The 72,089-nt window shown below is 41.5% G+C and overlaps 2 protein-coding genes and 1 pseudogene across 9 annotated transcripts in view; all 3 read right to left on the reverse strand.

The window, feature by feature from the left end:
• Window positions 1-17,683: 17,683 nt before the first annotated feature.
• LOC117878273 lies at window positions 17,684-18,384 on the reverse strand (annotated as a pseudogene).
• Window positions 18,385-25,764: 7,380 nt separating this feature from the next.
• LOC117871270 (claudin-34-like) lies at window positions 25,765-35,491 on the reverse strand. Its single transcript, XM_034759094.1, has 3 exons — window positions 35,428-35,491; window positions 27,830-27,973; window positions 25,765-26,475 (listed from the first exon to the last, which is right to left on the reverse strand). The coding sequence occupies exon 3, from the start codon at window positions 26,401-26,403 to the stop codon at window positions 25,765-25,767; it is 639 nt and encodes a 212-aa protein (XP_034614985.1). The 5' UTR covers window positions 26,404-26,475; window positions 27,830-27,973; window positions 35,428-35,491.
• Window positions 35,492-48,805: 13,314 nt separating this feature from the next.
• The window catches only part of SHROOM2 (shroom family member 2), a 196,310-nt gene continuing 173,026 nt past the window's right edge, over window positions 48,806-72,089 (reverse strand). For all 8 annotated transcript variants that reach the window (XM_034757277.1, XM_034757287.1, XM_034757266.1 and 5 more), the window contains 4 exons: window positions 64,202-64,753; window positions 61,664-61,841; window positions 56,037-56,309; window positions 48,806-51,669 (listed from right to left, as the gene is read on the reverse strand). In XM_034757277.1, coding sequence (XP_034613168.1) covers window positions 51,403-51,669; window positions 56,037-56,309; window positions 61,664-61,841; window positions 64,202-64,753 — 1,270 coding nt within the window. In that variant the 3' untranslated portion in view covers window positions 48,806-51,402. The remainder of the gene's footprint in view (window positions 51,670-56,036; window positions 56,310-61,663; window positions 61,842-64,201; window positions 64,754-72,089) is intronic.

The following is a 72,089-nucleotide window of genomic DNA, read 5'->3' on the forward strand; positions in this document are numbered from 1 at the left end:
CCGCGTGGCTGGTAACAGGGAAGATCCCTGCTAGCCAAACGCAAAAAACTCAGGGCCAATTTCCCATCTGCGCTTGGCTAACTGCAGGGAAGGATTTATTTTCCGCCACAGGCAAACATCCCAGTAGGAACGGCCACCTCTGTCCCCTTAATTAAGTTCCCGTATTTCAACCAGGTTACCAGGAGTGATATCACTCTCCTGAGGATTACACAACAAGATAAAGAACGGATGTTGCTTGAATGCCAGCAAACACCGGGACCATACGCTGCCAGGCTTTGTCAGGCAATGATACCAGATTACTTGCTGCAAGCATGGCGTGGTCAAGTGTCCTACCATGGAGGAGGGAATAAAGATGCACTGCCCAGAAACCTTCTGGCAAGGCTTTCGGAGTACCTCCAGGAGAGCTTCATGGAGATGTCCCTGGAGGATTTCCGCTCCATCCCCATACACGTTAACAGACTTTTCCAGTAGCTACAGACTTTTCCAGTAGCTGAACTGACCGCGAATGCAAAGTCAGGCAAAGTAATCATTAAAAACCGTTTGCTTTTAAAACAAGTTTTATATTTTAAAAGGTAAACTCACCTGAGGTCCCTTCCATGGGGTCAGAGTCTTGGGTACTGGCTTGGGAGGCTTGGGAGGGTACTTCAGTCAGGGTGATAAAAAGATCCTGGCTGTTGGGGAGAATGGAGTGCTGTGTGCTCTCTGCAAGCTCATCCTCCTCCTCCTCCTCCTCCTCCTCCTCTACCCCATCGGCAGAATCCTCAGGCGTCGCTGATGAGACTATCCCCGACCCAGAATCCACGAACACAGGTGGGGTAGTGGTGGCAGCCCCCCCTAGAATTGCATGCAGCTCGGCGTAGAAGCGGCATGTCCGCGGCTCTGACCCGGAGCGACCGTTTGCCTCCTTTGTTTTTTGATAGGCTTGTCTGAGCTCCTTGACTTTCACGCGGCACTGATCTGAGTCCCTATTGTGGCCTCTCTCCATCATGCCCTTGGAGATTTTTTCAAAAGTTTTTGCATTTCGTCTTTTAGAACGAAGTTCTGCAAGCACTGAATCCTCTCCCCATACAGCGATCAGATCCAGTACCTCCCTCACGGTCCATGCTGGTGCTCTTTTTCGATTATCAGCCTGCATGGTTACCTGTGCTGATGAGCTATCTGTGGTCACCTGTGCTCTCCACGCTGGGCAAACAGGAAATGGAATTCAAATGTTTGCGGGGCTTTTCCTGTCTACCTGGCCAGTGCATCCGAGTTTAGATTGCTGTCCAGAGCGGTCACAATGATGCACTGTGGGATAGCTCCCGGAGGCCAATACCATCGAATTGCGGCCACACTAACCCTAATTCGAATTGCTAAAATCGATTTTGGCACTACTCCGCTCGTCGGGGTGGAGTACAGAAATCGATTTAAAGGGCCCTTTACTTCGAAATAAATAGCGTCGTTGTGTGGACGGTTGCAGGGTTAATTCGAATTAAAGCTGATAAATCCGAATTAAAGTCGTAGTGTAGACCAGGCCTGTATCCGCAAAAAGAACAGGAGTACTTGTGGCACCTTAGAGACTAACAAATTTATTAGAGCATAAACTTTCGTGGGCTACAGCCCACTTCTTCGGATACATCAGAAGTGCATTTTGTGTGTTCATTCTTAATTTCTTGGTGTCAGTGGATATTCGTAAAAGCTTAGATTTTAAGTATGACCTTTCTTATTTTGCCTAGCTTCACAACCCCAGAAGTCTCCCTGACTCACCTTATGGATGACCCTCCTTTATTTCAGATTCCATCAGTCCTGAACTAAAATGATCTTTCTTAGTGAGACACGGTGGGTGAGGTAATATCTTTTATCGGAGCAACTTCTATTGGTGAGAGAGACAAATCTTCTTCTGCTCTGTGTGAGCTCAAAAGCTTCTCTCTCTCACCAACAGAAGCTGGTCCAATAAAAGATGTTACCTCACCCACCTTGTCTCTCTAATATCCTGGGACCAACACGGATACAGCAACACTGCATACAACAGTGGATGGTCTTTCTTTGCTTTCTCTCTCCTAGCAGACTCTAGCTATTCTGCTAGATAAGGTAATATATATTTGTTTGTGTTCGGTATTCCATCTCTAGACACTAGTCAGTTTTACCATGCGTTTGTGATCTCTCCAGTACCTTGCTGTAATTATTCTGAAAACTTTGATGTTCAGTCTCAGTTTTGTGAATTTCACACACAAACACATGAAAAAAGCCACTTATTCCCTACATAGAGGACTATATTCAGGGGTGAAAGTAAGCCGGTATGGTCCGGTATGCCGTGCCAGACTGGCCCGGCTTCTCCGGCGCTGATTTAAAGTGCCCAGGGCTCCGGCTGCTGCGGGGAGCCCCAGACCCTTTAAATCACCACCGGAGCCCTGCCGCAGATACCCCACAGTGGCAGGAGCACCAGGCCCTTTAAATCCCTGCCCAAGCCCGGCTCCCGGCTGCTGCAGGGAGCCCCGGGCCCTTTAAATCCCCAGCAGCCCGGCTCGGGCAGCACTTTAAGGCAGGGCTCTCACGGTGATTTAAAGGGCCTGGAGCTCCATGGCAGCCGGAGCCCCGGGCCCTTTAATTCGCCCCAGGGCTCCCAGCCACCTCTGCAGCTGGTAGCTCTGGGGTTATTTAAAGGCCCTGGGGCTCCTAGCCACATCCGGAGCCCCAGGCCTTTAAATCTTGAAAGGCCCCACCTCCTCCGGTTGAGGCCACGCCCCTGCTGAGGACTCCAGCGTACTGGTAAGTTCTTAAAGTTACTTTCACCCCTGACTATATTGTGGGGTTTTAACCCAAGATCGCAGTAGGGATGAGGACTAGGGCCAGGAGCTCCATAGCAGCAGCATTTCTGAAGGGATTATGATGACTCATCAGAATCCTTCCAGTGGCTCTGAGGAAGTGCATGCTGGAGTGGGAGAATTTCCCTCTTCTAAAGGAAGCATGTACTGCATCCTGAGGTCAGCTCAATGACTGATGTTGGTATCTTTCTCAGCTTTCCTGCTATAGAGCTGGACTGCAGTCCTTGTGCTCAAGAGGGGCAGAGTCTGGGATTGTGGCTGAACCCTGAGCTTGAGTGCAAAGAAAATAAGTAAGGGTATGTATCTAGAATTCTCCTAGATTTATTTATAAGGTTCCTTGCACTCTCTTACCCAGTCCCTTTTCACATCCATGCCATCACAATCTAGCCCACTGTGTGGCACAGTGAGTCTTATACTGCTTGAATGACATATAAGCGCCGACAGAGTTTAAGCATGGATCTACTGCCAAAAGGAAAGATTATAAAAGTCTCTTATAGGACCCACACATCCTGGCAGATGGAAATGAACATATTAGGATTTAGCACTCTTAGAAGCTTTGGTCTCACAGGTTGTGAGACAATGCCAGGTTAATTACAAGAGGAAAGTCACAGGAACCGATCCTTATTAAAGAAAGATACACACCTATTTTTCATGTTTAAAATTTTAATGAAAGAATACAGTTGACACAGAAGGTAACAGATGATAATAGTCAGCAGTTATAGAGTGAAACAAACATTTGCCTCAGCGATAAACCTTTCCAAATGTTTGACAATTAATAGGAATAATCATTTTAAATTCAAAGACACAATTTTATAAAATGCTAAACACCTCCTGAGAGGTGCTGAATGCCTCCAACTCCATTAATTTCAAGGGAGCTGAGGGCATACAGCACCTCAGAGGACTACACCCCTTTATGTGTTTTATTAGTATTCAATGAGTTCAAGTTACTACATGGTTAGTATAATTGTAAGTGGCAAGAGGATCCAAGAGCTCACCAAGGACACAAAAAGCTAAATTCTGCTCCCAGTTACACAGATACAGCTCCTGTGTGAGTGGGAACAGAACTTGGCCCACCCCAAAGGATAAAATCCTGCAGTCAGATTTGCACTTATCTGCAGTGAAGATCTCTCTTGGGAGTTATTCACCATATGGGGCCCCAATTGACATCAATGAGAGCTTTTGTGGGGAGGCTTGAACAGGTTTGGACCTAGGTTTTGTATGATGTAACATATGGGTCCCCAACCAAGTTCCTGTCAAGTGGGAGGGACCCCTCAGGTCTGATACCTGTTTTCCTGATACTCAACCTTTCCTCGCCTCTGTAAGAATTGAAATTAGAGGCAACTAGTCAAACTAAAAATAAGGAAGCTGTTCATCAATTATACAAATATTAACGTCAGGTATTACACCTTTGGATGGTCGGTGTGGATAAGGTCCACTACGGATTTGAAAGGAGGTTGCCTGTCTTTGTCCAGGTACCTGATTCTTCTTAAGTGTGGGGCCCCTATGTGGATGGGTCCCAGAGCAGCTGTCCATGCCAGAAGGTCTCTGTGGGTCCTGCAGGTTAATTTCCAAGGAAGATACGCATTGTGGATAAGTTTGGTTTGATCTGTCAGAAGGATGTTTGGATTGGCATGTTTGCCTCTGGCTCTGTGCTACCTGATCTGTTTTTTTCTTTTTAGGATACACCTTACTGGCTAGTTTAAGAGACCTGTCATAGAGCAGTAAGAACCCACCCAACAGCAGCAGGAGAACAGATATAAACCCCACAGGAATAGCAGCCCCAACTTTCTGAGACTTTGGAGTGGAAGGCAAGTGGTAAGAAGGAGGGAAGGCAATACTACGATTTTTCATTATGGAATGTAAATTCCAGCTTACTGGAATTAAGATTGAAACACTTGATAAGATGTTCAAGAGCCCCCCAGTTAGAAAAAAGACTAAGATATAGTGTTTCTTAAGCTCTTTCTTATAAACACCCCAAAAAGCAAAGAGGGTGAAACTTATAGCTACTGCTTCCATGATAGTGGCTAACATCAGAAGGTCTTGGGCAACAAAAATTTCTGAGGGGCTGAAGGTGTTCTGAATAGTGAATCTTTGACAGAGCATTAAGGAAGAACCATTGGCAAGTTCAGGGTTAAGAGTAAAGCAGACGTCCCAGATTCCGATCCATATGGTACCGGAGGAGATGATGGTGGTGTTGTCCACATGCCACACTCTCCACTGTATAAGTCCTATTGAAATAACACACAGAATCCAACCTAAAACACTCAAAACAAAACCAAGTAGTGGAATGTGAGAAGTGATGGCCAGGGATTTCACAACCTGGAGATTTTCGACTTCTGTCTCAGCTCTGTCAGGTGCACTATCAGCCATGCAGACAATTGCAGGTTTGCTGAAAAATACCAACATATATACAAGCATATATGGATTGGAGTGCAGGTAGTACACACACAGCCATCAATCTAGATTTATATACCATGATCATCACTGTAATATCTGAGCTTCTAACCAGAGACACCCCCAATCATTTAGAATTAGTTCGACATTAAAACTTCATTTCCTCAGGGTGTCATGCTGATTCATAAAAGTTGTAGTTCAGGATTTTAATGCCCCCCATTCTCCTCTATGGACTAGGCTCCAAGGCCCAATTACATTTACCTGCAGTCATGTGTCTCCCAGGATGCACCACACAGCTTGATCAGAAGGGAGTTGTTGTCCTCCAGCCAATAGGAGCTCAGCCAATAGGAGAAAAAGGGGAGTCTGAATTACAACTTCCATAAGGCAATGTGACACGATAAGAAAATGCAGTTTAATATTGAAATGACTCAGAATTAAGATCTGTTCACTCAGGTAAGTTAAAAAAAACCAAAATATTCCAATTTGCATGGAACCAACCTGAAACAAAATGTTTTGTTTAGGTTTTCCTGATGGAAAAATAAGAAGAAAAAAAAAGATCAGCAAAATTGAAATTTTCCTGTGGAAAACTGTATTTTTTGTTGTAAAATCATTTTGCTGGAAAATTCGCGACATGGTGTACTCAAATGTCAAAAAATGCCAAAGCTAAGTCTACTTGTGTAATCTTGACTTATGATATACAGTGTTATTGAAGTGGTGTTGGTCCCAGAATATGAGAGAGACAAGATAATATCTTTTACTCGCCCAACTTTTGCTGGTGAAAGAGACAATCTTTCAAGCTACACAGAGCTCTTCTTCAGGTTATTATGACAGTCATTATGATATTCATCTAATTTCACCTCACCATTCTATAGATGACTATCGAGTTACTCCTTCCTACATTAATATTCTTTTCATGTATAAACAGTAGAAAAAGCAATTTTAGAACTCTTAAATATCACAATCCACTAGTTAGTCCCTGATCTATTTGCAAAGTGAATTTTGAAGGCAAAATAACCTAAGGTATTGCCTTCTTCACATACAGTATGTGTGTTATGTACAGGAAATTAAGCTACTTACAGTACCTCAATATTGAAGGAAATGCTTATGAAGAAGGGTTGATTGAAACATTTTAAAATATCAGATAGACACAGCATACTCTGGAATGTGATTTCTTGAGTTCCTTACTCCACTTCGTCATTTTCAGATGTAACCTGATAGGCTTCCCATTTCCTGTGGGAAGATGATGAAATATGCATTGGTACTAGTAGAGTTTATCAATTATTTCTTGGGAAAAATTGTTCAAAATATTGTTGCGGCATTTTCATTTTCTGAAAACTAAGGGAAACTAGGGACTGTTAAACTGGTGTTATATTTAAAATGCCCATGGCTGAGAAATCAGTCATTTGCAGTTGCTAATGACCACACTAATATTAAGTTCCCATGGGGAATCAAGACTAGGCTAGTTTGTTAAGTTTTCTGAATTTTATATTTGTAAATTGCGGATATGCTTGTGATATGGGAGTGTAATGTGTGACCCTGTTCTCCTTTATGATACTGTGTAACTAGTCTATTAATCAATTGACTGATAGCAGAGCTATAAACAAACCAAAGTTGAAGAGCATCTTGATACCTTGGGTCACAATTCTGAAGTCACCATTCCATTAAAGTGGTTAGTTTTCCTTACCATCATTTCTGCCTTGATTGCCTGATTCTTTTGTGTTTCATGACTTTGGATAATTCAGGCTGGTACGTGGTTTCCTTCACACCTGTCACCAACCAGCCCAGAATAAGGTGGATAGGCAATACCACCCTATCCACTGGAGGGGACAGCAAAAGAGACTCCATTATCTCTGTCTTAGTGGTCTCTATTAAACAAGACAGCCTAAACTATTTTAATAGACAGGGAGAAGGTTGGAATCAAAATTGTAAATTGGGGAGGGGGCAGACTCACAGGGTTTCTCCTTCATTTCCCACTGAGGCACAGAATATTTGAAAAGTGCACCAGCTTGTCTTTCTTGTATCCATATAGAAGCCTTCACCATCCCCATAAGTCTGGATCAGAGCAATAATTTGACACAAATGCCAGACATACCAGCTGTGCCAGAGTAGACATCCAATCCTCTTGTCTTGAAACATTAATGAGTACATCAAATCTGGATGTATGGACACAGATTTTCAGAAAGCCTTTGACAAGGTCCCTTACCAAAGGCTCTTAAGCAAAGTAAGCAGTTGTGGGATAAGAGGGAAGGTGGTCCCATGCATCAGTAAACTAGTTAAAACATAGGAAACAAAGGGAAGAATAAATGGTCAGTTTTCAGAATGGAGAGAGGTAAATAGTGGTGTCCCCAGAGAGCTGTATTAGGACCAGTGCTGGTCAACATATTCATAAAGGATCTGGAAAAAGGGTGGTAATTATCTTGAGTAATTTTGTATCATCTGTAATTTTTAAGTCCAAAGTAGACTGTGAAGAATTACAGAGGGATCTCATAAAACTGGGTGACTGGGCAACAAAATGGCAGATGAAATTCACTGTTGATAAATGCAAAATAATGCACATTAGAAAACATAATCCCAACTGTACATACAAAATGATGGGATCTAAATTAGCTGTTATCACTCAGGAAAGAGATCTTAAAGTCATTGTGTATAGTTCTCTGAAAACATCCGCTCAATGAGCAGTATCAGTGAAAAAAAGCCAACAGAATGTTAAGAACCATTAGAAAAGGGATAGATAATAAGACAGAAAATATCATAATGCCGCTATATAAATCCATGGTATGGTCACACCTTGAATATTGCATGCAATTCTGGTTGTCCCATCGCAAAAAAGATATTTTAGAATTGGAAATGTAGAGAGAAGGGCAACAGAAAATAATTAAGGGTATGGAACAGCTTCTGTTTGAGGAGAGAGTAAAAATATTCAGACTTTTCAGCTTGGAAAAAAGACTCAGGGGCAATATGATAGAGATCTGTAAAATCATTAATAGAGTGGAGAAAGTGAATAAGGAAGTGTTATTTACTCCTTTACATAACAAAAGAACCCGGGGTCACCCGATGAAATTAATAAGCAGGAGCTTTAAAACAAACAAAATGAAGTACTTCTTCACACAATGCACAGTCCACCTGTGGAAGTAATTGCCAAGGGACGCTGTGAAGGCCACTGTTGGAAGACAGGATACTGGGCTAGATGGGTCATTGGTCTGACCCAGTATGGCCATTCTTATGTTCAGTGATGCTGAAGAACACATGCTGTCAATTGCACTGAGTTTGGTACCAGAACTGTGATTTGATCAGTGAGTTGCAGTGTATATAGTAACTGTTGTGAAAGTGAAGTGGTGAAACAAGTTCAAGCTGTACAATAAGTACTGCTGTGTCCTGAAACCTACAGGCATAGTCCATTGGTGCTGATGCTATTGGGACAAGATTCACTAAAGGTCAGAACCAAATGAGTCCACAAGTTGAGACTATATGTGGCATGAAGCTGCATCTTACCCTCTGAACCTGACTCAAGCACTGCTCTCTTGGTCCACAGGCACCGACTCTGTGGGTGATCCAGGGCGCCAGCACCCACCCAAAAAAAAAAAAAAAAAAAGGAGGTGCTCAGTAGGCCCGGCTCAGGCTTTTTTGCCGCCCCAAGTGGCGAAGGAGAAAAAAAAAAAGCCATGATCGGCGGCACTTCAGCAGCAGCTCAACCACGCCGCTTCATTCCTTGGCGGCAATTCAGCACTCCGAGAGGGACTGAGGGACCCGCCACCGAATTGCCACCGAAGACCCGGACATGCCACCCCTTCCCATTGGCTGCCCCAAGCACCTGCTTGCTGCGCTGGTGCCTGGAACCGGCGCTGGTGCTCAGCACCTATCAGCCACAGTCATAGGTGGCACGTGACTCTTGCATTTGGGAAGGCTGGGCAGAAGTGCTGGAAGCTCCCTCGAAGTGTGTGTTGGGGCCCACCGGCACCTGGACTGTGGCCCCACCCCCACTCAGCCTCCTTCCCCCTAGGCTCTGCCCCAACTTCGCCTCTATCCTCGAGGCTGCACCTCCATTCCACCTCTTCCCCTGAGGCACCCTCTGCCAAGGCTCCTCTCTGCCCCCTCCCCCGAGATTCTCCCACCCCCTGCTTGCTCCTCTTTGCCTCTGCCCCTGAGGCATCCCTGTCCTCTCCTCTCTGCCCCCTTCCCTGAGGCCCCCCTTGCCCTCTGCTCACTCCTCTCTGCCCCGTCCCCTGAGACACCTCCAACTAAGATACCAATGATAGACACATACTCAATAATTAGAATATGAAAAGTATATAGATATGCTGAAAATAGCGTCCCCTCAAAACTGACATGTCTGTTACAGCTGTCCCCCCGTTGGATTCCTTTTTCCCCTTCCTTTCTGTTTGTGCTGAGTGGCCGCCCCCCACTCCCGCCCCCGGCCATGGAACTGACCAAAGTCACAGCCTGGCCCTGCTCATGGAAATGGCTTGTGCAGACTGACTGGAGCCATTGCTCTGCTCAGGGAAGTGTGGGGGGGTTTTCGCTCCTTTGTCTAGCTTCTTTGTTCGGACTCGGCTGGGTGTAGGGTGCTCTGCCCAGGTATGCAAGACCTAAAGTGGCCACATAGCTGAGCATATGAGTCAAACCTGTGACTCAGAACTTGCCCAGACATGTCCTATGCCTACCTGCAAGTTTTCCCTGCCTTCTCTCCTCCCCTGGATTAAGGGGAACCAATCAAAGTTACTGGCGGGAAACTGCCTAAGTTTGCCCTTAAAAACAGACATTTTCTGATCAGACCCCCAGAGAAGGTCCTTGCTTTGCCACCTGGTCTGATCAGCTAGGGGTCTTTGGGGGGCCCTCTCCCCGCTCTCGTTTGTTTTTGAGCGTACCCCCGTTTTTAAACTCCCCTCCCACGAACAACGAATTTGTGCCTGGAGATCTCCTGATTATTGTAAGCGAATCGAGCCCTCTCTGCGTCCTCTGATGCTGAAACTGCTGTTCCTGCTGCTGCTTTGGGGATTGGTAAGGAAAAACCTCTTGCACACTCCCCTTGTTCTGGCTGCTGGCTTCCTTTCCCAAGCAGGCAGACCGAAGCTAACTCTTTGGTCTGTATCTGTAATCTGCTTCTAGAAATAAGCCTGCTTGCAGCCACCACTAGTTAATCCGCCTCCCCCCCTTGAAGCTGTATGCTGGGCACACACCACTCTGCCCTCTGGAACTGTCCCTAGTATAAGGTGCACCCATTAGGTTAGATTTAGCCTTTAGTCTAGATAAATTGTAATTTCATTTTGCATAGTTGTGGTTAAGTTAGATTTAGAAAATTGTTTGCATTGTACTCTGTAAGTTAGGCTTAAAGAATTGTTGCATTGTGTTTTGTTACTTGCTAATTTGTGTAGTCTTGGTTAAGTTAAATCATAGATAAGATTTTACTGTGTTCTGTATAATTGTCTCTCTGCTGTTTAAATTTGCAGCCTGTCTGCTTTCTCTCTCCTGTTTAAACTTGCAGCCTGTCTGTTCTCTCTGTCTTCCTGAGTTTAAATCTCCCTCCACCACGTGCTCCTCCTTCCCCCATCCCCCAACCTTACTTCTCTACCACTTTCTTTCTCTCTCTCTCTCTCTCTCTCTCTCTCTCTTTTAATCCCTTCCCCCACATGCTCACCCCGTTCCTACTGCTGCCAAATCTCAATTGTATTACTGAAGTCTAGCATAAAACCCCATTGCTTACCCCTTTTCTCTCTAACACACCTCACATTTTACATTTACACCACTGTGACACATTTTTTACCTAAAGTTGTTGGTTATTTAACACATTTTACCCATACTGTTAGTTTGTTATATGCTGCTGTGACACACTCTTTACATAGAAATTGTTAGCTACCTGTTACATTTATGCTTCAGTGTTAATTGGTTACCAACTGAATTGTACCCCACTGTATTGTACCCCACTATTGAAACCCCCTATCCTATTTACTAAAAGAAACCCCACCCCAATTGTCTACCTTAACAAACCCCATACCCCTCACTATTGAATTTTCCCTGTTTTTGCATTTTCTTAATAAAGTTTATTTTGCACCCCCCAGTGCAGTAGTTGTCCCCCAAGATCCCCTACCTGCTGGCAGGGTCATGGCAGAGATTCCTCCCCCTCACACAAACACATATACACCTCTTCAAGAGCATCCACCAGCAAAAACAAAAGTCAGCACCTGTATCTTGGTCCATCAATGTTCTAAATGTTACCTGGGTGTCATCTTTGATTCAGACCTATCTCTAGGTCTTCATGCCCAGGCTATGTCTAAGTCTTGCAGATACAGCCTTCTCTAGCCATCCACACAGCTAAAACTCCTGATCAGGCTTTCATCATCCCACATCTCATAAGAACATAAGGACGGCTGTACTCGGTCAGACTAAAGGTCCATCTAGCCCAGTATCCTGTCTTCCGACAGTGGCCAATGCCAGGTGCCCCAGAGGGAATGAACAGAACAGGTAATCATCAAGTGATCCATCCCCTGTCTCCCATTCCCAGTTTCTGGCAAACAGAATTACTGCAAACATCCTTTTCTCTGACCTTGGCCAATGCAATCTTGCCTGGCTGCTATCCATTACTGTACTTAGCACTATCACTAAACTACACAGAAAAATAATAGGCTATTCACACACTTAAGAAAGTATGTAGATTTTCCAGCTGGTCAAGACTCCTCTATGACTGTCTCAGTAGCAGAACAAACAAATATTGCTGAACAAGAACTCTCCTAAACTGTTAATTCTAGAATTTAAAGCTAAACATTCTCATCTCATAAATCTTGTTTCCATGGTTATTGTTTGTAACTAGCTCATTTGATAATTCTATAACGTACACACTTCAGAATGCTCTAGAACCTTGCCACATGAGGTGGGGCAGCCTTCACTGGGACATCTGCTCACCTGAACTCTTTAAACGGTAGTAACCATTGGGGAGAGGCGGGGAGAGACTGAATAAATGTCAGACAGAATAACAGTTATAGTCCATTCTTCCTTATCTCCGCTAAAAGCTGTCGGTGTACAGAAAACAAAATTGTGCATTGCGTCTCAGTTATGGATCTGGAAAGTACAAGTTATATGCAGCTTGGCACAACACAATTATTTGGCTGGCTCTTTGGAAGCTTCCTGCTGCTGTTCAGGCGCTTCAGAAATCCCTTAGGGTCATATACATGTTCATGCATTTGATCCGAGGCAGCCTATTAAGAATCTTTCCTGTTTCTTAATTGATAACAACGAGTTTGAATCCAAGATCCTTCTGCACTACAGCACAGACCACTATCACTTGAGCTAACAAAGTAACTCCATTAGCTTACCGCAGCAATAGTATACTGTTATCATTCTGCCAGCATGTTACAATTACAAAACAGTAAAGATAGTCTTCATCAAGACTTTAACCCAGACAATAAACAGAAAATGAAAAATGGCTCTCTTCCTACTGTCAGAGTTGTTACGGAGGTCTAAAACTCTTTGCCAAATTACTTTTCCAGGAATCTTCCTTGTTTAACAATTTCACTCTGATTAGAAGCAAAACTCTCACTCACAACTTACCTGATTGTAGAAAATTCCTTACTCAAAACATCCTTCAGGACAAATGCCTTTTTGTTGCCACACTTTCATTCTGCTGGAATCCCAGTGAAAATATAAAGTATTTCCCTTAATAATAACCTTCCTACCCTATCTCTTTTCACTATAGAAGTAAACTCTAAAGGAGAGGATTTTCCCAGCCAAAAGTCTGTCCCATTAAAAAAATAAATGAAATAAAAAAGCAGATGGGGAAAATCTCCTTTCTCATATTTATAAACACATTACAGTAACTCCTCACTTAACATTGTAGTTATGTTCCTGAAACGTGCGACTTGAAGTGAAACGATGTTAAGCGAATCCAATTTCCCCATAAGATTTAATGTAAATGAGAGGGTTAGGTGCTAGGGAAATTTTTTTCACCAGACAAAAGACTATCTATCTATCTATACTGTGAATATAAACATATATACAAACACACACACACACAGTATAAGTTTTAAACAAACAATTTAATACTGGTACACAGTGATGATGATTGTGAAGCTTGGTGGAAGAGTCAGAGGGTGGGATATTTTCCAGGGAATACTTTACTGCTAAATGATGAACTAGCATTTGGCTGAACCCTCAAGGGTTAACTCGTTGTTAATGTAGCCTCACTCTACAAGGCAGCAGGCATGGAGGGAGGGGAGAAAGCATAACAGACAGAGACACACACACAGTGTGTGTGTGTGTGTGTGTGTGTGTGTGTGTGTGTGTGTGAGAGAGAGAGAGAGAGAGAGAGAGATACACATCTACCCTTTAAGTCTTAAGTACACTGCCTTGTTAATTAAATCAGCTTGCTGAGACCGCAGCTGCTGCCTGGAAGCTCCCTCCGTCCTGAACCCTGTTGTTGGCATCACTAGGCATAGCTACCAGGTAACTCGAGAGGGTGGAAGACCATAAGTGTTGATGAAACCCCCCGGCTCTGGGTCTAAGTGAGCCAAAGCAACCCCATCTTATGAACTTTAACCAGCCTCAATGCTAACAGCCTAAAAGCAGAATATGTAACAGTCAGCTTTTTTAGCAGACAGCTGTAGTTTCGCTCAAACTAGCAAAAGCAGAAGTGATAAGGGGGGGGGAGTCTACATGTCTCTGGGTCTGCAAGGCCAAAGATAAACATGCGGATGAGAACTTTTCTAACACGCCACAATGTAGTGCCTACTGTAACTGCTGTTGGGAAGGGAGGGGTGGACGGGAAACAAAACAAAAGGCTTACACAAGCAGCTTGGAATAAAAAATGGGAAACTTGCTTGTATTTGTTGCGCTTCTGATTTGAGACATGCTGGTCTCCTGAGTGCCTTTTCGAGATCTCGAATAAACTTGGTTTGCTTCTCCACCCTGGTGTGTTCATTGGCGCGAAGCACACCGGGCAACGGACCCCGCTGTTGCTGTCCTCGGGCACTCTGTGCCGGCAACACTGTTGCGTGTCCCCCCTGCTCTATGGAAATGGGGTAAGCAGGGTGCAGGAGCAGGAGGAGGGGGACACCCTGACATTAGCCCCCTACTTCCCCCCACCCCCATACAGCAAGCAGGAGTCTCTGGGAGCAACTCCAAGGCAGAGGGCAAGAGCAGCACATGGCAGTGGGGGGAGGGACAGCTGAATGCTGGCAATTGCTAGCCTGCTGGGCAGCTGCTGCACAGGGAACTTAGGGGAGCAGGGAGCTGATAGGGGAGCTACCAGTCCACCCTGATTCCAAGCCCCCACCAGCTAGCTCCAACGGGCTGCTCTTCCTGCAAGCAGTGGACAAAGCAGGCTGCTGCCAAACGACGACATTAGAAAGGAGCATTGCACAACTTTAAACAAGCATGTTCCCTAATTGATCAGCAATGTAACAATGAAACAATGTTAACCAGGATGACTTTAAGTGAGGAGTTACTGTACTCATTAAGTGATCAGCAAACTTTCATAGATTCTAAGGTCAGAAGGAACCATTGTGATCCCATTTAAAACAGGCCATAGGAGTTCCCTGAATAAATTCCTATTTGAAATGAAGCTGATCTAGTTGAGTTAGCCTCTTGATAATCAGCCCAAAGCTCTCAAACTTCAGAGAATTTCTTTAGGGCCCTATTGCACATTTGACAGGCATTAAAGGCTAAATTCAGACTATCTGTAAGCAGGCACAAACTGAAATATTTCGAATATAGTTGTGTATTCCAGGGGCTTGATCATCAGCTGATGTAAATTAGTGTAGCTTCCTTGACTTCAGCTGAGAATCTGGACACAGGTATTAATTTGACTCAAACCAGCCTGTTCTAGAAGCAAACTGTAGCTCTGAAACTGTGATGTCTTTGTTTTCTGTGTACAGCATTTCTGAATTTCTAAGATCTCTGCCTGTGTAGAGACTGCATTCATTCTGCACTCAGAGTGGCTGTAATCTGTTACCCAGTGCAGACCCTCATGGAGACATTCTGGGCTGGATTCACAAAGGGACTTATAAACCTAACTGCCACTTTAGGCACCTAACACCAATATTTAGGTGCCACCAGCATTCACAACCCCGTGCTCAGCTGCCACTTTACCCTAGAGGAGCCTAAGTCTCCACAGCACCTAAATTTCAGCAGGTGAGTAGGTGCACAGCTAAGTTGGGACACCACTCAGCAACTGGGTATCTAATTCATCTCTAAGTCCCAGCAGGATTCACAAAATGGGCATTCCCCTATTTATCTTTCCTTTGGGGCGTAACTCAGTAGGCATGCTATGAGCATGCATACACCCCTACAAAATGGCCTGCGAAAAGAGTAGGCTGTAGGAGACCTCAGTTCAATTCCCTCCTCTATCTGATGTGGAAAAGGGATCTGAACTGGGTCTACCTCCTCTTGGGACAGAAGCCAACCACTGGGCTAAAGGATATAAGTGGGACGCCACCACCCGTTCCTTCAGCATTTCTTGCAAAAAAATGGCTCAACACCTAACTTCAGGGGAGAGTTGATGGCTGTGAACTCCAACTGGAGATAGGTGACTCTCTCTGATCCAGCGTTAGGCACTTAACTCCCTTTGAGGCCCCTGTCCTCAGCATTTCCTACTGGCTAGGTTAGGCAGCTCTCCACTCAATATACTGGCTGCTGTGATTCCCATTCTTAAGCACCTAACTCTCCTTATGCATCGCACAGGGAGTCTGGGTACCTACCTTATGGCTGTGAATTCCACTAAGCTGCAGGGTGCCTAAAAGTTAGGTGCTGCAACACTCAGCACTGCAGTGACCGAGTCCCTTTGTAAATCTAGCCCTATGTTTTGTTATTTCTTTTTGTTGTTTTCTTTAATAAAAAATAAGTTCATTTTAACTTATTTTAAATGGATGCTCTTTGAATACGGAAAAACATAATGTGATGTGTGCTCTTAAGATAAAAGGCAGCACTACAGCTCTGCTGCACATGCCCTTTCCAACTTCTGTTTTAATAACTGCAGCCAGTTAAATGAGCAGTGTCTGCCTTAATCTACTCCGATAACTAACAGTGATACCATTAGAACCCTGTGGTTGCCACATCCTCTCAGGAATGCTGAATCACTTTGTAGTGTGCACCTTCACCCTTGTCACACCAGGCCAGTGGCACCAACTTTTTTTTAAAAGATTACATGTTTTAAAATAGTACTTAGAATACATACATACTGCACTTTCCATTTTACAAGCACTTTACAAACATTAATGAACCCTCACACCATTCCTGTGACCTAAAGCAAGTCTACACTACAGCACTACATCAGCACCAATGCAGCTGCGCCACTGTAGCACATCTGATGAAGACACGCTATGTCAACAGGAGAGCCCGTCGGCATAATTGCTCCACCATGGTGGGAAGCGGAAGCTATGTTGGCAGGAGAGTGTGGACACAGTGCGGGTGTGGACAGTGCAAAACTTGTGGGGCGGCTTTTTCATACCCCTGAGCAATGTAAGTTAGATTGACTTAAGCGGTAATGTAGACCTGCACTTAGATAAGTGTTATTACCATTTTAGAGATGGGAAAAGAGAGGCAGAGACAGGTTAGGTGACTCACGCTAGGGCACACAGAAGACTAGTGTCAGAGCTAGCATAAGAGCAGAGTTGTTCCTAAGCCCGAGTTCAGTCACTTAAATTAATCTGCCAGACCGGGCTGACCTAAAATCCTCATTGTTTGTAAACCCTTTTTAAAAGCATGAAAGAAACATGTTTTCTCTGTCAACGTTGCCCTTTTTCATTTGGCCACAGTGGTTTGGTTTGTTGCTAGTTTTAACAGCACTGTAATGAATGTGGGGTTTTTTCCCCCTGGAATTTGTGGCTCTCTTTTTTGTTCAACATCATCATCATCATCACTGAAGTCAGCAATTAATCTCTCTCTCAAGGAACAGGATTTGTTAACTCATGCTCCCTCTGCTGGCTCTTAAGTAGCAGAGCACAAAATGCGATAGATACTGCATTAACAACTGATTAAGCTTGTTAATCATCTCATTGCACTCAAAAAATGTGTGTCAGGCTGCAAGGTGGATGGAAAAGTAGGGTATTCATAGATTTGAGGCCATAAGGGACCATTATGATCATCTAGTCTGACCATCTGCATAACAGAGACCATAACTTCTGGTTAAACTAGCTGCATACATATCATTTAGAAAGACAGCCAATCTTGATTTAAAGACTTTAGTGTCAGGTGTTGATTACAGTAGGCAAAACTCAATTAAATGAACAGGTCAACAGTGAAAAGTTAAATACCTATTTTGAAAGAAAATAAAAACTTATAAAGTTCACATATATAGAAGACAAATGATAGCAGTCAGCAACTGTAGAGTGAATCAACAGTTCGCTTCAATGTTGAGTCCATAGCAATGTCTTGTAATTATTAGAAATAGCTGTTTATGTGAAAATCACTAATCATATACTTTGTTGGTGTGCCCCTATGTTCCAATACTAACATATTGATGTCACTGCAAATCCAGAGCGCTCCTTGAACACACAAAGTCACTGGGCTACTATATTTATCTTGTAGCTATGCTCCAGCTTTCTCTCATGCAGCTCAAGTCTGTTATCAGACAGCACCGTAACATCCGGCATCACAGGATGTTTGTAAGAAAGGAAAAAGGTCCCACTCATCAACAGCAAGATGACAGACACGATCCCGACAGGAATAGCAACACCAACTTCCTGTGCTTCTGAGCTGGAGGGCATGTAGAAAGAAGGAGGAAATGGGATAGCACAATTGTATGCTACAGAATAGCAATTCCAGGTCACTGGAATTAAGACACAGACACCCGCAAATATTTTCAAGATAGGTAAAAGCTGATAGTCTGAGTTTTGGGAAGAATTTCCATATAAATATTCCTCAGAGCAAAGACAGTGAAAGCTTTTCCTGATGCCCTCAGGACTATAGCAGCCAATACAAGAACCTGGGCAACAGAAATTTCCTGGGGAATGAAGGCATCATTGAAACGGAATCTGTGACAGAACATTATCCGAAGGTCTCTGGAGACTTTGCCGTGACTGTTAAAACAAACTTTCCAGATTCCTACCCAATCAATGCCAGAGGAGATGATGGTGGCGTTACTTGTATGCCACATTCTCCAATGCACTTGTCCCATTGAGATGATGCACGGGATCCAGCCTAACGTACCTAAAGCAAGGCCAATTCTCTGGAGGTGAATACGAGTGGCCAGGGAGGTCATGGTCTGGAGATCTTCAAAGAGTGCCCGGATCCTGTCATGGGCAAATGCAGACATGTGCAGGTCCACTGAAATGAAGCGGAATATAAATAAAATAATATATTGTTTCTTTATACGCACACATATTAACACATATGGGGCCAGATTAATGCATAGGCAAAGCCAGGCACGTGCCTAAGGCCCAAATTCATGGAGAGGCCCATGTGTTAGGTCACAATGCCACTCACTCAAATTTGGCCTGACCGCTCCTCTGTCATGACAGAAGGATAGCTGGGCCAAACCTGAGTGGGCAATGGAGTGGCCAGCACTGTGCCCCCTTGCCGCTGCTGTGGAGCCAGCTCCTGCACCAAGGATCCCCCTCCTCCGGACAGAAGAGAATTCACTTAGCTACACCTGTGTAGCAGGAGCTAAAGGTGCTTAATAGCTCACAAGTGCAGCTGCACTGGCCTGAACAGGGTTAATATGAAAGCATCCACATCACCAGAGCATCTAATTTAGCTGGCCAGGAGAGGGGCCCAGAAGTTTGTTTGCCTCGGGCCAGATGATGAGTTAATCCAGCCCTGTGCACATACGTACATGCAACGCCCCAGTACTCGGCAGAGCTACAGGCCTTTCGGAGGGAACTCCTGCTGCCTCTGCACTGGGTGCCATGGCAACTAGTGGGCAGGGTTCTGAGCCAGCTGGGAAGCAGACAAGACCCAAGTGCAGGAGCCTGGTTCTGCTTCAGCTCCACCCACATCAGAGCCTTTTGGCTTTAGGAGGATGGGCTTCCTCCCTGGACACTGGAAAGCAAGTAACCAGGCATAGGCGCTGAGTTCCCCTCTTTCTCCTGGGTGCTTAACCCTCCCCTCTGCCCCCGCCCCTGCTCTATCCCTTCCATGAGGCCACGCCCCTGCCCTGCCACGTTCCCATTCCTCTCCCGCCTCCCAGAGCGTGCTAACGCTGCCAAACAGCTGTTTGGTGGTGGCCGGGGGGGAAGCGCTGGGAGGTAGGTGGAGGAGCGGGGACACGGTGCGCTCAGGGGAGGGGAAGGAGGTGGGGCGGGGGGAGAGAGGAGCTTGGCTGCCAGCTATAGCACCCACTATTTTTTTCCCGTGGGTGCTCCAGCTCTGGAGCACCCACGGAGTCAACATCTATGTAACCAGGTACTCCACAGGCCTGCTCCTGCTCCCATTGAAATCAGTGGGTATGTTACCAGAAGAACCGGATCAGCCCTTGTATTTTTCTTTTCAGGTCTCTCCATAATGTTTTCTCTTATTTCCCTCTGCTCTTTCTTCAATATATTTTCTGCCCTCTTTGAAAAGCCTCTCTCATTTTTTTGCTCTTTCATATTCGCCCCAGCAATTATCGTCCATCCTACTGCCATGTTGGTTTTATTGATTATATGTATTACCATAGTGTCCAGGAGCCCATGCTTCTTCGCTCCCCTTCTTCTCTTCTCTGTGTCTCCTTGCTTCCCCTAATATTCCATTTTCTGTCCGTGTGAAAAAAAAATAAAAACATATGTAGAATCCTGTTTATCTGAGCTTCCATTAGTCGTCTTGAACCACCAACCACCCGGGATTGAGAGCCCTGGGTGTCTGGTGGTTCAGTTAATACAGAGAGCCAGATAATGGAAGCTCGGCTAAATGGGGTTCTGCTGTATATCAGTAAAACAGTGTGTTCATCTGATCCCTAATATATATTGCGGCCAGGGAAACTAAACTTCAGCGTTTCATTTTAATTGCGGAAAAAAGCAGATTTTTAGGGTTTTTTTATCAAAGAATTTTGCAGGTTTTTTATCACAGAAAACTAGGATCCCTGCTCATTACTAATATTTAGCACCACATAATTCTGTATATGCATGAATTAATTCTTCATCACTGAGGATAGCTTTTTAGGTAGGAACAATATTCCTATAGATTTATCCAAGGGCACTGGAACAATTTATATAGTGGAAATGCTGAGAGCTATTGAACCAAACTGTAAACCCTGTATATAATGGAAACCACTTCAAGCCAGTGGGTGTGGTAGCACTTCCTACTCTGCTAGTTCCAGCATCTATGGATCTATCTTAAGAACATAGTTGGCCTCCATTACTATAGTATCAGTGCACCACACAGTCTTTGCTGTATTTATCCTCACCACACCTCCCTGAGGTAGGGAAGTGCTATTACCCCATTTTACAGATGTGGAGCTGAGACATGGATTTTTAAAGGTGTTTAGGCACCTAACGATGCACTAGTAGCCTAGTCATAGTTACAAAAGCTTCTAGATGCACAACTCCCATTCAAATACAACTAGGAACCTATCTGCATGTTTAGGCATCTAAATACATTAAAAATATAGCCATAAGTGACTTGTCTAACATCACTCAGGAAGTTTGTGGAGGAGCAGGGAACTGAACCCAGCTCTACCCAACTAGCACTCTATCTACCAGCCCATCCTTCCTCTCTCCAGTAAGGAGATGGGACTACACTGATTCAGTTGGGGAATGGGAATATTTTTGGTTTAGAGAAAGATGGCTTTATGAACTGATGCTGTGTCTGGCAATGTTGATGGTGAAATTCATAAAAGGAATCCCAGCTTAGTTTTCCTTAGTGGATATCTGAATGTACTTGGAGCCTATAATTTTCATGTCCATTAGTGTGTTATTTTAAGAGAACAATTTGCTACAAGTGCCTTCATTATTCTAGTATAGAATTCCAGATAAATTCTGTACGAGGTAAATTTGAACATCTAATTTTAGCAAAAAAATCTTTGTTTTGAAGTATTTTAATCTCCTAACGTTCAGGAAATTGCATGTGGCATTTCAAATTTTTCCAGGTAAGACCAGAGTGGGTTAAGCACTAAAATAGCCTTTTAACTTTAAAAAAATTCATCAAAAGACTGCTTTTTAAGGAGTTTATGCCATCAAAAAACAGGAAGGGAAGGTGAAAAATGGAGGATCAAGGCACTATTTTTCCTCGTTGAGAGAGAAGGCCCTGGGATAATTATTATAGGCTTTTGTGGCAAGGTTTGGCAACACTTACTGCTCAATACAGTTGCAGAATTAAGTCCTTAATTTCTAAAATCATATTCCTTATTTCATATTCCTAAAGCAATGCGTTCTTTAATAACTCCACTGTTTATTTCAGGATTCAGTTTAAGTTGTTGTCTTTTTACAAACTTCCCATGATTTGCTCCAGGCCTGTATTTCTGAACTTGCATCTCTGATTTTTCTCTGGTCCTTTCATACAATCTGATGTGAGAGCCTTCTGCTATGAAACCCCTGCCATCTGAAACAGCCATCTTGTGTCTCTAAATCACAGCTATGCGCCATGTCTTTTCAAATCTCACCAAAGCCATCTTTTTTCCCTTTCCTACATCTTTTTATTCCCTCTGCTTTTTTTCCTTATTAACTTTGCCCCTGTAATTTAATTCTGCAAAGTATTTTATGCAGTTTTAAGGTAAGACACTACACACAATTATGTTGTATTCTGTCTGAAGATGAGTGTGTGTGTGTAAGTAGCTGGAAAATGATTTTGGAATGTTAGGAAGGAAATCCACCAGTCATTTTCTGATCTCTCTCCACAGTAGCATCCCATAACATATATAAGAACAAAGACATTTCTTCGTCACATTGGTATGTGCTTAAGAAATAGAAGTACTCAAAATCAGCAGTGAAGATAGCCCTTGTGAAAAATTGTTGGATCAAAAATGTGTATTGCTTTCCTGTCAGAAACAGCATGTTTTGCAATATAACCTCTCCTGTTCTCCTTTGTTTCAGCTGTAACTGGGAATGATCCTCATTTTTTCTGGGAAGAAGATAATCTCCATTAGCACAAAGATATATTCAGTCAGTCAGATATTCACTTTGTATGCTTTCACAATATATTGGATTATTAATTAGTTCTTTTTAATTTGGTCCATTATTTAAATAACCACTGCTGGGAATTCAGTAATAAACATCTATCAATAACCAATGGAGTACAAAAAGTGGCATGTTAAATTCTTTTTAATTTTACATCCGCAAACTGCATCTACTTTTCTTGAAAAAATATTTTTGGTGTGACCCAAACAATTTTCACAGAAACACTTCCAGTATATTACAGTCTGCTAGGGCACAATCCTATTCCTAATGATGTCAATTGCTTTATCAATTGATATCAGAGCAACAAATAGACAAGTGAGGCAGATGTTACAAAAAAATCAGTATCCTAAAATGCAAAGAGGTATAGTCTCCTTCTTAATGCATATGGATTGACTGATGTAATTCATTAGTCAATTAAAAGAAAAGCCCTAATTCTTCTTCCCCTAAACAGACATTTGTTACACCAGTGAAAGCTTCAAACAGATAATCCAAAACACCAAACCACGATCAGAAAAATAAAACAGGTCTGGGTGTGTTTGTAGACGGAGCTAGTATAGAGGCATTCCCAGACAGGGTGGAACCCACAGGTCAGTTTCAAGGTCACTAGTAAGGTAGCATGAGAAGTCTGCACTAAAGCTGATGGACTGTACCATATTTGTGGATAAAAAAAAAAACAGGAGCTTCAATTTTCCCGGATGCCAGAATCTTAACCTTCATAAGCAAAACATTCAATAAAATTTAGGTTGAAATCCTGGTCCCACTGAAGTTAATGGGAGTTTTGCCATTGATATCAATGAGGCCAGAATTTCATTTCTGTTTTGGGAGACATCCAGGGTGTTAAAACTCTATGGTATTTGACTACAGACCTATGTTTTGATGTACATAAATACACATTGATATTCTTGCTATTGGTGTTGGATATTAAGTTTGAACTGCACAGAGGGACAGGTTAATAAATAACAATATATGCATTTATATGCTGTAGAAATGTATAAAGAAATAAATACTGTTTCAGGAATATACACAGGCACACAGTACAACCCCAATTATCCAAAGATAATGGGAGCCACCCAAAGCTTTCAGATAATCAAAGGAGCTAGTGCAACGGTCTTTGAAATCTGTGCTCTAACCCCTAACACAGATTTCTGTTAGGTTGGCTGACTCTCTCACCTTATCACAGTCCTGGTTACTTTACAATTCAGACCTTGTAAAGCTCAGAAGTTCCATACAAACAGTGCTTCAAAGTCACACCTCAGGACACAGTGAACAAACAGACATCAGCACTGAATGGAACAGTACCAACATATACCCAAATTTCTACATGTTTTTGTTTTAGCTAAGAAGAACGAATAAAAACCCAACCCAATGGTTCAGTGAATGTGGTCGAGGAAAACAGTTGGAATTGCACACATTTTATCTCCAAATAAACTCATCAACATCTGTGCTGCTGCTTCTTTTTATTAAATTTAAAACTTTAAAAATGTTTTGCCAGAAAATGTTCATATTTTATTACTTTAGTGAAATACACACACACCCCTACCTTGTTCTGCTACAAATACAAGAAAATAAAATGGAAACTTTATTATGTATAATATATCGGGAGAACTGATAGAATCTTGATTATCTGGAACATTTAAAACTATACTGGACAAAGCATTACAAAATGTATCATGAAGATCCAACTTTCACTAGCAGCAGGCTGGAATAAATTAGCTAATAGGTCTGTTCCACCTCTAATTCTTTTGGTTTCATAAACAGTATTCAAAAGTGTTGTATACAGTTACAAACAGTTATAGTATTAAATAATAAATAATTACAGAAGGTGAAAGAAATTTCAAGTTAGACACAAGAGAGAGAAGCTACTGTTTCAGAGAAGATTTAAAAAGTAAGGGGGAAAGTTGATGAGCTTTGGAGCTACTCTACTGAAAGTGGTCTTTCAGAGGAAAGGATATCTAGCAACAGTGGCAAGACCGTAAATTAGAACCAGCAAGAAAGCTGGTTCTAGCAGCAGAGGAAACAGAGAGGTAGGAGAGGGAGGCCAGGTTCATGGGATAGACCAGGGGAAGTCACAGTGTGTCAATGAAGAACCAAATTCCCTTGTCACATACCCATGCAAACCTAATGATTTCAATGGAGTTTGCATGGGTAAAACTGAGGCAGAATTGGCCAAATCAGGCAGTTTTGAACAGGATCCTGAAAGGAATGGAGGAGGAAGTAGAGTTGATTTGCAGGGGGAGAAGATGGATATGGTTGCATGTCTCCCCAGAAGTTTTGCAAGAATTTGGCTTTGCTTTCATAATTTTCATTTTTTTTAACCTCAGAAATTAGGAATGAAAAGCAACAGCAGAACTAATTACCAAAAAAGTGCCAGCCAGAACTGGTTTGTTGGTATTCTACATCTTGTACAGTTAACGTTTATATGAGTATTTTAGAAAACACATCGTAATTAAAGCAATGAATCTTCATGTATGTTCATTTATATTCCTAGAACTCTTGTAACAGAGATTTGAAAATTCAGGGCCCCTCATGGGACTTTATTCAATAAAATGTCTCTTACCACTACTGCTCAATTGTTCCCCTGAAACCCTGATTTTTGTGGGCTTCTCTGGTTTATTGCTGTGCTTTGGACATTTTAAAAAATCCAATTAACATATAAAACAGTGGCTGCCACCAAAAGTTTCATGCATGGATTTCTGATGATAGAAAGAACAGATTCAACTTAAGAAATATTCTAGTAGTGACACTGGTCGAAGATGTTACCCTCTTTCACATTCCTTTTTGAATTAATGCAGTCTCTGATCAAGAAGCATATGTTTGCAGACTTTCTGGATCTTTTGTTTGAATGAGGAACTGATAACACACCATACCTTCAGGTAAAGACTTGCAGCAAGCAAAGTAAGGACATACAAATAAATATAGGGTCAAATACAATCAACTTCAGAGGGCATCCTACAGATAGAAGAGAAACTAGTAAGACATCTTTAGTACAATACATGGAGACTCATATAATACAATTGTAATGATATTCAAGTTGAGTTTGACTACAGTATGTACTAGAATTCTTGATATGTCACTGAAAGTCTTCTATGCAGGACAAAAATATCTTGGGAGCAAAAAAAGACAAGTTCGCATTTCGAAAATATAGTTGCACAAGGTGCATAATATTGGAAGGACCTAATTCAGTGGGGCAACATCAATTCCTTGAACATTTAAACAGTTTGTTCTTCTAAACTTTAATACATGAATAAAGTCCATATATGCAGATGATAACGAATGCTTGAAGTCAGCAGCTGTGGCACGAATCAACCAATTTGTCTCATCGGTGAGTCCCTGATAATGTATGACAATTAATAGGATAGTTGTTTTATGTCCAAACCACTAACCATGGCCTTTACTGGTAGTCATCTGGTTTGAATACCCAAATATTAATGCCACTGTAAGTTAGAATAAGATCCAGATAAGGCCTTAACATGCAGTTCCTGGGTCATTATATTTATATTTTAACTATGCTCCACCTGCCTGGTACAAAGTTCAAGTCTCTGTTATCAGGATTACACCCCAGCATTTGGGGTGACAGGAAATCTGTAAGAAAAAGAGAACGTCGCACTCAGCAGCAGCAGGATGGCAGATATGATCCCAACAGGAATAGCAGCACCAACTTCCTGAGTCACTGGGCTGGAGGGCATGTAGAAAGAAGGGGGAAAGGAGATTGTTTGGTTGTGCACTACAGAATAGAAATTCCAGCTCACTGGAATTAAGACACAAAGACCTGCAGCTAGGTACAAGAATCCAGCCACTAGAAAAAAACGGATGATCTGAGTTTTGTAAAGTATTCCCATATAAATACTCCTCAGAGCAAATATAGTGGAAGCCATTCCCAGTGCACCAACAACCATGGCAATCAGCAGGAGGCCCTGAGCAACAAAAATTGCATTGGGGATGGAGGTCTCATAGTCATTCATTTTATGACAGATCTGTTCTTTAAGGTCAGAGGAAACGTGGAGATAACTGATGAAGCAAACTTTCCATATTCCCACCCATGCAATGCCAGAGGAGATGATGGTGGTGTTGTCCACATGCCATACTCTCCATTCCACAAGTCCCATTGAAACACTGCATAAGATCCAGCCTGTTGTACCAAAAGCAAAAGCAGCTAGTTGGAGGTGAGAAGTGCTGACTAGGGAGGTCATGGTCTGGAGATCTTCAACAAATGTCAGAATTCTGTTGTGGGCATATTAGCCATACAGACAATTGCAGAGGCACTGAAAAAAACCACAATATATCATTATGAACATGATCATATTAGTTAGTTTGTGTGTGTGTACGTACACATGAGAGAGTACACATACAGAGGAAGTATTGTAGTCTCCTTTCCTTAACCATGGTGAATTTGTGAAGATTAGTGTTTATAACTGAATAACATCAAGATTTTCTTTCAATTCACTTTGTTGTACTGGAGATGGGGAGGAAATATCCCCCATTGGCAAGTATTATACAATTTATTTTACATTCCTAAACCAAAAGGTAAGTTTCATGTATTTCACAAAGTTATTTTCTCCATTGGTGCACATTGTGATTCTAGTATATCTTACAGCCTTGGAGTCTGAAATCCTCTGTTTACCCACAGAATACAGGCAATGGCCCTATAAGCTTCTTCATTCCACCACTGTACCTCAACTTTGAGCTGAAGGGATCAACGTTAAACAGACTGAAAACGAGAGATCTGTAAGCATCAACTTCCCCATTCGTCCCCATTAAGATGAAGGCTGATGGTGAAGATTTAAATGTCAGCATTTATAATGATTAAACTGAGAATGTTTTAGCATTATTCTTGGATTGAGGGTAGATTTGGGACTGAGTAGAATACTATCCTTTTTTCTGTTCTCCACACTTACATAGTGGAATAACATTCTCTAGTGTCTTAGATTCACAAACGGTGAGTCATTATAACCCACCCAGCTTCCTCAGTTCCGGACACCATGGGATAGTAGTAGAATATTTCAGTCCTTGGCTCATATGCTGAGTTTACCAACAGCATGCAAATTAATCATGCTGATTGATTTTGTCATGCAGAAATTTTTTTGACTAAGAACTGGGCTGACACCCCCAACTGTTTCACATAGGCTTTCAAATAACTATAGCAATGATTCATTGCCACTAATGATTATTGGACTTGAATTTAATTTATTACACAGACCTGACAGGCGCTATACATCTTTAAATTCCATGAGCTATCCATTCTCCCATCTCTTCCCTCTTTTAATAATAGTCCAGATAAATTTAGTTTATAAACTGGGGGCTTGATTCAAGAAAGACAATATATTAGGCCAAATTTTTCTCTCACAACAATAGGTAGATCTACAGTGAGGGGTTTTGAATGTTAACACACATAACTTTTCTATATATTCAACTTTTTAGAATTTCACAAATATATCCAAGCCATATCTAGCTAGCTGCTGTTCCTTACAAATAATCTAGCTGAGGGTATAAATTGTCAAAAATCATTTTGGAAATCTTGGGTAGAAAAATCCAACAGTTAGTCTCTTTATCCAATAATATATAGTAGGTCTGGACAAAAACATTTTTTCTTGACATACTGGTATGTTGTATACTTACTTCAGCATTGAAGATAATGCCAGAGAAAACAGGATAGCTAAGGCAGTTTTGGGGCCCTAGCTAGATACAGCATACTCTTCAGTCTGATCATATCAGCTTCCACTGCACTCCTGTATTTCAGACAGAATCCAGAATGTCCATTTCCTGTGGGAAGAAGACAATCTCCATATTGCAAATGTATATTTAATCAATTGTTTCTGGGGGAGGGAGGGAATTACTCTGGCAAACCTACCTATATTTTTATCTGCTCAAAATGCATTACATTAATAAAGGCTCTTCAATCTGGTACATTATTTAATCATCTCTTTTATAGAAATCAGTAATTAATAGCTGCTAATAACCACACTGGTATTACGTCCCCAGGGGGAATTATAGATGGCATGTTTTCTGTCTTAGTTTCACATCTACAAAGTGCAGCTATTATATTTGTCTAGCACTGGGAGCACAGCATATAAAATTTTCATTGTTGAATTACCTCCGCTCTTATTTCAGTGAGTTGACGCCAGTAGGAACAAAGATAGGCCAAAGCTGAACACTTTTGAAACTCCCACCCTTTGAGCAGAGCCCAAAACTCTATATTTATAAACCACTGGTAAATAACTACTCTGGTCATCAGCTGACTGCTACCAGGTAGAACTGGCAAATTTCACAACCAAGTCGGTGTCACAAAATGTCAGAACTCATTAGAGCATAGTCTCATCTTCATGCACTTGGATTTACCTGTTTGTTTTTTTGTAGAACTAAATGAGACTAAACCCCTGGATTATTATTCCCACTGCCAATCAACACCAATCCACATTTTAGTTTAGCTCAGAAAAGACACAAGAGGGAATTTTTTAAAAATCAGAAAGGTTGATTTGTAACTTTTTTTCCTTTCTTTTTTTCCTTTTTAAAGATTGATTTTATTGAAATTAGCAAAAATGTTATTTGAAATTTAAATTAAAAAAGGAGGGGGGATTTACAGTAAGATCCTGAAATGCATTGGGACCCATTGGATTGTTTGAGGATGGCAGAGATGTGGTTTCATCTTTCTAGGATGCTCAGAAAAGAAAATTTTGCAGATGGCAAAAATGTTGCTTTCTCCATTCCCTGCAGGTTGGGGAGCCTTTAAATCCAGGTAAGCAACATGAGATTTTTTTCATTAATCAAACACTTTCAAAGTTTATTGAGTGAAAATATCATTGACCTGCAGAGGGCATTTTGCTTTAAGATTTCACTGGGTAGTCCATGATTCAGCAAACTGACAAAATGCATTGACTTGTACGAAATGCCAAGGAACGTATTGTTGGCTGTACAGTACATTCAACACCTTTATAACATTAATCTTAATATCAGTTTGGGATTTATCTATCATGTTCCAAAATTACACAGCAAAATTCTGACAGAACAGTTGGTTAGACCAGTGTATAAACAGCATGCAAACTTGTATACTAGTGTGTGCCACAGGCACAAGGACCCAAACTAATGGTGCTACATATTATGGGCCAAATTCAACCTGATGCAGCCAGACACTATTTTCATAGACTTCAATGGGGAATGCATCTTATTTCATCAAGGAAGAACTGGATTCATTATTACTTTTCAGTAAGAATATGGCCTTCAGAAAGAAGCTAAGGAATGCCATTTTTAATTACAGGTTTCAGAGTAGCAGCCGTGTTAGTGTGTATCCGCAAAAAGAACAGGAGTACTTGTGGCACCTTAGAGACTAACAAATGTATTTGAGCATAAGCTTTTGTATGCATCCGAAGAAGTGGGCTGTAGTCCACGAAAGCTTATGCTCAAATAAATTTGTTAGTCTCTAAGGTGCCACAAGTACTCCTGTTCCATTTTTAATTTTAGTTAAAATCTTTGGTTCTTCTGCAGATATTTCCCTAAAATACCTAAGGAGAAAAAGAGGAAGCTCAGTTGCAGTGCACATTTAGATCTAGACTGGATAAAGCACTAGCAAAACATACTGTAAGGAAACAATCCAACACTAGCATCAAAATGAACTGGATGACTTACTGGACTGTGTCAGTCTCTGATTTCTGGGATTCTATCAATATCTGGAATTAATAGATTTAGTGTAGTAAAACTATCCAAATGTAGTATGATGATACAACATAAATAACTTTGAAATTCCCTGTTAAAACCAAGACAAAAGCTCCTCTGAGTATAGGGCCAGATTAATGCATACCCACTATAGAACTGTGCCTAAGGTACCAGCTCCTGGGGTCAAATCTCAGTTTATGTATTTTTTAAAAGTATTTTTAATACAAAAAAAAAAAAAAGATACTGCAACATTCACCTGAGTCTGCAATAGAAACAATAGCTCAAAGAGGGATGAAATGTTCCTTGACTCTATAGGAGGTTTTAACTCCAGAACACACAGCTGACTGGGGCCCCACCAACACCATGCTGGAAGAGGCAGAAGAAAAGTGCACCAGTTGCTCACATACAGATTTGACCCAGCTGTTAGGGAAACTACTGTGGGCATTCCCTGCTGCTGAACCCTGCCTTGCTGAGGGGCAAAGTGGGTCTTCCTGTGGCCACTTCTAGAATGACTAGTTCCAACCTTAACTACGGAGTCACCACCAGGCACCTCCAGAATTATATGAAATGCTAGTGGCTACCAGTGTATGATGTCATGGTTTCTGTGAGGATTAGGTTTAGAGAAGGAGTCTTTAGGAGAAGGGAGAATCTGAGACCGGAATGTGGTGAAAAGAAGTATCAAGTTTATGTAGGCCAGCAGCTGCTACTAATTTGATAGTTCCTTACTATTGTTTTGTCTCTTACTAAGGTGACCAGATAGCAAGTGTGAAAAACCAGGACAGGGGGTGGGGTAATAGTTGCCTATATAAAAGAAAGCCCCAAATATAAAATAGGGACACCTGGTCACCCTCTCTCTTACTAAGTCCTTCATTTTTTGTTTCACTGGGATATTATCATTTCATTAGTATGTTGCATCGAGCGCTAACTAAATAGAGCAGGAGTGAGTAAATACGAAATGTAAACTTGAAAGCACTAGATGGAGAGTTATAAAGTAGTCTATGGAAAAAAGAGAAAACAACAGCAAGATGATAGGAGAGGATATATTTAATGAGTTTGCCTGAATAAAGAATCCCAGTTAATCCTACTGTCCAACTGCCTATTCTAGTCAAAACATTGCCTGGTAACTATTGGCTTAGCGAAGATGGAAGTGAGCAAAACTACATCCCATGCCCTAGAGGGCCATGATTTTCCTCCCATCAGTTACAAGTGATGGAATGAGAGATCTGGACTTATGGTGAAATCCCTTCAACTCTGGTCTTGCAACTTGTGGGAGAGGGAAAGAAGACTGCCCTATGAACTGCCATTTCACTGTATAGTTTCATACAGTTTCTTGTATTACTTGTGCCTAAGAATGACACTTCTAATAATACTGCAATTGTTCAAGAAATAAACCTCTCTGTTCTTTGACAGAGGTAAGATTTGCTGTCATGGCCATGTGTGTGCTACAGTTACAAGTGTAGAGAACAAACAAAGCTGCAACCCTTCCATAATGCACTCTGAAACTAGGTATATATTGAAAGTTGTCTTTCTTGTCACTTTGTTTATTCCTTCAGATCACAAAGGACTAAGTGACAAACTCTTGTGGCTGTGGTACTCATTCTCAGCTCAGTGAAACATAAATAGCAGCAAACCTGTTTCTATTTTGAGATCAGTGCTACATATAGTGGAGAGCTATTTCTAATAACTCTTTAACACCTACTCTACATTCATTAAGTGGGTTGTCCAATCTGTTTTTTAAAAAAACCCTCCTATCTACCCACAGACGAACTGGTTTGAACAACAGCAGGTGAATGAAGGAAGAAGGAGCAAAAAAGATCTTACAGTGGTTGGTATAAACTGTTATTTTATTTGTGCATTAAATGTTGTTATTAGGGGGGTGGGGATCTTAAAAAGTTCTGGGTCCTGAAGTTCAAATGCTTAGTTCAAACTCTCTAAATCATTTGTGAGTTGTCCTAATCCCACCTGTATGCCCCTTCTGGCACACGACTCTCCATATAACAGGCTCTTGCTTCCTTCTACTATCTTCTTACAATGGGAAAAGTCCCTGACTATCCTGCTCTTTGGGAGGTGGCTGACAGAACTTCTCACTCATCTCCAGTTTCTGCAAGGGGCAGTTTGATGAACATACAGTATGGAAATCCTTATGTTCCTATTGTCATGGATGCAGGGCTACCTGCAGCTCTGACCCCTTCTCTGAAGGCACACACCTCAGATATGAGGCTTTGTTCCTGTGATTCCCTGGGGTGGAATGATTCTTCCACTCTTAGACCAGGTCCTGGACTACAGCACCTTGTGGATCAACTATGCTTGCCCCCAACTGGGTTTGGTTATCTGTGGTTCTTCCCTCACAGAACTTGTGGCCAGTGGTGAATAGTGACCCCAAACAGCCTTCTTAAAACAAGGTGTGGTTTAATCTTAACAGAAGGAACAAGACAAAGCATAGCAGAGGTCTTTAGAACAATAAAGCGTCTATACTCATGTCCATTGTACCTAAAGACATACCCCAGACCCCTGCTCTCTGGAAGGTCTTGGTCTCAGAATGTTTCCCAACAGTCTCTTCTTTTGAGGGGCAGCCTTTTTAATCCAGCCAAAATTCTCTGTTCCAGTTTTCCCGGCTTGGATCCCCCCTGTGGCTGCCAGCTGAGACCCTCTCTTCCTTGACACACTGTCCAGTGAGCTTAGCAGGGTGTCAGAGGTGGCACTTCACAAAGAATGGCTTAGACATTTACCCTCCAGTGTGGGTAAATGGGTGTTTCTCTGAAGCCATTGTCCTCCTTCCTGCTTGAATTAACCTGTTGTAGTCATACACCCATCCTACTTACAACAGCCAGACAAACAGAACATATAATAGTCACAAACCGATGTTCCACCCCGCTCTGGGATTATGCTGTGATGGGACATTGTAACTTCTCTGCCCATTACTGCTTTTCTTTCTGGTTATTATTTAAAAACTTGCTGCAGTCAATGTGGCCAGAGCACCTGCTTCAGGAGTTTGGGGGTGAGAAAGTTCCTTATGAAAATATTTCTTAACCTGAGAAAAAGATTTAGGTTGGTTATAGGATGAGCAAAAACTCAGGATTTCCATATTCACTGGTTTGTTGATCCCCTAATTTACATTCAGGGGGTTGAAAAGACGGGTTTCTTTTCTCCTCTCTAAATCCCTCTATTTTAGGGTTGGTTATTTTGTTTGGTTTTGTTTGTGTTTGAATGAGGAAACGTTGTGGCTAGGAATAAGGTGGCATGGTTAGTACTGCCTTGAGTAGAAAAGGCAGGTGCTGCTGAGAATTTTCACACCCAGCTCTGCCAGGGTCTCTTATGTAGCCCCTGGCTTTTTTTGGAGCTTCTCCGAAGAAACTCCCACGGACAACATCCAGGTGTGGCAGCTGGGGAAAAAAATGAGACAGCAAAATGGTTGCTTGGTAACACTGAGCAGGTATTCCTTCAGGAGCCTCCAGAAAGAACCCCAGAACCCCAAAGGCCTGCCTAGCCTGGGTGACACAGGAAGAGGCCAGGAGTCGGACGGTTATGCTAAGGCAGCCAACTGCAGGGCCTAGATACTGCACATGGCTGGGACTGTGCAGATATAACCCACATACCTCTGGGTGTGGTGCTCTGTCCCATCTAGTGGCACCGAGACCACTTAGAGAGAGATTAATGAGTCTGCTCTACAGACTTAGCTAAGAGCCATATGGCTCTTATGGCAGTAGAGACTCATGCACTAAGGTCCCAGGTTTGATCCCACCTGCAGACGATCGAGATCTGTCGGCGTTACACAGACATGTGCACTGAATCCAGACAGCCACAATATTTGGGGGAAAGAAGTTGGCTACAAGAGATCAGTTTCCAGTTGCTGGAGGAAATGCAGCCCCTCAGTTGCTCTCTGAAGGAAGGAGCACAAAATATCTAGTGCCCATTGGGCCAAGGATGGTCCACGGAGCCTTTTAGGGGAAGGAATAAGAGATATCCATCACTCTTGGGACACTGGATGCTCCAAGACAGGGCTGCACTTCATTTTAGTTTTAGTCCAGCTCTGGGCTTCCCTGCAGCAATAGTCAACCCAGTTTTGACCATAAGCTTCTGCAGCTACAGAAGCTGCTTCTTTTCCTTCATAAACCTGAAGTCAGACTTACAGGCCTTTCCCAGAAAGGCACCACAGATTCCACCCCACCCAATTACCATCTATGGCAAAAAGGAAATCAGACATGGACACACACACTCCTGCAGTTCAGCTGCCATTCCAGGTCCCTTATTCCTCAGGTTGGCAGATTCAAGGCACAATTGTATCTTGGGTATCCAGGAAAGCCATGGATTTTTTTCAGCAAAATGAGGAGACTCCAAATCACACCCAAGGCCTTGTGTGGCATATAACACTTAAATTATGTGGCAGCAAGGACACTGGAAGTTTTGGTAGCAGGGCAGGGGATCATTCAGACTTTTGGCACCCATTAAAGTGCAGAAGATGGTTTGGATTTTTGGCAACCTGAAAGCAAGCCGTTAGTATATTGGGAGTGTTACTTTTCCCCACCCACTCTTCTTACACAGGGGTGAGATGACTTGAAATTTGGGAGAGGGATTTTGAATTCATCCTCCACTCCAACAAACCTTAACAGCAAGTGCCTCCCTCACTGCTCCCATCCTCCCACCCCTCGTGACTTTCAACAACAACAGAGAACAATTCATTCAATCTTTGTGCTAAAGATAATGAAGCAGTGCTGCCATGGGAGACGGGCGTGTGGCGGCCCCGCACCCTTGCTCAACAACTCACACCTGCTGCAGGGATACAAAGTCTCAGAGAATTTCCCTCTGGATCTCAGGACAATCACAGGGTGGGAGGGAGGACTACATCCTCAAAAGGATGATCAGGTAGGAACTCTTGCCTCCATGCAAGTGATAAACATGACTCAATATAAATGAAATTCTACAAATGATGAATAATAAACCAGTAAAGTGTATATGGTTTTCCCTATTATAGAATCATAGACGACTAGGGTTGGAAGAGACCCCAGGAGGTCTATTAGTAGCCTCCCTCTTTGTTAAAAGGTTTTTGCTATTGGAAATCTAGTGTAATTTTTAAACACCTTGAAGAGAAAATCCATTATAAACTCATCCCTATAAAATCAACATAATACAGTGATATGGAATGAGTTTTCCCTTCCCCCATTAACACAAAAACTCATTTTACCAGCTTCGTTTCATTTCATTTTTAGCAAATGTTTTCATTTGTTGATATTTTTAGCATTTGGTTGCGTTTTGCAATTGATGTTCAAATCCTATCTTAGTGTAGTTTTATTACCTCCATGCAGTTTTATTGCAGCATTTAGGATGTAGCTTACTAACCAAATCCGTTGCTTGATTCAAATCTTCCAACAAAAAGTAAGTTTCAAAAACGGCAGGATAGTAATTAGATAATTCTTAGCAATATCCCTATGATTTAATGGCTGAAAACTTAGTTCTTCAGTTCCCAGTTGGGAAAGCAAACTTTGAGGAAGCAAAGAAATACTCATATCTCCCCCCATCCTCTCTCTATCAGACCTTCATAAAATAAGTAGCACAAAAGAGAATCTTACTTTTGTGGGTCTGTGAGTGGCCTGAACCACAGACGAGTCAGTTGCATGAAACAGAGTTCTGGACACAGAATGCAGAGAGCTGGAAAAAATGCACCTAGGTGGAATGGTCTGATTTTTTTGAACTATGGAATAGGTACCTCACAGTTCTTTTCAGACTCCCACTAAGTCAACAGAGATATAATGAGGCAGTTAATCATTAACACGCTATAACATATGATGTACGTTTTACCATATAATTTTAGTTGCACTAAAACTTTTGTCAAAATATTTAAACGCACATTTTAAATTCAGTTTTCCGTCAAGTAATACTTCAGAGACTTCGTCACAGTGATTAGGTGAGTTTAAGACCGGGAGGAACCATTCTGACCCCCTAGTGTGAGGTCCTGAAGAACACAGCTCATAGAATTTGAAAACTTAGAGAGATGGTGTCATAATTTTTTTCTCCTATTAAAGTCTTGCTATCACATTTCTTGTGCACCTAAAATTCACAGTTATGTCATGGTGGCGAGGAGGAATGCAAGAATGGCTCCCAAAGCAAGATGTGATGTGAAATATATTATTTGGTTTGCCATTTGGAGAAACAAATCTGAGCTGTTGCGTTCTCTTTTTGCCTGGAATTGTTTTGACTCCATATCTGAGTAACACATTAACATTTCAATAAGGAGAACTGCTGGAACTTGCTATCTTGAAATTCATTTTTTCTTTCTTTCTTCTTGGTTTTTAATTTCTTCCTGGTTTTTCCATGAGTGAAAAAAATAGCTCTGATTTCCTGGTAGGCGTCCTCACCTTCCTTGCATTTCCTTCTGGCTGGAGCCCACAGTAATTTTTGTTATGTTCTACAGGCTCTTACAAAGAACAATTTCTATCCCATGTAATAAGTGCTGTAATTGGCTATTGCTTGCAATAAAGGGCTCTGCTAGGAGAAAGAAAATCCTTTTCCTGCTTCCCCCTGCATCACCTTACATCCCCTGTTATCTTCTCTGGGATGGATAGTTTCACGGATTTGATCTGCAGGTAACATGGTAGGGTTCCCTGAGTGTGGGTATTGGAACTTTCCCTCTCTGTTGTGGCTGCTCCAGTTTGAGACTCTTTCTTTGGCCGGGGATAGCAGGGTTGTGGATTTTGTCATTTTGTTGCGCAGGCACATTGGGTTGCTGGCTTTATGATCATGTATCAGGATGTTGCGAGGATAGGTATGTTTTCGGATGGGCTGAGATTTGTTGTTATGGTTGGACCCTGGCGACAGCCCTTGGACATTATTACAGATCTATTGATTCGCAGGACCGCAAATTTGGGCAGTAGGTTGTGGCAGCTAGGAAGTGGATTTCCCTTCCTGTGCCCAGGAATGGTGTGGCACATGGGACAATGCATTTGTGGGTAAGGTCTAAATGCCCCGCCTATAAATGAAGCACCAATGCCTCGCCCCATGAGGAGAACAGGACTGGATTCTTGGAGATTCCCAAGGATCAGTGGTTGTGACAGCTATGCAATTTTCGGCAATTTCATTGCAGAGATCTTTTTTAATTATGTTTAATTGTCATTAGAGTCCATTGTATTAAATGAATGGTTTATGTACCATTGCGGGCTGGGGTTGTATGTCACCTCTCAAAGGGGGAGATGTGCAAGACCTGGGGGTTCAAAGGACTCTATTGAACAATGTGCCAGACAGGAATGGACTTTTGGAACAATAAGTGTGTGAAGTGATTTTCCTGGGGAATATCTAGGGGGATGTGAATGCAAATTCCCCACCTCCAGTTCTGTAAATACCCAGCCTTTTGAAACGATGGCCTGAGGCATAAGCCATTGTCTGCTAATCGCCTGTTCTATGAAAACAAGATCAAAGGCCAAAATTATATAAAGGAAAGGCTAAAGTATTCATGGTTGTTCTGTTTCTGAGACGGTTATGAACTTGTAACCATCCGGAAAACCAGTTGGGGAGTTTTGAAGGACTGACATATATGAGACCCCGCGGTAGGAGTTGAGGAGACTTCTGGTAAGCTTTTTAGCATGCACGTGCGGGGGAGGGGTATTGTTTTTCTCTGTAATGCTTGCAGTTTAAGAATCAATATGCTCAATTATAAAGAGCTGTATGATCATGTATAACTACGGGTTATTATACTGTTCATAGTCTCTGGAGAGAAAGCAAAGCACAGTCTGGCTTGCTGGGGATATCACGGTATAGGCAGGGAACTGTGCAGGCTGAAAAATTCCAGTCAGGAGGAAGAAAGAAGTGGTTTCTACAGAAGAAAGGTGATAGTTTAGGAGCCGGAAACCTGCAGTGGGTGCTCTTGGTAGACTACAAGGTGGGAATACAGGTGCAGTTGCCCTGAACTGTGACAGTGGTCATTCCTATGCAGTAGCAAACCCATTGTCTCTGGCCTGCCACACTCTGGAATAGGAGGGCTTCTATGAGCCTTGGATTAGGTGAGCTGATCACACTCAGAAAACTTTTGAGACACTCTCTAAGAGCGCTCCTCTGATCCCCTTCCCTCATTACTGCTGCCAGGATGTGTCATCACTCAGGAGTTATCCTTGATTGAGTTATCTGGAATTTTTGGCCACGCAGCTGTAGCTTCCGTCAATGGCACCCTTAAACAAGGTATATGTTTCGGTCCTCTTTGGCTGCTTACCACTGGCAAAAAACCACTGCAACATTTTAAACATGAAAACATGCATCAAAGTGATATTCTGATATGTCTGTCAACTGCTACTGCAGCACAATGGCGTTCTATTTCAGCTAGACTTCTGTGGAGCTTAGCCTGTGATGCGTGTGATAATGTAACCCATTGCATAGGCTGAGCTGTTTCTGTCTTAAGGGGTAATGTAACGTGGCCAAGCAACTGGGATATGAAAATTGGCTACAGCGTCTCATTAGCATGTTATTATGCTTTGTATAGTCACACTGCCGCTGTTATCATGTAAATGCACAAATTATTAAGGAGGGGATGGAAACTAGGGAAATTTTCTGCCTTTCTCTTCCCCACCCTCCCTTCTCACATCTCCAAATTATTTGTTCATTGTATCTAAACAGTTACTAACTTCCAGCCAGGAAATAAAATTTCTCCTCTCTATGGGCCCGATCCAAAGCCCATTGAAGTTAGTGGGAATCTTTTCACCAACTTCAAAGAGTTTGGGATCAGGACCTGTATGTTCTGTGGTTCACGGTATATGTTTAATAGCCTGGAACTGGAAATATTTGCTGTAAATGAATTTTCACTACGTTTGCCAAGTGAAAAAACAGGCTGAAATTAAGTCCCAGCGCTGGACAATGACTTTACAGTTGGCCCTGAGCAAGCAAGCAGCAGTTTGTAGCTGCACAGCCCCATGAATGGACCAGAGAACAAATGGAGACTCAGGCACAAGTCCCTCCCTGCTCCTCTGGGAGGAAGAGAGTAAGTGACTTCACTTCCTTCCATGGAGAAGCTCATTGGTTCCTGTGCACCTGACCAGCTAGTGTGGACAGTGAGTTGAGGGGTGCAGGTGCAGCCACGTCACCACTCTGCCTGTTTGTTTACAGCAGGAAATATTGGGCAAGTAGCCCCTCTTCCAGCTATCACAGCAAGAGTCAGTAGCTGACACTTACACCCTCTTATTCTGCTGGGTCAAGCAAGGGCTGTGACAACTAAATATTCACTCTGCTATAAAGGGAATTTTTTTTCACACAGTGCATATTTAGCTGTGGAACTCATTGCCACAAGATGTCATTGAGATCAAGAGCATAGGAAGATTGGCAGTTATCCATTTAATACCCAATCCTTTGTTTCAGAGTTGTTACAATAATAAAGAATTTTTTAAAAAAACAAGAATACTTAGAAGAGAAAAATGAATACTTCTGAGCATATGCTGACCTCTAAATGGGGGTTGGAAGAAAATTTCCAGGTGAGCAGGTTACCCCATAACTTCCAGCTGGAGAGGTTTGGTATCGTCCTCTGAAACATCTACTGTTCACTACTATTAGAGACGGGATACTGGACTAGATGGATCACTGGTCTGATCCTGTATGGCAATCCCTCGGTCCCTGAGCCTATGCATGTAATGCTTGCATGATGTGGTGAGAACTGGAAGTGGTTGCTAAACAAAGCTTGACTTTTTCTCCTAGTGAGTTTATCCCTCTGACTCATTTTCCTCAGTGAGTCCCAATACTTTGGAATGCTGAAGTACAGTCAAAATGCTGCAAGATAGTCTTTGCACAGCCCATGAAGAAAGGCAGCTGTGGCTAAAATCGTCTCCAGTTACACTGGGTTCCAGATGGGAAACCTATAAAATCTCAACATATTTCAAACCACATTCAGTCCATTCATAGCCAAGGCAGCGATTCTTAAAGGAGTCCTTCTTAAAGGAAACTGATTGCTCAGTTGGACAGGATGATGGAAATCTCATTAGGATGCAGTGGAGTGGTTGATTCAATAATATGAAAGAATGGATACATAGCAAAAGCTCTGGGCCAGATTCTCAACTAGTGTAAATCGGCCCAAGCTGCATGGATGGCAAAAGAGCTCTGTCCATGTGTACTAGCTGAGGGTCTGGCCCTCTTTTTCACTGGTGATTTTGTTGTTGTTATTGGCTTTGTTTTAGATACCCTTGGATTTTGCTGTAGATATTTTACATGCCCCAAAGACCTGGAAGAGGCACATGATTCTTGATATTCCATCCTTCCAATATCCAAAATATCTAGCCACCTAGCACACTCCAAAAAGATTTTTGCTTTGAATATATTTCGCTATGAATATAGGTGAAAATCACTTATACAAATGCACACACTATGCACACCTCTTGCCGTAAGTACATAATATACCATTGAGTGGCATTACATACTGTTCTGTACTAGTAATGGGAGGCTAGGTGAATGGTAGATAATTGACTTCAGGAGGCCCCATAATCAGGGTATATCCAGACTCTCTCCCCTTCAAACATGTATTGCCTAACATGAATATTTTATGTTTGGAATATCACTCTGCTGGTGCCACTTCCCAAATCCCCTAGGCCACTGACTGAGTCAGAGATATCAAGATGTTTGCTGCCCTCTTCCCAAGCAGATCTGTCTCCTGTCCTCAGCCCTGGCTGGGGATCGTGGGAGGTTGGTATTACCAAGAAGCTGGAAGGAGCTCCTGGGAGCTTGCACAAGTTCCTTCTTCACAAATCTGGCCTTTCATTAAAAGGCAAATTGCAAGCTTTCATTAAAAAGGGTTTCTAGCTCTATTCCGTGGGGAATTAGCCTTCTACTGCATAATCTAATTTCTCAGAAGGGCTCCCCACTGACTCCAAGACCATGTGTGTTATCTTGGGGGCTGAGCTCAGGACGGAGATTTTGGCTTTGTAGCACAGAATATATTTATACCTCCATTATGAACTAAATGTTCAAGCCTGGGTGACTTCAGTCGGATCTGTGGGTGTTCAGAAGCTCTGAAAGTCCAATCACTTATATTTAGGAGCCTAACTAGAAATGTAGGGCTAAATAAAAAGCTTCAGGCTTTTCCCTCTCTCGTTCTCTTTCTATATATACACATTCAAGTGGTGTCATACCGGAATAAAACTTTCCAAGATAGACAATGAGTAGCCTAAAAGAATTTCAATAGTCAGCAGACTGAGCTATTTGCCGCATCATAAACATGGTGTCCAGATCAGTGTTCCTTTCTTTATTCTCAGTCATCAGCTCTTTGGCTCACAGAGATTATGCACAGATGGTGTCGGCTCCAAACACTCCTAAAAAAAGTTTGGGCATGTTCCATCTGATCACAACAGGAAATGCGAGCATATAAATCCATATGATAAACCAAAAAATGAAACGTCAAAGAAAGCCTTTTCTTCACATCAGCTGACTAAAAACTAATAAATCGTTTGCTCAACAAGAAATTGGTTATTTTCAAAGAATGGAACTGAGGAAATCCAGACCAAATAAATAAATAAATAAATAAGCAGCAGCCCTTTTAAGACCGCATATACTTTTTGGTAGTTCCATTATTATTCCCAGAAAGCAATAAACAGGTCATTAGAAAATTCAACACATACATTTCCTGAAGACTTATGGAGTTCTACTACAGCTATCTTAGAACCCACTATGTGAGTTGATATCAACAAATGATAGCTCGGTAGTCATTCTGGATGTGTTTTTCTTGTATTTTTCCATCTCCTGGGCACTGACTTAAGGCTTGTCATTCTCAGCCAGGAGCAGTTGTGGGAAAATTAAATAGCATATTTTCCTATCAAAGAGAATGGAGTAAAGGAATCAATAGAAAACGCCATTATTTTCAAAAGCTTTAAACCATTTACAAAGCAATCTCACAGTCAGAACACAGGACAATGTTAAAGTGCCTTCCTAGTAAGACACCTGTGTGACCTCTGGCTTATAGCAGTTGCTCACTAGCTGATCAGTTTGGAAAACCAGTGGACATCGACAGATCACAATATTTCAACTGATCTTTATCCTGTCTAAATCTGTTCAATAGGAAATATTTTTTCTAGGGAGAAACTTAAAATATTATAAAGATGAAATGGATTATGCAGAATCTGCACTCCAAAAATTATTCTCATGAACTATAAAACCATTGCAATCATTCTAAATCATAATATAATGGAAGAGAAATGCCAGCAATTCTCTAGCCCTATGTATGCTAAAATGCAAAACACACACAATTTAGAAAGTATCAGAGGGGTAGCCGTGTTAGTCTGAATCTGTAAAAAGCAACAGAGGGTCCTGTGGCACCTTTAAGACTAACAGAAGTATTGGGAGCATAAGCTTTCGTGGGTAAGAATCTCACTTCTTCAGATGCAAGTAATGGAAATCTCCAGATGCAGGTATAAATAAGTATGGAGATAACGAGGTTAGTTCAATCAGGGAGGGTGAGGTGCTCTGCTAGCAGTTGAGATGTGAACACCAAGGGAGGAGAAACTGCTTCTGTAGTTGGAAAGCAGAGATGCCCCAGCTGATGGGGCGTCCAGGATTTCCAGGTTTGTGGATCTTAGGTAGTAGATAGAATAACCCCGGTCGGGGCACTAAAGGTATGTTGATTTGTTCCTGTGTTAGTGTAGGGAGTGTCCTGAGTAGATGGTGCAGTTTCTTGGTGTATTCCTCAGTGGGATCTGAGGAAAGTGGTCTGTAAAATTTGGTATTGGAGAGTTGTCTGGCAGCCTCCTTCTGGTAGGCAGACCTGTTCATGATGACAACAGCACCTCCTTTATCAGACTCTTTGATGATAATGTCAGGACTTACAGCAAAAAAACTTCAGGACCAGACTCCAAAGAGAAACTGCTGAGCTCCAGTTCATTTGCAAATTTGACACCATCAGATCAGGCTTAAACAAAGACTGTGAATGGCTATCCAATTACAGAAGCAGTTTCTCCTCCCTTGGTGTTCACACCTCAACTGCTAGCAGAGCACCTCACCCTTCCTGATTGAACTAACCACGTTATCTCCATACTGATATATACCTGCCTCTGGAGATTTCCATTACTTGCATCTGAAGAAGTGAGATTCTTACCCACGAAAGCTTATGCTCCCAATACTTCTGTTAGTCTTAAAGGTGCCACAGGACCCTCTGTTGCTTTTTACAATTTAGAAAGACCATCAAGGCTGACTCAGTGGTTGGAAGGTAACACTGTAAATCCTGGGAAGGTGAGATTAGTTCTTTGTTACTGTACAGCAGTACTTGCTGGATGGCTAAGCATGGCATTAATGGAACATCTGAAGGAGAGTCAGCGTTGCAAAAGGTATTTTTACAGCAACAGGTGGGAGAAACATAATTAAACATAGCAGCTAGGCTAAGGCTTTCTTGGAAACAAAATTGCACACAACTCCTGGATTACAGTTGTGTAGGTTGAGAGAGTTAGAGTTGGGGGAACACCCTCCTCAAGTTCCAACATCAGTTTCAAACAGTGTAAGGCTGTTTTGGGAAAGCTAGTCTTGTCCTGAATTCCAAGACTTGAATCAAACTTGTGTCTTCATAAAGATGTGCCAGCTGTTATTTTCTCATACGCTTGTCTTACCTGTTGCTCTACAGAAGTCACTTTGACTTTCCTTCTAGCACTGCTTTTATGACAGGAGCAGGAGGTAAAATTAGAAAACTGTTGGCAATGGTAAATATTTACCAAAGAGGTCACACAATTGCACCTTGTTATGTGACTGCGAAATGAGTCATAATTGAGTCATAATGGCCTCAGAAACATGAATTGTGAATTTCCTGGCTGCTGTGGACTGAAATGCCAAACTAAATGGTACACAGATGTATTTTGCATAATAGATACAGAGCAAAAAGAGATTAATAGAATAAGCCCAGAAGAGACCATTATATTCAGGAATTCAAACTAGATATCACAGACCATTTCACCCACTTATTGAGCCCAATAACCTGTTTGTGTGTTTGGCTAAGCAAACCTTCCAGAAAGACCTCCAGTCTTGAAGGCACCAAGAGATGGAGAATCCATCACTTCCCTTGGCAGTTTGTTCCAATGGTTAATCACCCTCACTATTAAAAATGTGTTCCTAATTTCAAATGTGAATGTCTGGCTTCAAGCTTCCAGCCACTGGCTCTTGTTATACCTCTTCTCTGCTAAAGAGCCCTTTAGTAACCACCATTTTATCCCCATGAAGGTACTTATACTCTGCAATGAAGTCACCTCTCATTTTTAATAAGCTAAACAGACTAAGCTTATTAAGTCTTTCACTGTAGGGCATTTTCTCCAGCCCTCAAATAATTTTTGTGGCTCTTTTCTGCACCCTCTCCAATTTTCAACATCCTTTTAAAACTATGGACACCAGAACTGGATGCAGTATTCCAGTATCGGTCTCACCAATGCTGCACACAGAGAGAAAATCACCTCCCTATTCATTGCTCCGTTTACATCCAATGACTGCATTAGCCCTTTTTGCTACAACATTTCCCTGAGATCTCATGCTGAGCTTCTTATACCCTCGAACCCCTAAATCCTTTTCAAAGTAACTGCTTTTCCAGAAAAAAGCAACAGAGGGTCCTGTGGCACCTTTAAGACTAACAGAAGTATTGGGAGCATAAGCTTTCGTGGGTAAGAACCTCACTTCTTCAGATGCAAGACATCTGAAGAAGTGAGGTTCTTACCCACGAAAGCTTATGCTCCCAATACTTCTGTTAGTCTTAAAGGTGCCACAGGACCCTCTGTTGCTTTTTTCTGGAAAAGCAGTTACTTTGAAAAGGATTTAGGGGTTCGAGGGTATAAGAAGCTCAGCATGAGATCTCAGGGAAATGTTGTAGCAAAAAGGGCTAATGCAGTCATTGGATGTAAACGGAGCAATGAATAGGGAGGTGATTTTCTCTCTGTGTGCAGCATTGGTGAGACCGATACTGGAATACTGCATCCAGTTCTGGTGTCCATAGTTTTAAAAGGATGTTGAAAATTGGAGAGGGTGCAGAAAAGAGCCACAAAAATTATTTGAGGGCTGGAGAAAATGCCCTACAGTGAAAGACTTAATAANTCTTCGGAAGTGGGCTGTAGTCCACGAAAGCTTATGCTCTAATAAATTTGTTAGTCTCTAAGGTGCCACAAGTACTCCTGTTCTTTTTGCGGATACAGACTAACACGGCTGCTACTCTGAAACCTTTGTATCCAGGGTTCCTGTCACAGTAGCTTTGGGAGTGGTTATGAACCACCTTCTTTGAGTTGTGTCTGTACACCCAAACTAAATAAAACTATCGCCCATGACTTCTTCCTGTAATCTACAGCAGTTTGTTCCAGCCGCACCACTGTAATGCTAAGTGTTACAACAAGAACAAAGCCATGCTAAACCTAATACATAAGCTAGAAAGGAAGGCTTTAAAGTGAAGGCAGCTATAGAGCGCAAAGCAATGTCTAGTGTAATGCAGTTTTTGTTGATTTCCATCAGTTGTTGGCTCTTAACTCCTTCTGTGCAGGAAAGTTATAATATATTTGTAAAGCTCTCTCAGCGTACATAAGGTCCTTTGTCCTGCAATACTCCCGGAGACACGAGGCTATCACAGAAGTGCTGGTGTCTAGTAATATATAGGCTACCTGTTTTTACGGCTAATTTGCAGTGAACAGCTTGTGGCCCACTAAGACAAAACTCCTTCAGTGTACATGAGGGAGACAGCATCTCCATGAAAATATACAAACATATATTTTAATAGAACCACAGGAGCCTTCCTGAATCTGGCTCGTATCAAAGCACCTTAGTTCAGGTCTCATGACGGCAGATAACATTACTCATGTGCCTCTTTTGGTGTGCTGTATAAACATGAGGATTCAGATCAAATTCCTTTGAGTTTAGAGTTTGACCTTTCCAAGGATGAATGTGCAAAACTTCCACCGGTTTCGTAAATGCGTTAACTTAATCAATCATTCCCCACAGCAATCTTGCAACTAATGAACATAAACATAAGACGGTTATAGTAGGTAACCTGGTTGAGGCCTAAAGGTACGACTGAACTACAGGTGTTTAATAAAATAGGAAGATAATATCTCTTACATATTTAGTGAACAGAAGGAATTCCCCAAACTCTTGATCCCCATTGGTTCTCAGTTCCAGTCTCCCTCCGCTAAGGTCAGACTAGATGATCCACTTAATGATCCCTTTCAACCTTAAAATCCATGACTCCAAGTCCCAGTCTTCTTCCTCTACAACTCCAGTCCCACTTTCCTTTCCCTCCACAACATCCAGACCTTGTCATGCGTTTCCCCCACAGGTTCCTTGTCTCAATTAACTCCTTGTCCCTCTCGGTCCAGTTCTTGTCTCTTCATTCAAATCAGGCAGCTTCCTCCTCCAGGCTGCCTGGGTGAGAGCAGGTGGAGCATTGAAAGCACTGCAGAGACAGCATCCCTGCTCTCAGTTCTGGTGCCCCGCACTGGCAGCGGTTCAGCACTGCAATTGCAGAGAAAGTCCCAGGCTGGAACATGTCCAGTGAAGACAGAATAGTTGGAGATTTTAGCTGTGAAGCTCTAATCAGCCTCTTCTGAGGATGTAAGAACTGAGATTTTTCTAAGCCTTACAATTCAGCCAAATTTGGGCAGATTTTTACAAGAATGGCAAAAAGGCTGACCAAAAGCCCCCCCACCCCGCCCATTTTAAGTCCCTGCTCCAAAGCATGGGGGTTCTAGAACTTCTCAAGGAAAGGTCTCAAGAGTGTTTTTAACATGGACAAAAAGTATTTTTCATAGGCTTGAAAGAGCAGAACTGTTTAGGTTGAAAATTTCCAAAATAAAAAATCATCCGGAGTCAAAAATCTGGCATGGAAAATTTCAGTCAAATGGTTAAAGTTTGACAAAAAGTGATAAGCAACTGAAAACAGGGTCTTATAGTGGAAAGAGTTAGGCAACCTCAATAACAGGTGATGTTACCAACTCGGCCTATAATTAATTAAACTAAGGTCTGGAAAAATACAGGTCTGTCTCATCTTACACTGGGGTTACGTTCCGCAGTCAGCGCCTAAAGCGAGAATCGTGTATAGTCAAAATTACATTGAGAGTAATGGCGGGCGGAATTGCCCGCACTACAGAAACAGTATTTAAATTGTTAATTTTCTCTTTTTTTGTTTTTGCCGACCGCATAAAGCTGAAATGGCGCATGTTAAATGTGCCTAAGATGCGACAGACCTGTAGTAGTTATGTGGTACTTGCATTAAATTGGACTCATTGCTTCACACTATTTTTTCACTTATATTATAATTAAGCTCATGTCCTTCAACTAGGATATATTTTATTGTTAGAAATTTTGTCAAGCCTGAGCGGGGATAGCCTAACATAAAAACAGTAGAGAGGACAAATAGGTCTCTGTACCCACAGGGCATTTTAAACCTATTTCATGTTTCATGGAGCATTGTGCTTGGTTAAATAATAGATTGTGACCTAGAAAGATGAATAGGGATGGCTAAGTCGACCACGATGCCAATTCTATCATCAGCATAGTACAATACTTTCAGCTACGTTATTATTCTTACCATAATAGTGCTCACAGTGTGATAGGCGCTGTGCAACGATATGAAGTGGGACACAATTTATGCCCTAAAGAGCTCACAGTCTGAGACTCTCTCAGTTACTTCAGTTCCAAGCACTTCTTCAGTAATAAATAGGACCCCCGTGAAATCTGGTCTTTTGTGTGCTTTTACTCTATGCTATACAGATTTCACAGGGGAGACCAGTGTTTGGTATTTGGTAGGGCCCTACTAATAAATGACTGAGCTCTGCAAAACCACAGGCAGTAGTTTACTGAACCAGATTATGAGGCCCTTCCAGCTATGAATTGCCAGTCATGCCACATTGGTAATGAGAAGCACAGAGGCAGGTATAAAACTGGAAGCAATGACAGAAATATGTAAGAAATAGTCAATAGCTACTGATTAGTCAGAAGGGGACACGGTGATACCAGGAAGTTTCTCTGAACTCTGGTGTGCTCAGCTACCTAAAACAGAAAGTCAACGCTAGAACAAGATCCTAGGCAATTTCAGTGGGTATAGGGTGACCAGACAGCAAGTGTGAAAAATCAGGACAGGGGGTGGGGGGTAATAGGAGCCTATATAAGAAAAAGACCCAAAATTCGGGACTGTCCCTATAAAATCGGGACATCTGGTCACCCTAAGTGGGCAGCAGAAGTTTCAAAGAGAGCACATTTCTGCAGGGACAACTCTTCTGTAGCTGCCAGCCTGAGTCTTACAAAAAGGAGAAAAAAAAGAGCAGGAGATCAACACTAAGAGAAAAAAGAAGGATGTACAGTAAGACAGCAGTGTTCAGTAGGGGAAAAAGCTCCCTACAAAAAAACCCAACTTCCCTCTACTTAATTTCAATATCCTGCATAAATTTTCCCATTGAGGATTACAAGGGCAATCAGAGCTCACGAAAGGGCTACCAATACCTGCTTTTTGTAGTCCACTAACTACAAATCAAGTTAATTTATTTATTAATTTAACCTCTTTGACATTTGTATATGATACAGTATTTTAAAGGTGAACCAATTCAACTCAGTTGCCCATGTTGATTAAATAGAAAAATCTTGTATCTTCCTCTATGTACTTCCTTCAGAATGTTTATTATTATTAGTATAGTGTAGAAGAAAGAGGAAAGTGGAAACCTAAAAAAAGCATACGCAAGAAGGATCAGTCAGAGAAGGGATGAAAATCATTCAGCCCCACTTCTTCCTAACCTTTCCTATTGATCACTATATTTACACGGAATGCCACAACTATGTACTCCTTCTGTTCTAGACGTGGGACTCGAGACTGATCAATTAATCTAAATTTAAAATAGTTTAACAAAAAAATGGATTCTGATTTTAGACCAGCAGGTAGTCTGCTACCCTATGTGCTTTATCTTATATGAGAGATAGCAAAGTGGACATGAGTATCCAATGAAAGAGTAGGCATCTTGATATTTTGACCGCATAAAATTAATGATAACTCAGTACACTGAAATATACAGTTTATTTCTTCAAAGTGAAGCAGTACGATTTGTCAGTAGGTAAATGTTAAGTGTCAAGCAAGAAAACTGTACACATTTTCACTCTGGGTTGCAAGATCCAAACAACTGGAAAAACCTGACAGAAATCTTTCACTATACAAAGAGATCTAAAATTGAGAGATGACATAAGGTGAAGTAGCAGCCATCACCTAATGATGCCAAAGGCAAAATATTAGCACCAGAATTTTTTTTAAAGCAACAATATATCTATTTACAGATTTACATATAACATTGGGAGACAGCCATCTTCTGGTCCCAACTAACCGAGCTTTTGAGTACAATTTAAAAAGAAGAAAGTGGGACATGGTGAATATATATACTGCTTTGTGAAAACGACAATATATATAGCACTTTCAGTATTGCTATCTTTTTAAGAAAGATCTAAATCAAAGTACTGTACACACATAATGAAATTATATTATTATTCACAGTCACATTTCACATACACATCAGAGTAACCACAATATGTAAAAATTTTTAAAAAGTCACAGGTAAAACAATACACACTACTTGACTAAAGCTAAACATAATTTATTTGGGAATTATTTAGCTTAGGGTTTCTTATGGTAAAAGAATGGGTCCAAAGAGAAAACTCACTGGTCCTAGTATCAATTAACATAGCAGCAAATAATTGTGGGATTTCATCAGAAGTCTAAGTTTTGTAAACTGTAAGAAGAAATTAAGGCCAGATCATCAGATAGTCTAAATCAGTAGCTCCATTTGACTTTGGTGGAGTTGATTTATACCAATTGACGATCTGGCCCAGGATACATGTATTAAGATCGTATAATAGGCAAAATGGTCCTTTTAACATTTATAGCTGTCTGCGAAGGGCTTGGTTTTAGAGAAGTTTTTGTGCCAAGTCCCTGCAATGCAAGCAGTTCACTGAACAGGAAAAAGTGACCAAGAGAAGCACTGAAAAAAGAGGATTTTGATAATAGACAAAGAACCTTTTGTCAATATTAAAATTGCAGGAACAGTGTAAAGAGTTGATTTTCTCTCATTCTGTTCAAAGAGTTTGCTACAGACTGGTATCCACGTCAGCCTTAAAAGTAGCTCCTTGTTGCAGAATCTGTTTGTTATCGAAACACAAAGATAAAGGGCTTTCTTTATATAATTTATATAATTTAAATACATGAAGCTAAGATTTCCCTTTGCCCTTAAAAGCTATATCTTAACGTAGAGATAATACATGTATACACAGAGCAATTCTGTAGTATTTGTAGGAGATCAAATCAGTTAATCCCATCATTGTGTTAAGAGATGGGTTAGCATGATGCAAATTATCAGAGTTTTACTGGATGGCAGTGTTACTATATCACCTCCAGTAGTCTTGGACTGACAAAATAGTGTCCTATCATTAAAGTGTATATGTCAACATGTGAAGTGAAAAAAATACAGATGTTCACAGTTACAAACCAGAGTTACTCTGAATACTGCATTGAACTCACGTGGCCTAGGAGTACTTACGTGGCCTAGGTGTTTATATTGCATTTTGTGGTGAGGGAAGGAAGAAAGAAATAGCATTACATGGGTCATCTTGAATATAATTTAACCATTTATATAAAAGAGGTGAACCGTTGAACAAACAGAAGGAAAATAAAAGCAGTTTGATTTGTCCTGTTAACTTAGTGACTCTTTTCTACAAGGTAGCTGTGCTGGGGGGAAACCCAAAGCAGCAAATAGATTTTCCAAATAGTTTAGTTGATAAATGAATTGACCCAAACTGGCAAGGCATCCTCAGTCCCATTTTTGAAATCAAATAACTTGGTAAGAAAAATGTTACAATATAAATGGCCCACAACTGTTTCTATGCCATGCCAACCCTCTCACCCCCCTCCCAAAAAAACAAACACCACGATGTTTCTCTAAATCGTGTGTTCTTAACTTCAGTAACATAGATCTTAAATGATTTTCAAGTTGGTTTAGCCAGTAGCCAGCTGAGATTGGTTTTGAAATTATTTTCTGAAAGGAGAAAGTGAGAACTTTTCTTATGAGATACATTACAAAGAAAAAGTGTCTGATGTACCAGGATCAAAGTGAGAGCAACCTGAATATAATATTAGACACATGACACACACTTCTCCTATTTGATGTGACTGTAAAAAAAAAAAAGCCCTAAAATTAGAGCTTTTTTATTCATTTGCTTTTGGGCTTCCCAGCAGTTTGTACAGCATCTGAAGACAATAAAGACTATCACATAACTTATTTTGAAAATCATTATTGTTTGCATGCACTATTGCAACAGACTTCACAATATACTGAATTCAAAGCTTAGAATCTAGCCTCTGCCTCCTGCAGAACTTTCTATAGGATAGGTTGAGAGACAAAGAACAGCTGTAGAGTTGGGGATTAAAAAGAGGGTTTAAAAAATTAAATACATCGTTCAAACAACAAGAAAGATCATTATTGCTAGAGTAGCTATTTTTCTCTTGTCTAACTTTGCCTACTAGACACAGATACAAGTTGGGGTTTTCACTTGCATACTTGGAAACTTTGCCCAACCACCAGTTTTCAAGTCTTTGGTCAGGCCTTGACCTCTTATTTGAGCCTTTCAGGTTGGAGGCTGTCGGTCAGACACTTGAGTTGCTCCTCCCCCAGCTTGATCTTGTCCTCTAGCTCTCTCTGCTCAATGATAAGGGCTGACTTCATCTTTACAAAGTGCTCATAATCTGCTAGGCTCTCTTCGCTTAGATAGTTCGCCAAAATGTCAAAGACAATACGCTCCCGTCGGTCCAGGTTTTCCTTCAGTTCTTTTGCATCTTCATGCTGCTGAGTCAGCAGCTTCTGCTTCTCTACCAATGTCCGCTTAAGAGAAAGAGAAACATATTACAGATACCAGTTCAAGACAAACAGTTTTCTGGTCAACCTTGAAGTCAATTTTACCTGCAGGGACAAGGATGAAGAGGTGTGTGTATGGCGGACTGGGACTAAGGGTTTGTCTATGCAAACAATTAGTTTGTGGCAAGCTAGGAAACGCACGTACACCACAGTAGCCTGCCATGGACTAACTGGCTGTGTGGCTCCTGCTGACACGCACTAACAATTTGTTAATGTGCTTTGATCTAGTCCCATTTCAAAAATGACTAGATCAAAGTGAATTAACAAACTGTTATGATGAGTCAGCAGGGTCCACACAGACAGTTAGTCCGTGGCAGTCTGGTTGGGGGTACATTCACACCCACATTTCCTGTGAACTCAATGTTTTTGTAGATAAGCCATAAAACTGTTGCTTAAAGGTGAACTTGAACTCCCAACTGCCACTGAGTTCTGATAAAATGAATTAATAGAAGGGAATTAAACTGGCAGAGACAGTAAAGCACTTAGGACTATAAAGCACATTTTATAAACACTGGTAAGTAAGGTCCTTATCAACTACTTTAGTGCTTAATGGTTTACAGGAAGAATTATAACAAATACAACTGCCAGTGGGAAGCACTAGCATGAAGTAACATGGATGCCATTCTGATTTCCAGAAATGATTTGCAAGATCTACTTGCAAGTGTAACCAGCAATGAATTAAACCCAGATTAGGTCCTGAAATGACTGCCAAAGCATCAAACTGAAAACAAACTGCTTGGGGTTGAGAAGAGTTGAAAGAGAGCTTTTCATTATGCTTAGAGCCATACTAAATTTTCAGCCGTGAAAACACGTCACAGACCATGAAATCTGATCTCCCCCATGAAATCTGGCTATTGTAGGGGAGACCGGATTTCAAGAGTTGGGTGGGTGGAGAGCAGCGGCTGCTGGCTGGGAGCCCAGCTCTGAAGGCAGCAGCACCACCGCAGAAGTGAGGTGGCATGATATGGGGGATCATCACTTTTGGGGAGGGAAAGGGCTGGCCTTATGGGTGGGCAAGGGGGTGACCACCTGGTGTGCCGGGGTCACCCCCCCGCCACACACACACACACACACACACAGAGCCAGCCCCAGGCCTCTTTAACTTCTAAGCGCTGAGCTCCAGCTGCTAGTCCTGGAGGGGCTAAGGAGGGCCAGAACTTGTTCCTCTGCATGGGTTGCTCCTGAGGCTGGGTTAGACCCATCTCTGGGAACCTCCCCTAACTGCAGGAAGCTCCGCAGCTGCTGGCTGGGAGTCCAGCTCTGAAGGCATCGCAGTCTCCAGCAGCAACGCAGACGTCAGGGTGGCATAACATGGGTATGGTTTTGCTACCCATATTTCTGCTCTGCTGGTGGCAGTAGCGCTGTCTTCAGAGCTGGGTACCTGGCCAGCATCTGCCCTCCAACTGCCCAGCTCTGAAGGCAGCAGTACAGAAGAAAGGGTAGCAATACCACAACCCCCCATAATAGCCCCATCCCCACGACCCTATTTTGGGTTGGGACCCCCGTGATTACAATACCATGAAATTTCAGATTTAAATATCTGAAACTGTGAAATTTACGATTTTTAAAAACCTACGACTGTGAAATTGACCAGGATGGACCATGAATTTGCTGCATACTAACCCAATATGAACCTGATAGGGTTTTCTACCTTACTGTAATGTGCACTTTTCTAATCAGAAGTAAAGGCATATGATCACGGGGAATGGGTGCGGGTGAAAGTAGGGGCAGAGAAGCAAAAACAAAAGCACAGCCCCTCCAAAAGATCAGTCTCTTCTCACTAGTCCATGTGTCTCTACTGCTGGTACCCTGATATATCATACAACCAGCTCTGTGGAAATCTCGCCTGACTTTTTATTCTGAGACACTCTGGTGCACTGAATCTAGACATAGCATCCCCTTCATTGTGATGAACTGCTATGCCCAAGCAAAGCTGCTTCTCTGTGGTGACCTGGAGCATCAGCAGGGGGACAAAACAACAGGCAGAAGAGAGCTATGTGCATGGAAGAAGAGACAAGGATGGAGATTCTGTTTACACACATGCATCTAGGCAAAAAATGTGTATTCATGTGTCATGTTTTCAGCTTCGTTCCCTAAGTAAATTCTCCTTTGAGTGTCTGCGCCATCAAGTGACAGTATCTGTCTGTACGTAGTATTAGAAAATGATTCACATTACAAGAAGGCTAAAAACATACAACTACATGTTAATGTGCAGAATTCCCAGTAACACTAAAGGAAATTATACACATCAACAGGAGAACTTGCATACAGAAAAAAAATCCATGAAGATGGAATTAAAGTTCAGACTAATTTGATGCTGAGAGTAATTTGACAGTAAAAATTCTTATAAAATGCGCTAAGGATAGCATGCAACTAAAAGACATTTCAGAATTAAAGTTCAACTTCAAGAAACAAACGCTTGAAAATGCTGTTAAAATAGGCATGAAATCCTAACTCTGCTTCTGTGACACCGGCCTCATATCTGCTCCTCTTCTCCCCTCCTTGAACACCTAATTTCATAAGCTATTTTTGTAACAAGGTCTTTTTCACAAGGGCATGGAGGTGGGAGAAGATTATTTTCTTCTCCCACAAGGTACTAGTATGTGTGCGCACATAGGAAAGATGCACTCAATCCCCAGATTCTTCCTAGAACTCAGAAATGCTGTTTGGAGAGGTCCTAGCAATGGGACTCCATTTCCCATGGAAGAATGAGGGGTGAGGGAGGAGATAAGTGGAGTTGTCTTAGGCAGGAGCACTGTTAGCTTCCGCTAGTGCCGCCACGGAAGCCAAGAGCAGGAACTTTTGGGGTGTGAAAAAGGGATGAAAATCTTAGTGGTGTCAGTCCCTTTTGGTAGGATATGGAGGCAAGAAGATGTCACGAGCAGGTTATGAGCTCGGATTGTTGGTGGCTGTGGGGGTAACAAGCCAAAATTTGGTGGCAGGCTATGACTTTTCCTAGGGGTTTTTTTTGGGGGGAGGGGGAGGATGGTAGAGGGGCAGAAGAGATGGGGAATCAATGGCAAACCTCCCTAGAAACTGGTTTACAATTTGAAGACCCCTGCAAGGCAAAGGGCCAGTGACTTTTGTTTTTAAATGAAAGCCTAAGTATCTCCCAGCCATATAATGCCCTTTTAAAGTCCACCACTGCACAACGGACCATTCATATAGTCTTAAATTGCTAGTGAACACCTTTGCAAACATGCCTTTCCTGCATCAAAAACCAATCCTCCGCTCTAGATCTTTTCAGGAAAGATTTTTTATGACATGATTAAAAACCCATGTTTATTAGATCCAGGTCTTTAAAAAGTGTGTCCAAGTTGTGCAAAAGACTGCACTGGGGTCACAGGACAGCAATGCAAAGTCTGACGAAGAGAGGTGCTTTTTTCAGCTTTTTAAAAAAATAATATAATAAACAGGAATCTAAAGTCAGACTTGCAAAGAAAGGAAGTCTCAGTTTTAACTATGGAGAGACTGTGGCTACCAGATAATACTATATATCAATAAGTTTCCATTTCTCTGCTGTTACAGAAAGATTAGTAATGAATACCTTGGTCCTTAAAATCCTTCCAAAAAACCTACTTCTGCTGAGATTCCTATAAATCACTACCATCTGGCACTGACCAGGTAAATGGGAAGCCATGACTTCCATTTTTCTGTCAAACTTATTATTTTTTTTTAAACACTGTGTTCCCATTTAGCCCCACCCCATTTCTCTACTTTTTGTTCACTACTGTATCCTGTCAGTTCTCTAAAGCAGGGACCATTGTCTTTGTTACATGTCTGTACAGTATCTAATGTAATGGGTCCCGATCACTGACTGGGGTCCTTGGTGCTGCCATAATACAACTTAATAATAGTACACTGTCAACAGTGCGTATGGACTGGAACTCAAATACAATCTGTTCATTTTTAAGCATCCCAAACTGCTGAGTCAGACAATTACTTTTAGTTTGTTCTCCCCCACTTATTTTTTCATTTGTTAAAGAAACAGGAGGCTACTCTGCTCATCATCTTTCATCAAGGCACTTGTCTTTTAGTGTTTTAGAGGGAAAGGCATGTCAGTGCTTTTAAACAACCTGCTCTCCTAAACCTGGGCACAAAGTGTCATGCATTCTTCAGGGCCAAGCCACTTGTAGTGAATGTAGTCTGACTGAAGGCAAGGCATGGTTATGAGTATTAACGAGATCTAATGAAAGCAGCCTGATGTGAATCATCAGCACATCAATTTTCTCCCCTCCACTCTCTTGCCCACCTGTTTTTCAAATAAAAAAGCCTACCACGCTGGCCCCTTCAATACCAAAATAACACTATTGCCCTTTAGCAACCTGCCTTACCCGTTCTTCAGGAGAGGCATTTTCATCCAAGTTATTCAGGGCATTTTCCACCCGGGCCAGACGACCCGACAGTGACAGCAGCAGGTTGACCACTTTGTCCAGGTCCCCGATGAACATCCGGAACTTGTCAAACTCATTAGGTTTGCAGACCTCTTTCACAATAGCCTCCACCTCATCTCCTAGTGCATTGTTTGCTTGGATGTCTTCCAGGAGTGTTTCCCGAGCTTCGCGCAGCACCTGCAGCTTCCTACTGATGCTATCAATGAGTTTTTGCTGTGGACAACAAAAGGGGAGTAAGAATTTATTAGTGACACTTGACCCAGCAGAGATGGAAACAGAGGTTTCCCTCCATGCATTCTGTTCCAATAGCTCAGGGAAAAAAGTCACACATGGCTCTCTGCTGAAAAGTGTCAGTAGCAATGGTAAACTACCCCAAACTTCGGCATCAGACTCCCCTCCCCTCCCAGAATATATCCGTTTACAAAGCCCAAAACAAAACAGGACCCCTCTACCATAGATTCTTAGGCCTCAATCTTCCTCTCATTGAGGTCATCAGCAACACTCTCTCTGACTGAGAAGAAGCTGGATCATGTCCTTAATTTGCTTTGTTACATGGCAAACCCCCAAAGAAACACCAGCCATTGATTCTGATTAGCACTGGGCTGTGAGTTTATGACTGCAAGGGAAACTGTGATTATGGCATTGTTGTTCAACTAGAGAATTCAAGTGTACAGATAAAGTTTTTCGCATGCACATTAGCTTACATTTCACTGCTAAAAAAGGCTTTCAAGCTTCAGGAGAATTACTTCACATGGCAAGAAATCAAAGTTACTCTATCTTGTTTTTTCTCCACCAGGGAAAGGGGAAGCAGAAAGGAATCTGTTCTCTGTCACTCACTGGGCTCCCGGGAGTCTCTCCATTTCCTCCCTAACCCTGTTATAGACACTCCTCTGTGATAGATTAAGGGCAAATCTGCAGCTCTGCCCACCGTGGAGCTCAGATGTCAGTCCATGGAGTAGAACACTTCACTTAAGACATATGGCCAGCTGGCCAGAGAGCAAGGAGGTGCAGGTGTTCACAGCTGATTCCTGGCCCCAATTCTTTTGTCCTCATCATCACACTATGCGTTACAAGAATTCTTCAATGTCTCACATGTTGATGGTGTCACTCATTTAAGCCCCAAAGTTATCTGCATCCCACAGAAATCTAGTCTCCCCTCACTTTTATGTAGAAAGCTGTTTACACAAGAAGCAATGAATCACAAAATTATTATTAAGGATTAAATACCGGCATCACTGCATGAATTTTTTTGTATCCCTGTCACACAATGCAACCCACATCTGGGGCTTGGCCGGTTGAGAGGTATGTACATTACAGACATATGATGTTTATCTAGACCTTGATAGTGTTCTGGATTCAAAATATCAGGACACAAACTTTTGATGGACTTAGGTCTACATTACCCTTAGCTTGAGTGCCCACCCTTTGGCAATTCACCACCATGGCAGAAGACAAGACGTCCTTTGGAGCTCACTACTGCTACCCTTTAGATCAGCTTCAAATTTTCAAAAGCCGATTACTGAGTAGCAAAAGTACTCTCTCCTCCTCAAAGACTATCCCCACAGCACTCTCAAGCATAACCATTCTTGGGGTGGAGGCTGATGGTGCTAAGCAAAATATGGGCATAAAAAGCTAGTCTTCCACATGCTAGGCTAATACTAACACATGGCCTACTATGCTGTTGGAATCTTTTACTTCCTGCCAGGCACGGCTCAGCTCCCGGCATTGTGACCTAGCGCACAGAGTTGCAGCACTGCTCAAGTGTGGCCCAGCTGCCACTCTGTCATCATGTGAGGGGGGGCCAGGCCAAATGTGAGTGATGCTGCAATTCCATGTGCCAGGTAGCAATGCCTGGAGCGGGAAGCCGGGCACCAACTCTGCAGAACAGCGGCTGCAGAAGCCACTGCGGTGGGGTGAATTTTTCATTTTATGTAATTTTTTATGTTTTCCCCCCTTTTATTTCATGCTATTTTGTATTTGTGAAAAACATGGGGCTCAAATAATTATTAGTACTTCTACAGCACCTTCCAGCAAAAGGTCTCAGAGTACCCCAAAAACGCAGCCTTAACATCCCTGTGAGGTAAGTATTATTTCCATTTGACAGAGAGGGAAACAGACTTCCCCCGGCCATGCAGTGAGTCACTGCCAGAGCAGAACTAGAGCCCCAGTCTCCCGACTGTGTTCTCTGTTGTTACCACGCTGCCTTCCTAAAAAAATTCTTCCTTTGGGCAGGGGTCTTGTATGCCTGTAAAAGACAACAGCATGCCTCATCTTTCTGTAAATATTAATCATTTTTCACGTGTTAGCGTCAATTTCTAATGCAGGCTATTTTGTCTAAGATGGTAATTACTTTGCAATACCGCTTTACATGTTTGTTTTTCTTTTAAGCGTCTTTATTTCATGGCACACTTGTCAGGAACTCTGATTTCAACCAACAAATTGAATACGTACAATTACACAGAAACCCATCCCTGTTTCCCAGGAATGTGTTACGGACCCTTACACCGTACATAGGAAGGTATAGCCATTTTCAGAATTACACAGAGAAAGCATTGACAGTTTGTTTTGGGAACCACCTGTAACTCAGCCACCCTACTAACAGAGGCCAACTGTAGCTTAAAACCTAACAAAGGAGTACTTCTGAAATCAAACATATGGATTATCTGGGCTGGCTCTATCCTGTTTTGATTTAATATTCTCAGGCCAGGTTAATCTGTATGGGGGTTATCTGGTTGTCTGGGTGTCCAAAAGATTAAGGTAGTAAGCAGTTTTACAGATGCAGGCTCTGCTGACTGATTAATCTAAACGATTTGACTTTTTATTCCCTCCCAAATGCAAATGAAGTTTGATTTGGATTAACTGGGTCAGGCTGCTGTAGTTCTATTTCCTAAGATGCCATGCAATTTAATAATCCTACTACTTTATTACAAGATGCATGATTAAATATGGGTCATACTCTGTGCTATATTACCCTGCTAATATGCCTAAAACTAGTCATGGAAGGACCCCCTTAAATGTGAGGAAGGTTGATCAGTGTACATGCACATAGCCTTTTTTCTAAAACTGTCAGTAGACACATCAGTTTTGATGTGGACACATACTTATTGGGAACTGAACTGAGATGAACAACTCTTTCCACACAGACCACCCAAGGAAGATGACTTTGAACTCACTACTGACTTTTGCTAAATATGAATATGGGACCTCCAAAACAGATTAAAAACGACATATCCCATTAGTAATCCACTGAGCCATAATGTCGTCTTGGCATCAATTACAGTTCTGAAATGGAATAGGGGTGAAGTGTAGTTACCAAATTTGCTAGTATAGACCAGACCACATGGACCTGATTTTCCGGAATTCTTGTTACTTTAAATAATAGCAGAGAAACTGATTGGATCCTTGTTAATTTCACTCAGCAGCAGCTTAGCAAAGCGAAGCTATTAGCAGCAGCAGATACTCTCTCTCTGCAGGCTTAGGAAGACAGCACTACACTGGGTTTACACTTGTGGGTTTGCATTCAGTTCTCTGCCTCATTTCACACTAGATTCATGTCTGAAAAGACTAGAAAACCTCCCACTAGCCATGGGTAGATTTTTCAAACCCAATATAACTTCAAGGTCCCTTTTATTACCTCCCTACATCTATTCAAATCCATGTATATTATTATATTTGTGCTAATCATATTGTTCCTCAATAAATATATTGCTTTACATGACCAACATTTCATTTATTAGGAGACTGTCTCTAATTATTTGTAATAGATGTGCGCAATTTCCCTGCATAAAATTCCCACACCCATCCTGAGTGTTCATCATCATTTTATTATTTTAAATAAATAAGAGGACAGCAAGTATATTGCAAAAAAGAGAATGGCAGGTGTAAACTGGTCCTGGAAAACCCACCGTAAATCCCAGATTGGACAAAAAGCACGATTTCCCATAATAGAACTGGTGAGTTTCAATGAATTAAGAAACAGGTTCAAAGCATACAATATCTTTTAGTAGACTGACAAATAAATGACAATATTCAAGCTTTCAGGCCCCAAAGGTCCTTTTTTCAGCAGCTGGCAGTTATGTGCAATTGGACCATGTTATAGATCTTGGCAGTTTTATAAGGACGGCTTGACCCATTTACTGTGATTTGCATACACTGCATGACGAGATCGGAGATGAAAGCCTGCTGGATTGAGAGCTCACATTCCACTGCATGCAAAGGAGCAGATGGGTGAGTAAATAGGAATGTGTATATCACAGACATGAGAGAGGGAGGGGGTCTAGTAACACTAGACATGGACACACTTCTCAGGCTGTATAATCTGTGTTTAGTGGTGTGGGGGAAATGATGAAGGGAAATACGTTTTTCATATAAACGACACCACCACAAATAAAGAACATTTTGACTGAGAAGCTTGTGGATTGTCGTTTGTTGGATGGGTCAAAGAAAACTGTTTCAATTTCGAACTTGTGCACTTTTTCCTCAATCAACATGACCAGAACATTTTTCTGTCTGAATCAATGAAAACAAAACAAAAAAAACCAATTATTGGCATTACACGGACCAGATAAAATGAAGCAAGAATCATTAATGCTCTTCTCTAGTCTAATAATTGCTTAAAACTGCAATGGAATCCTTAACATATCTGAACAGTTTTTAAAAACAATTTCCCTTTTATTCACTTAAAGGTCATTCCTACCCGTTTTGATTACTAAATGAATACTGGAGGTTGATCATGACAGTTTACGTTCACTAAAGAAGATATCCCGGAACTGAAGGCAGCTCCTTCCCTGGTATTGCTGTTTTAAGCAAATATAGTTAAAACTAGACCACTGTTAACACAGAAACAGATGGCTGAATAGCACAACAGATGATTTTCCCCACTTTCTCATGATAGGGAAGCAAGGTTAAAATCTATTTGTGCCAAATGAAGAGAATCTGGTGCTCTCAATGTAACTAAGCTGACACTGTACAACAACCACAAAATCACCACTTCACACAGATTCTTAGGACTGGAATACTATGCAGGTCAAGACTAAGGTGCCACAGGGATCTGTGTATGTACGGGACTGTGGTTAATGGTGATGTGTGAACCGAGCACCCACCAAACTGCCTATTTAGCTCCAGTCAATGTTATCAGGCTCTTGAGTTCATGAGCAGTAAAAAAAAAAAATTGACAGAAGACAGATGGCCTAATTTTCAAAAGCCTGGAGAAGTCCAAGGGCCCACTGATTCCAGTGGGATTTGTGGGTGCTCAACAACTCTTTCCCAAAGCACACGTCTCTTACACACAGATATTCTCAGGTGGAGAGGTTCTACAGAGAAGGACAAAAACATTCACACAAAGATTTTAAAAATATGTCTGTCTTTCTAAAGTTAAGTTCCTACGTCCATAGCTAGGCACAAAAATAAGCGACTTGATCTTTCAAAACTGCTGAGCACCCAGGAAATCCCACTGGCTTAAAACCAGGTCTCTTATTTAGATGCTTAACTATGGATTTAGCAGCCTAATTTTTGACATCCAGGTTTGAAAATCCTATTAAATATTTCAAAGTGCAAAACTGTGTTACCTTCTTTTCTGACAAGTCATGATCAAGCTCATCTTCAGAATCCTCTTCGCTCTGCTGCTGCTGCTGCTCCTGCATGTCCTTCATTTTAATCAGCAATTCTGCTTTTGGTGCAGACGTGCTGTAGTAAGTGGAATTGGTTGTCAAGGAGATGGCAGAAGGCATGCCCTGCTCCTCTTTCCTGGTAAAAAGTCATAACTTTAATTAACTGCCTGACATCCTGAGCACTGAAAAGAGAGAACAATCTTTCAAACCCATCATTTTGCCAAGTAAATGGACTGTTTAATGGAAAGATGAGAACTATGGTAACAATGCAGGGTCAAATGTCTGAGGAAAAATTGCCACACCGTCAGTCACAAAAGCTAGTTATCAATTTAGGCAATTAAAAGGAACTAGCAAAACCTCCAGCTGAAAGCATTTATTTTCAGTCTGTCTTTTAATTGCACTTTGTATCAGTGATTAAACCATCATTTACTATTCTTGATTATACAGGCATTGGTATGAAGGCAGTGCTTTTGTCTACATCTGTGCTCTCACTGGTTAGTGATTCCATAATCCTCAAAACACATCTTTTGGTGAAAATGCAGCAGATCACATTTCATTTTCTCTACTATGAACCTTAAAGATCCTATTATTTTATGCAACACTCTTTTGACTAGTTAAAAAATGGCCTTTATGGGAATTTTAAGAGACTCAGGAAGTAGAGTAATAAAAACAGAAATATTAGCAATGATCAACAATACCAAAAATACAATAGCTGATGAAGCAGTACTGAATTTTCAAAATGCATTTAGTAAACATTTTTAAAATGAAAGAATTAGGACACTGTTAATGACCTGCTTAAAACTCCCCTATCTCTTGACTGGCACATTGTTATGCAAGCATGACTATCTCCAGCTCCAAATTAATTCAATGGAAGTAGCAGGATTCACAAAAGGATCAGATATTTACATAAGTAACAAGAATATCCAGTATTATAATAATAAAACAAAACCAAGACATTTAGAAGGGATATAAACTTTCATGCTTCTGGGCATAAAGTGGCCTCTAACTATTGGAGGTCAGGCAGAAACTTTCTCCGAAGGCAGATTATCCCACGATTATTTATTACAGGCTTTTTTGCATCTTCCTCTCTAGTGCTTGGTGTTGGTCACTGTTGGAGGTAAAATACTGGATTAGACCAGTGATTCTCAACCCGCGGGCTGCTTGTGGCCCAATCAGGACACAGATCCGGCCCATGTGACATCTGCAGGGCCATACAGATAGTATATATATTGTGTGGATGTGGCACACAACACAGAGAACTGCATATGTGGCCCACAATGGTAAATAGGTTGAGAACCACTGCTTTGATCCAGTATGGCAATGCCTATGTTCCTGAGTGTGCATGACTGTTGGCAGCTCTAGAAAATGACTGCTTCGCTAGAACCAGAGACCAGCTTATAACAAGGACAGTGACAATGCAAGCTTCTCCATAACCCCATCCAGTATTGAGGCTTCAAGCTGGAGGGACTGCCTTTCAGATTAGGAATGTGTCTCTGCTGAGATTGCTCTCACAAGGATGCCAGTAAATATCAACTGTGATGAAAAATTTTGTGATGTCAGCATCTGTCCACTAATAAACAAGAAAACCTTGGTGTAGAGAAGCCTTCACCATTAATGTGAGAGAAACCTAAACAAAGTTTGTCTCACACAGGCAGAAATTTTGATGTAATAGCCTTCAAGTTCCGCTTTAATAAGCACTACAAAGACCTCAGAGCCATTACCTATGAGAACAGTTAGGAATTGTTTTTAAAAGTTTCCACAGTGTATTGATTATAACCACCCTTCAGGCTACTACATTCAGGGCATTACACAATATAAGGTTTCTCATCAAACTTCAGGACAAAGTTATATCTGAAATTACACCAACACTCAGAGATCAAAGATCTGTATGATTCAGCTGCTTTTTTGTTATATTTTACTGTTCTGTTCTCATTCTCAACTAGGTAATAACTGGTTACTTTGATCCAGTTTATATTATCTATGTTCATTTTAAGTTTTCTTTGTAAGCCTCATTGATATTATAAATACTAAAACATTGCTCCTTTCCCTGTCTGGACCCTATCGCACTGGATGGTCTTAGTGAAATTTCTAAAGTCTTTGAGAAATGTCTCATGATAGAATTCTAATTATTCCTTCCGAAACTCCCTTATGTGATTGTTTAGCTTTTCCCAGTTTGGTTGTGGTGTAATATAAATAAATATTTTACACTATAACTAACTCGTAAAGAGCTTAACATATATGTATGTTAAGCTTTTTACGAGTTAGTTATGGTGTAAAATATTTATTTATATACATGTATGTTCTTTGTAATAGGACCCTAATTTTTGCTCCTTTGATTGATCTAGTCAATAAATGACACTGCCAAAACCATCATCTTAATGGGAAAACCTAAAAATTAACAATATGAAGAAGGATCCTTAAATGTTTAAGGGAAAAAACACAATGTTGGACAGCAACAGGGGAAAGGCCAGTGGATTATGGAAACACCTTACTCACTTTTCCTCTGCGATTTTTGGAGAAGGAACTTTTGGTAGGAGCTTTCTGCGTTGTTGAGCTTCTTCTAAGAGGTGTTCATCTTTAGGGAAGATTCCCACCATCAGATCCATCGTAGTTTTTATTTTCACAGTAGGATCCAAAATATCTGCTAGAGATTTATCTTTTCCGACAATCTCTCTGGCTAGTTCTTCAGACTTCCAGTCTTCAAAGGTCTTTTCTTTGGCCTTCACGTAGCTGATTACAGGGATGGAGGCATCGTTGTCCTTCAAGTTGTTCCCAAGTGCTTCGGCTGATTGCAAGTCAGGAAGTCTGGTTTTGCTCTCAGGCTCTGGTTCTACACCCCGCCTTGTGTAAGCACAGAAACGCGAGTAGGATTGCTCAGAAGTACTGAGTGTTTTAATCTGGTCCTTCTCCAAACCACTAGGTAAGGCAGGAGGCTCCATGGTGCTCACGAGGTTCTGGCGACTTTCCTTCTCTGCATTGCTCTCAGAATGAACTATCTTGATGGGAACCATTTTTACTGTAGTGTTATTATCGATCACTCTTTCAATTCTGGAAAAAAAAGAAAGGGAAATTAACTGTTATTAATTCAAGATCTTTTTATGCTGATTCTTATCCACAAAAAGGGAAAAGGTGTCAGTCTGTATGCTAACAAAGATCAATTTATTAATACAAGGAAATCTTTTCTCATATCACATCTCAAAGCCTCAACTTAGAGATTTGCCTGTTCTCATACATTTTAAAAGTAAGCCATTATTTCACTTATACAGATCTCCAGCATTAGCCTCACACTACACAAAACATGACTTTTCTACAGGCTACAGGACTGACAAAGTACGATACTTACAACTGTCTTGAAACAGTTCAAAACATGAGTATGAAAAATGCAGGTTTGTTTTTTTAAAAAAACCTTGCATGTAAAATATGAGAGTCTCATAATCAGAACCTAATTTATCTTTGCATAAATAGAAAAAAAGAAAAAATATTTAAAAGAGAGGGAAAGAAGAAGAAAAAACAGCTACTCATAAAAGAATAATTATATTTAAAGCTTTAGTTTTTGTCATTGATATTTTTAGTAAAAGTCACGGACAGGTCACGGGCAATAATGAAAAATTCACGGAAGCCTGTGACCAGTCCTTGACAGGTGTATGGGAGCAGTGGGGATGGGCCGCCTGCCAAGGCTGGGAGCCGCGGGAATTCCCCTATGCCCACAGAGGTGGGGAGCAGCAGGGGTCCCCCTGCTGCCTGCGGTGGATGGGAGTGGCAGGGATCCCCATTGCTGCCTATGGCCGGGCAGCAGCGGGAAGCAGCAGGGCTTCCCCCCTGCTGCTGTCTGAAATCACGGAGGTCTTTGGAAGTCATGGATTCCGTTACTTCCATGACTAAATCGAAGCCTTAATTATATTCAATTCTGCATTGTTTTGTCAGTGACAGCCTATTGCAGGGATCCTCTAATACATACTGCTGAGCTATCTTGTGCTTAAGACAAGATATTCAATCAAGAACATGTCTTTTTTTTTTAATGGTAATTTAGATTTTAAATTAGAAAATAACATGTTGGATCAACAGCAGCTGTTTATACTACTGGAGTGTGTGCGCTGTATGTACAGTATAAAACCAAAACACAGATGGGGTGGTTACAAGTTTGAAGAAAGTTTAAAATTATTGCTTTAATGTTGCGGGTTTAGAAAGTTTAGCCCCAGCAAAGGAACATTGCTAAAATATCTGGTTTCTGCTGGCTGGCTTTCTTTTAGATTGGTGACTGAGAGACATACACATATAGCTCCTTGGCTATATGTCTGGCTGTGTCCCAGAATTAAAAATAAAGCTATACTTTACTGTACTTTCATGGTGAACAGAAAATAAGTCAATGTTGTACTCCTCTGCAGTGGTAATCTATATATTTATATTTGTGTCTGTATGAATATACAGACTATATTACACACATTCACTCAACCCTATATGAAATGACATATGTAGATGATATTTTGACTATACTGCATATGCAATATTCTGATAGATCTAAAAAAAGAGTTCTTCTTAAAAAAAGGAGGGGGAAAAAAAACCACACCTCAAATCCTTCTCCAATAAGGATCTTTTCAGACTGTCAGTCAGTTTGGAAAGTTCACACTCAACTCTGTCTTTCGCTCCAAGCTCTCTCAGCTCATGATTCAGCAAATCACCTAAGCATGTGTTTAAGAACCAGTGACTTCAATTGGACTTATGCACAAAGAACATGTTTAAGAGCTTTGCTGAAAAAGGACCTTATTTCTTTTTTTCTTAAAAAACAAACAAAACAAACAAAAAAACCTCACACGGAAGAACCTTAAACCCACCTTAAAAATGAAAGACAACAATTCTACACTAAAATTGCAAGCATCAGTTGAGTGATAGTGTTATCACACTGCCCAATATCAAACATATAGGGTGAGATTTTCTAGAGTGCTAAGCATTACCATAACTCTGAACTACCTGAAGTCAGTGGTAAAATTCCTGTTGACTTCGGTGGGAACAGAGAGAGCCCAACGCTGGGTGCTTTTGAAAATCTCCTCTGCAGCATGTTTAAATTGATGCATGCACATACACACTCCCATAAGACCCATTACATATTTCCTAATCTATTGTATGAAATTCCAAATCCTCATATAAACTACACTTGTGGCTATCACTAAGCTGAGCCCACAAAATGGCATAATTGTTTCCATAGCATAAGGATACATAAATTATTACAGAGTGGCTGTTGCTGCTCTGTGGTAAATGTTGAAGCCAGCATCCAATCATAATCCCAGTTTTTATTCTCTCCTAATGACCTCAAAAATGAAAGTGATCCCGGGAAATCTGGCATCCAGCCTCTTATACTTGAGAATAGATATTTTCCCAGAAGTTTAGGAAAATTCAGAAAAGGAATTTGGAAAATAAAGGTGTTTTAAAACTTCCCCATGTTCACTCAGTCAGAAGTGCCCGAAATTAATGTGTGTGTGGTGGGAAGGGGAATATGGAGGTTGTGGGGTATAGGAGACCAGGGAGAAACGCAGAGGAGAAAGAATCAGATATAGAGCAGGGGACAAAGGACCAGAAGAGACATGGCTTGGGTGGGGATCACACAGAAGGATTGGCAGTAAGTTTCTTCCCTGCTTTTTGTACTAGGCATGAGGGGGGCACAAAGTGGTACTCCTGGGAGAATTCTGTGCCACTGCGCAACGCAGAATTTTGCAGAAAATGGTGTGCGTGCAGAATTTCCTCCCCCACCCCGAAATGAGCTGCAGAGATATTGGCTGCCACTACGGGCTGCTGGACTTGGAAGAGCACAGCTCTCAAATAGAAGACAATGCCAGGGGGAAGTGGGAGGGACGTGGAGGGTTCCCAGCAGCTGCAGAAGAAAGGACGCAGCATGCAGGAAACTCTGTGCAAGCCTGGGACCCAACATCAGGCTGTTTCTCCCTCTGGATACCTGGCCTCTGGGGGGTAGAGGGTACAAGTGTCTGGGCTTGGGGGGAGGACAAGGCTGGGCTCTGGGGGGTAGAGGGTATACGTGTCTGGGCCAGGGAGGGCCCCATGCCTGGGCTCTGGGTGGAAGGAGGTGTGAGTGTCTGGGCTGGGGGGGGAAGGCTGGTCTCTGGGGAGGCAGGGCAGGGCTGGGCTCTGCGGGGAATGGGGTGTGAGTGTCTGGCCCCCCAGCTGGGCCCTGGGGAGGGGGCAGAGAAACAGGAACTGGGTTGTCATAGGGATTTCTTTAACTCTCTACTCCTGGGGGAATTTTTGTGTGTGTCTGTATTGTTACAGACATACTTGCTGACAGGTATTTTGAAATAAATTACCAATAATAATTGAAACTGGCATGATTATGTAGTGTTATTTTGACAAATAAAATTTGCAGAATTTTAAAATATTGTGTGCAGAATTTTTAACTTTTTTGGCGCAGGATTTTTAATTTTTTTGGCACAGAATTCCCTCAGGAGTAAAAGTAGGGGGAAGCAGATTGGCAGAATATGGAGGAGATGACTGAAGGGGAGGAGGGCAGGGGCAAAAGAAATGGAATGAGGTTGAAAGTGACTGGGGGAAGCACAGAGAATGTATGTGCAAGGGAAGGCACGAACACAGGTGCAGAGACCTTGAGGAGGTATCGATCAGAGTGCAAAGGACCTGGGGAGGAGCATGGGAAGTGGAAGGGAGATACTAGGGCACTCTAAGGGGCAGAGGCCATGGAGGTGGGGGCAGAGGACAGCAGACTTTGGAGAGGTGGAATTACAGAAGGTGGGTGCAGGGAAATTGGGGAAGGTATGCATTCATGGATGGATGGAAAAGTGGCGTTTTATACAAGTTAAATATCTAGAATACATTAAATGCCTAGAGCTACTCATGTGATGAAAGCTCCGCCCTCTTCTCCACACCCCTTCATACCCTGCCTGGATATTACTCCCCACTGCACACACACCTCCCATGGACTTGCTGAAATCTGCAGAAGAGGAGCCAGGTTTGGGTGGGAGACCCTGTCTGTTGGAGCATGGGTTTCCTCACCTCCTCTCCCTACCTCCTAATCCAATTTACATTTTTGGTGCCCATTAAGAAAACAGGGAAATTCACAAACAAACAAAAATGTAGTTGAAGAGTTCAGGTTGAAAGAGTGCTTGAATGGAGTCCAGCCAAGGCTCCCTTCTACCCCAAACTGCGCTCTCCTGACAAAAATTCTATACTTGTTAAAAGACCAGCAAGATGGACAGGTAAGGGAACCAGCCTGCTCCCTACTGCCCCATGACTTCCACTACTCATGCAAACTTAACTTTACCGCCTTGTTTTGTTCAATAACGAAATATGCTGTTGAGAGCATACAACTGATTTTACACATTAAGACAGATTGTACACACTAAGGGATATGGACACCCAAATCTCATTAAGATTAGTGGAAATTGGGCATCCAAATCCCCATGGCAACTTGTGAGCAATCTTAGTCTAAATATATAGTCAAGAGTTCCAAAGAGGCATAATCCCAGGGCATACAAGTTATTGGATTCAATGCTGGGGTAGGTAACTGGGTGAAATTCTATGGCCTGTGATATACAGGAGGCCAGACTAGTTTGTCCCTTCTGCCTTAAAAATCCATGAAGCCACATGAACACTGAAGAAGGTTTTCTCACAGTATTAGGTGATGGTGGACTAGAAGAATGTACATAGGAATAAAAAGAGTGGAATGACTGATAAGGTGTTTTGTGTGTGATAAGCTGTTTTTGGATCTTGCATGGTTATATAAGTATGTGGAAAGGGGAGAGAATTTTGACATGGAGGTAAGGGGACCTGCAAAGGTATGGAGATGTATGCAGAAGAGGATTGCTTACAAGTTTGGACATTGAATCATATGAATTATATTGTTTAGAAATTACCGGTAATACACACAAGATTTTTTTTGGTAGCAAGCTATTCAATAGTTTACTGGAAATGCATCTCTTAAATATAAATTGGACTATAATATTCCCGCTCTTTATTTTGGAACTGACATTTTTGTGTGTGCAAATTTAAGGATTCAAAGTTAAAGTTGAATGGGCAGTGTAAGTCAGGTGGGGCAATAGTAAATGAAGGAGAAGTATATGGCAGTGGAGAACTATTAAATTCCAAATTTACTAACGATTGTGGCATTTTTAAAGAGTATTTGGTTTAAAAAGTGTAATTTTACTGGAAATACTCTGAAATACACTTTCAACCTTAACTGTTTTAAGAACGTTTTTCAATTATAACTATATTTTACACACCATAAGTACAGTGTATTTCTCCATGCAATAAAATAATTCTAGCTAAGATGTTGCAGAAATTGCCATGCCTTTACATTATCAGCAAGATATCTTCCCTACAGAAAGACAGATGCATATTAACGGTACCAGACACTAGGAGCCTACAGTACACACACTAACATTCCTGAAAACTGGCATGCAAGGAATCAGAAAGTGTTAAGCATCATTGTTAAATTGTATGCTAAACTACTCAATGTATTCCACTTATGAAATAAATACAATAGAGAACAGAGATATGACATACATTTCCCCTCATTACAGTAACTTTCATTAGGTGAGTAATTTGAGGACAATAAATTGTATACATACTCAAGGTCAGCGGTGGAGATTTTTAAAGTGTTAATGGAAGATGTATGGCTAAATCCCCATACACTGTTTTCAAAATGTCAACCAATATATGTGCATATAATCAGGCACATCAACATTAAAGTTGTGTAAAAAGGCAATGCCAAATAAACTTAATTTACCATGTAGTCTTCAATATCTATTCACAATGCAGTACGGGAAGGAACTCATTACTGTAATTCACTATTGTGCCTAGGGATTGGAGATCATATGCTATATTTCACTTATTGTAATAAGAATAGCCATGCTGGGTCAGAGCAATGGTCCATCAAGCCCAGTATCCTGTCTTTTGACAGTGGCTGGAGCTAAATGCTTCAGAGAGAATGAACAGAACAGTCTATTATCAAATAATCCATCCCCTGTTGTCCAGTCCCAGTAGGATTGCCAACCCTCCAGGATTGTCCAGGAATTAAAGATTAATCCTTAATTAAAGAATATGTAATTTGATGAAACCTCCAGGAATATGTCCAACCAAAATTGGCAGCCCTAGCTTCTGGCAGTCAGAGATTTAGGGACACCCAGAGCATGGGGTTGCATCCCTGATCATCTTGGTTAAGAGCCATGGATGGACCTATCCTCCATGAACTTATCCAATTCTTTTTTTAACCCAGTTAAACTTTTTTGCCTTCACAACATCTCCTGGCAATGAGTTCCATAGGTTGACTGTGCATTGTGTGAAGATGTTCTTCCTTATGTTTGTTTTAAATGTGCTGTCTATTAATTTCACTGGATGATACCTTGTCCTTGTGTTATGTGAAGGGGTAAACAACACTTCCTTATTCACTTTCTCTACATCATTCATGATTTTATGACCTCTATCATCTCCTCCCTTAGCCATCTCTTCTCTAAACTGAATAGTCCCAGTTTTTTTAATCTCTCCTTACATGGAAGCTGTTCCATGCTCCTAATAATTTTTGTTGTCCTTCCCTGTACCTTTTCCAATGCCAATATATCTTTTTTGAGACGGGGCAACCAGAACTGCATACTATATTCAAGGTATGGGTGTACCATGAATTTATAAAGGCATTATGATATTTTATGTCTTATCATCTATCCCTTACCTAATGGTTTCTATCATTGTTCCCTTTTTTCATTGCCATTGCACACTGAGTAGATATTATCAGAGAACTATCCATGACGACTCCTAGATTTCTTTCTTGAGTGGTTACAGCTAATTTAGACCCCATAATTTTTTATGTATAATTGGGATTATGTTTTCCAATATGCATTATTTGGCACTTGTCGGTATTGAATTTCATCTGCCATTTTCTTGCCCAGTCAAACAGTTAAGTGAGATCTCTTTGCCGTCAGCTTTGGCCTTAACTATCTTGAGTAATTTTGTATCATCTGCAAATGTTGCCCTGTGTTCACCCCCTTTTCCAAATCATTTATAAATACATTGAATACGTTTCCTTATTTTGCTTTCTGATGTAACCATCACAGTATTGAGATGTAGTTTTCAGTACCTGAATTTCCTTATATTGAACAAAGAAAATATTAGGTCTTTAAAGAAACAAATTATAGCAATTTATAATTAGTGGATTACAGTGGAAGTATTTCACCAAATTCTTGTGCTTAAAAAAAACAACAACCACCTCTTCCCCCTTCCTCCCTTCTCCCCCGGAAAAACCCACACCACACACGCACACAAAATTTTAACCTTCTGGAGTCCTCAAGTTCTTTACTAAGATAAAACAAATGATGACTGAAGGATACTGTCTTCTAGAGAGGCTTCATTAAAAACAACAGATTTTTGCCAC

This window comes from Trachemys scripta, chromosome 1 (assembly GCF_013100865.1).
Source record: "Trachemys scripta elegans isolate TJP31775 chromosome 1, CAS_Tse_1.0, whole genome shotgun sequence".
Taxonomy (NCBI): Eukaryota; Metazoa; Chordata; order Testudines; family Emydidae; genus Trachemys; species Trachemys scripta.

Coding starts and splice junctions, on each gene's coding strand:
- LOC117871270 (XM_034759094.1), bottom strand. CDS start 26,403: ATGACCTCCCTAGTCAGCACTTCTCACCTCCAACTAGCTGCTTTTGCT.